Here is a 72,089-nt window from a genome sequence, read left to right on the forward strand (position 1 = left end):
ATTGCTATCTAGAAGTTGGGCAAATACAGATAGAGGGAACATGGGAAATATTGACCATTCGAAGTAAAATAATGAGAGGTTAAAAAAAGCTCCCAAAATATCTGGGTTTTCCTCTACCGTCTGGTAGCTTCAATCTCCCCGCATGGAGGTCTTCGATTGTGTTTATTCCGTTTAATTGACCCAGCTCCTTCGCGGTGAAGTCCTCCATCTTTTGTTTCTATGATCGACATCCACCGTCCGCCCAATATGTCCTCTGGTTTTCGATCCTCCATTCGGGAACCCTAATTTGGGCTCTCCGTCCGTTTTTTCTTCTGGGTTTCCTCGTTTCTCTTTTCTCGGGTTTCCCTTCGCTTTTCATTTCCCTTCCCTTCCATTTCCTTCGGCCCAGCACCATCGCCCATTTACCCAAGCCTTAACCCCACTATCTCACTTGCGACGGATGCTTTCCATGTCTTGCTCGGAAGTGGGCTTCCTCTGTTGTTTAGTTGCTGGTCAAAGGCTGGAAGATGTTCGCTTGCACCCCAAACAGATAAGTTAAGTATGCACAGGTTCTCTTGTAGGTCCATGTCGCTTCTTAAGCTTTCCCCAGGTCTCCTTGTGCTATTATAGTCGAGCAGATGGTTGATTCTAGTACAAAATCGAGCCGATTAGAGGCGCTCTGTAAAAGCCTTGGTAACTTATGGTCTAAGGATGATGTGATAAATGTTACACAAGGAATATCGGCTGAAAAACTTGCGGAAGGTAGACGTACCTTATTTGGAAAGCTTTATTCCCGTCCAAATGTTAATTTCCCGGCATTTATTAAGACTATGACATGGGCTTGGAAGACAGATAATGTTTCCTGTACCACTTTAGAACCTGGATTTTTCTCATTCACATTTAAATCGGAAGCTAAAAAACAGAGAATCCTTGATGCTGTCCCTTGGTCTTTTTCTAGTAACCTCCTTGTGCTTCAACAGTGTGACCCGGATATTCCCGATATTTGCTATGATTTCTCCCAATGCCCATTTTGGGTGCATCTATTTGGCCTCCCCTTTGGCAGAGTTACATCGGAGGTAGTTCGAGAAATTGCTTCAAGGATCGGCGAAGTTCTTGAGGTGAAGCTGGAAGCAAAAGGAAATGGCATATATAAGATTGGGAAGGCTAGGATTAAGCTCAACCTAGCTACTCCTATCAAGACAGGGATAGTGGTTAATTTAGGATGCAAAAAGCTGTGGATCGAGTTCAAGTACGAGAGGCTACCACACTATTGCTACTCTTGTGGTAGAATTGGCCACTATGCCTCGGCTTGCAAGGAAATTCCTTATGAATCTACAAGATTGGAAGAAGACATACCGGGTAATTTTGGGAATTGGTTGCGAGCGGAAGCACGGATACTAAGCCCATATGGCAAAATATTCTATGGAAAACAATCCCAACTCATTGAAGAAGAAGAAATGGTGCCGGAGACTCCTCTTCAAGCGGAAATCCATGAAACTCAAGAACCATCAAATGCAGGAAAGCAGGCCCTTTTGCCTCCCTGATCACAGCACTCTTATGAGGAAGAACAATGAGCTGCACAACTTGTATCTTCCCGAGCCTTGACTATTATGGAAGGCAAATCTCCTCAAAAACGTGATAGCAGTTGCTTGGATGCTGAATCTATGCTCACCCTTCATGATGAAAACCTCAAAGAAGCTGAAAGAGAGAAGCAGCCCTATTTACCAACAATAAGAAACTCAGCGAAAGGTAAAGCAAAATCTACTAAACGTCCTACATCCAAGAAAGGAAAAAGATTTTGCCCCTATGGTGCTCAGTCCACAAAATCAATTGATGCTGACAACTCACAACTCATAGAAATCCCGATCACGGAGGAAGAGAAATCTATTCAATGGGCTTTGGTGGCTGGCCCTAATAAGCCACCGGTGCAGCCATGAAACTCCTGAGTTGGAATTGTCAGGGATTGGGGTCTCCCCTGACAATTCAAGCTCTTAGAGTCCTTGCGACTCAAGAAAGACCAAGCATTATTTTTCTTATGGAAACAAAGAATCAAGAGCAGAAAGTTCAGCGTTTGAAAAGAAGGCTTAAGACTACACACAACTTTATTGTGAATCCAGAAGGTTTATTGGGGGGTTTGGCTCTCTTTTGGGATGACCAGGTTTCTCTTTCAATCGAATCTCACTCTAACTTCTATATACATGTGCACTGTTTTCTGCATGAAAATAACCAGAATATGCAAATTACCTTCCTCCATGCTCCTAATGTATTTCATGAACGCCTTATCCTATGGGATGATCTACAAGGAATCAGTCTCTCCAATCACTGCCCTTGGATATGCATTGGGGACTTTAATGAAATATTATACCATTGGGAAAAGGTAGGAAAGAGGATGGCTGAACATTGTCGCCTTACCGCATTCAGGGACTTCTTATATGCATGTTCACTAATGGACTTGGAAGCCAAAGGGTGCGCTTTTACCTGGACGAACAAAAGAGAGGGTGAAGAAAATGTCAAAGAAAGGCTGGACAGAGCATTATGTACCATGGAATGGAGAATAACTTACCCGAATGCTGAAGTTACAGCTTTACCAGCCATTGGTTCAGACCACAGTCCTCTTATCTTGTCAACTCTACCTGCTTTAACACGCAAGAAGCGACAGTTTAGATATGAACCATTTTGGGTGGAGGATGACGAATGTAAGGAAATTGTAAAGCGGACATGGGAGGCGTCCCATAGGAAGAACATGGTTGTCAAATTATCTAATGTAGCGATGCGTCTAACGGCCTGGAGCAAAAAGCGTTTTCCTAATGCTTCCAAACAAATTGAGGGGCTGAAAAATGAACTTATGTTCCACATAAATAACCCTAATTTGGAGTATGATCAAAGCAGAATTCGGCATATTCATAAAGAAATCGACTCGCTATGGCGTCGGGAAGAAATGTTTTGGGGTATTAGATCTCGGGTTAAGTGGCTGAAATGGGGGGATCGGAATAGCAAATTTTTTCATGCGGCCACTATACAACGAAGAAACAGGAACCATATCTCGATGCTACTGAATGCTGAAGAAGATTGGGTGAGAAATTCTGAGAACCTTACAAATATGACGGTGGAGTATTTCAATAACTCATATACTTTGGTCGGACCGCGAAATTTCCAGCCTATTCTTGACCATATCCCAACACCAGTTATTGCAGCTATGAACTCGAAACTAAAAGAAGCGGTGACAATGGAAGAAATATATGCAGCTACTCACCAAATGGGGGCTTCCAAAGCTCCTGGACCGGATGGTCTGAATGGCCTATTTTTCCATCAGCATTGGCAAGACATAGGTGCGGATGTTTTCAGGGAGGTACAGTGTTTCTTTGAGTCTGGAATCATAAACCCAGACATCAATAGAACCCGAATTACTCTTATTCCTAAAAATTCAAACCCAGAAAGGTTAGATCAATTTCGGCCCATAAGTCTGTGTAACTTTATCTACAAAATCATTTCTAAAATACTCGCAAATAGACTCAAACCTTTCTTACCAGACATCATTGCTGAGGAGCAGAGCGCTTTCGTCGGGAGTCGGCAAATTCAGGACAACATCCTAATTGTTCAAGAAGTTATCCACCGGTTACGAACTCGAGACAGGAGGAAAAAATTTCAGGCTATTCTTAAACTCGACATGCAGAAAGCTTATGATAGAATCGAATGGGACTTCCTGCAAGCATGTTTACATAAAATGGGATTTAGTGCTGATTGGATGAAGTGAGTTATGCAATGCGTTACCACTGTATCATATAGCATCAATCTCAATGGTGAATCTTTACCCTATTTCAAGCCATCTAGAGGTATTCGACAGGGGGATCCGTTATCACCATATCTGTTCATTATTGTTGCTAACGTCCTATCTTATATGATGAAGAAAGCAATAGCAGAGGATAACATTCACGGCATCAAGCTAAACCGGACCTGTCCAACCCTGTCCCACCTATTATTTGCTGATGACTCTATTTTCTTCCTAGATGGCACAATACGGGAATGTCAGAACTTGTCAACTGTACTCCACCACTACTGTTACGCATCTGGTCAAGCCATAAACCTCAACAAATCAGGAATGTTTTTCAGCAAAGGGTGTCCAGATAGCCTTAGAAGTAACATGGTATCGGTGCTGCGGATTCCAGAAATTACAAAAACTGGGAAATACTTAGGAATTCCTTCAGACTGGGGATCCTCAAAAAAAGATATGTTCGCATGGATATTGGCCAGAGTCAACTCGAAATTGGAAAGTTGGAAGGATAACTTACTTTCAAGAGCTGGAAAGGAGATTCTTCTCAAAGCAGTGGTTCAGGCGATACCTCAATATGCTATGTCAATTTTCAGAATCCCAACTTCAATTATCAAAGCAATTGAGAGGAAAATCTCTAATTTCTGGTGGCGAAGCTCTAACAAGAATTCTGCTCTACATTGGCGTAAATGGGAGACTCTAAAACTACGAAAGGACGAAGGCGGCCTTGGCTTTAAGGATCTACAAGCTTTTAACACGGCCATGTTAGGGAAACAAGCCTGGAGGATGTCTCAGAGTTCGAATACACTATTATCCCAATTCATGAAAGGCCTTTATTTCCCAAATTGTAACTTTTGGCAAGCGGGAAAAGGTTCTTATCCGTCGTGGGGAAGAAATGCAATTGCTCCCCAACTTATTTGGGCTGTGGGTAATGGACAGAAAATCTCCATTAGAGAGGATCAGTGGCTGAAATTAGGAAGAATTGGAGGAATGGCAAGCCCGAATGAACCGCCCAAAGTTGCTGATTTGATAGATTTTGAAGCTGGAATTTGGAAGGAAGATCTACTGCTATCCTTATTTGATGAACCCCTAGCAACAGCAATTAAGGAAACACCCTTCGGACTCCCAACTACCGAAGACAAGTTGGTTTGGCCAAATAATAAATCAGGAACCTATACAGTAAAGAGTGGCTACTTTTCAAATAGGAAACCAGACATTCCTAGCAGATCTATACCAACATCATCACACCATTTTGACCCACTCATTTGGAAGCTTATTTGGAACTCTGTGGTACAACTGAAAATTAAATTCTTTCTATGGAGTGCATGCCAGAATGCGCTTCCTACCTTGGATAATCTTTATAGGAGAAAGATGGTACCGGAACCGTTATGCCCAATATGCAAGTCGGAACCCGAGACGATTGAGCACACTTTACTGCTATGCCCCTGGACGACCCAAGTGTGGAACGACTCATCCCTGCAAACATGCACAGATCGAGTTGGCTTAACAAGATTTGATGATTGGTTGTCTCGATATTTTGTGAGGCAAGGTGACTCAAATAAGTTTGAAATGGTTGCCACAGTTCTTTGGTGCATATGGAAAGATCACAACCAATTTATCTTTAACCATCATACCTTAAATCCGCACCGAACCTTGTTCAACGCCACCACATCAAAGGACCGTTTCCGCTTGGAATAGAAAAGCCCCAAAAAGAATCAATGCCAAGGGGAATATGAAAAATGGCATCCTCCACCACCTGGAACTCTTATAATTAATATCGATGCCTCATTTAATATCATTGGCGATACCAACAGGTCGCCGGAGGTACAAGTCCAGCCGATATCATCTTATTCAGAGTCAAGAAGTTCAGCCTCGACACAGTGCACACCTGTTCAGAACAGAATTACAAGTCTAGATCAAGCCATCCCGCGTCCAAGTATTACCCCCGCAGGAGCACCGACGATGCAGAACAGATACAAAGTGATGCAAGACAATAGTCAATCTCTATGTAGAAGCCTAAATATAGTGGCTCCGTTACCATCTGTACAGCCTCATGAAGACATTAGCCCTCTCGGGATATGCAGACATAGAACTGAAGCGGAAATACTGATTGATCCCGATGTGGAAGAGACCCGTGGAATCATCGCTTCCGAACCCAACGCCTTTGCAACCGAAGATCATCCACTCGAGAGTTCCTCGTTTTTAACCGAAGATCAAGAACCCAGACTACCAGCACCATTGCAAGATAAAAGACCAGTGAAAGATGCTCAATATAGCATGCTTCGTGCTTCAGATCGTAGAGAAAGACGTTCCCCTGCCTCTGCAATCAAGGAATCATCCCTCAGATTTACTGGATGTGATTATTCATCACCACAGCAGCAGCTCAGAGTGAATGTCGCGGCTTAGCGAAGCTCGCATTACGAACCGGATGAAAGGGAAGAAGAAGTATTGAACAAACTCACATGTGCTGTGGAAGAACGCCCGCGACTCAGACCAGACCCCACCGGTCACTCCCCCCTGACCAGCGGAACAATTGCTGCCGTCGATCTCACCCCTGCAACTGACGCCCAGCCTCTTAAAGCCACCGAATATGCACATCTAACAAGATCGCAGCTCGGAAGACCCAGATCGCAGCTCAGAAGACCCAGGGATGACGCCCATGGCAAGTCTCGCGGTTCAGAAGAAACAGAAAACCTTCCTCTGCGTCTCGGCACCGGTATAATCGAAGCTATGTCTGCTGCCTCTGCATCTGAAGAAGGAAATCTCAGATCTACCAGATCTGAATACCCACCACAGCAGCAAAATCACAACAGCATTGCCGACGCACACCATGGAAAGCAGTATGAACCGGAAGAGGAGGAAGACGGCACGAATAACCCACGCACCTGTGCTGTTGAAGCAAGCGAAGCCCCACATCTAGGACCTCAGCTTACCCATCAATCTACTAGCAGACTTCTACCTTCGGCATTGGGCCACGCCTCACCCAGAGAGACGACCAAAGAGAAGACGTCAGTTCTCTTCGACTCTTCGTAGACCAGATCTGCTCCGTTTCGTCCTCACCATCCAAGCGCAAGACCTTGGGCTGCTATTGCTTGTGTTTGCAGAGATTCTTTTGGGAGGATTCGAAATGGGTTTGCAAAGCATATTGAGGTAGGTTCGGCTGAGCAAGCGGAGGCGGTCGCTTTGGTTGAAACCCTAGATTTTATCTCTTCAACCCTTATCCCTAATTCCCAGAAAAAGAATTTCTTATTCTATCGATTGTCGGTTGCTAGTGGATAGTCTATTGTCGTCCTCTACTTTTAATTGGTCAATGCAACCCCTTGTGGACCGGGCAAAGCACAAATTGGAGTCTATTTTGGGTCTCTCTTTAGCCCACTGCAGTAGGAATTCTAATCGGGTTGCTGACTAGGTTGCTAAGGCCCGGTGTTTTGATTTCCTTCCTAACAACTGGGTGTCTAGTCCCCCCTCTGCTCTTTTGGATCTTCTTTGTACTGATGCTCATGCTGTATTATCTTTACCTAGTATCTAATAATATCAGCTTTGTTTCTCGTCAAAAAAAGAGAGTAAAATAATGAGAGAAAAAAAAAAACAAAAACGTGGTCATTTGTCAAGTAATGATTGTTTATTAGAGCCTATCCATTTATTATTCCCGGCACCTTTCGTGACGTCTTCTCCTTTGAAACATAGACTAGTGACATATCTCTTGGATTTGATGTCATGGATGATGACAAATATCAATTTATCCTGACGTACATATTCTTTTTTTTTCTTTTTGCATGTGATTGGTTGGTTCATTAAAATAGAAAAGTTATCCGTGGACCCACTTTTACCGGATATATATATATATAACCCACACTCTTGATTTGTGTTGATGGGTTATTTGTCAGACAAGTCATGATAAACACCTAGGGTTGACAATCTCTAATACAAACTAACAAGTTCTAACATAATTGTATAATCATTTATAATTTCTATATATAATTGACAATATAATATTCTCTAATAACATGACTTGCTACAATTACAAGACCCGGATATAACATGCAAACCCAAATTACTAGCCTTAGATTTTTATTACTTCCAAAGAAGCCTATAAACTTTCTTTCCTCCTTATCACGACCCTAGTCACAATGCCACGAACTTGATATTCGAATCCTAGCATTTGAGGTTATGCTCTTCGCTGTATGAGTGAAACCTCATTTAATGCACTTTTGATAGGATAACGTAATCGGATCTATAAGGACTAGTGACCTACATATTAGGATGCATAATGTTACCCGAGAAGTATTCGTTTTAACATGTGATAATCATCTTTTATTTCCAATGAGCCTGACAAAGAGAAAGCCCCGCTCTCTCTTTCTTCTTTTTCAACTTTTAAGTTATACAAATCAACTTTCATCATCTGTGCACGTTATATCAAGCAATGCAACTTGTCTCGTATTCTGAACCCTATGTGCTAAGCAGCACATTGAGCGGTATGTTTAGGAAGACATGTTTGTTTTTAAGAGACCAGCGTACGCTTTGCCGTCTAATGAAGTACGAGTTGGACCAAAATCATAAGATCCTAGGGTTCGATTCGTCTAATGCCTGTACAAACTACAGGACGAAACTTTGGTGAGGCTATGCCCTGATATTATATTTGTTTTCTTGTAATGTTACATCTAGATCAGCAATTCAAAATTTATCCAAAAACCAAACAAATCCGTACATTTCCTTTTCTCACCCCTTCCCCTTCCTCCACCGCACCAGCTCCAGACGCACCGCCATCCGTTCTGCCAGCTGTGCCTCCGCACTGCCGCCACCATCACAGCCCATCCTGCTCCCCCCTCTTCTCCCCCCCAACCTCTCTTCTTCGTCGGCCTCTGCTCTGGCTCAGTAGTCGCGAGGCCCGGACTGTTGCTGGCGGTGGTTCGGCTGGGCATCGTGACCAGTGTTGCTTGGGGTTGTATATCGTCATGCACAGTGACTTGTGTGGGTGGTCATAGTCGATGCGTGGACACCTTAAAGAGATACACTTTAAACAGAGAGGATCACGGCCTCATTACCTCATTGCTCTATCAAAAACAGGAAAGAAGAAACAAAGACTAAGGGCGTGCATGGTTGCTTATTTTTTTTTGTTCATAAACAGATTTTCTGTTTTTTTGTTCTCGGGAACAAAAAAAGAACAGAAACGCGTTTGTTTGCGTTTTTGTTCAAAATCTGTTTTTTTGTTTCCGGAACAAAATTGGAACGGAAATGAGAAACAAAAAAAAAGTTATTTTTTTGTTCCAGAAACACTTTTGAAAAACATTTTTTCTCTCTTCTTTCTTTTCTTCTCTTTTCTTCTTCTTTTTTCTTTGGCCGATCGCCAGCCTCAGCCATGGCCGGCGACCGGCCGTCGAGGGCCGGCGACACCGTCGAGGGTCGGCGACCTCACTGGAGCGTCGCTGGCCCCCGGCGAGGCCGAGCCTCACCAAGGGCCGGCGACGCTCGACCTCGCTAGGCGGATCTAGGCAAGGCTGCCGGCAACCGGCAACTTGCCAAAAGAAGAAAAAAAAAAAAAAAGAAAAAGAAAAGAAAAAAGAAAAATAAATAAAAATATTAAAAATTTAAAAGAAAAAAAAAGAATATAAATTTACCAAATATGTTTCTATTAATTTTTTATTCCCGGAACAAGTTTACCAAACGCGTCTTTCTCGTCAAAAATTGTTCACTGGAACAAAAATAGTTTTTTCTATTTCTGTTCCCTGAAACACTTTTTGAACAGAAACACAAACAAACGCGGCCTAATTAGTTTAATATGCGGTGCCATCACGCCTCACATCTCACAAGTGAAGTCAAGTTGGAGTGCAGAGAACGAAAGAATCTGAACTCTCCAAAAATCAGATCTAGAACGGGGACAAATTCAAAAAGATGGAAACATCGACTATTCAAGTAAAATAAGAGGAAGAAACAAAAATGGGTTTGGTAGTTTAGTCATTAATGTGAATTGTCTAATGTGTTTGAAAATTTTCCACTCTTTCAGTTGAGAACTTTCATGGGAAAGCAGTAAGAAATGATGATGATCTTGCCTAAGACGTCATTAGCCAATAATTTTTCTCTTGGGGCCCGTACCCATTCATAGAATAATGATTTCGTGATATATTTGTCTTTTGAAAATGGATGAGATAATCTCTCCTTTGATATCATGGATGCCGAATAGCGATTTCCCCTAACATACTCTTTTGCATATGATTGCTTGATCATTTTGTACGATGTACTGTCACCATCAAAATATAAAATTTGCTCATAGATCTCATCACCTTTCCATCTCAGTTGATTTTGAAGCTATCAAGAACTTCAAAACAAGTATTTTCTTGGGAGAAAGAACTCCAATGAACAGTTTCACCGCTTGAACTGAAAGTTGTTATCCTCTTTCTTTTGAAACTTGTTTGGAATTAAGACATGGTATTATCATGTTTGGATAGCTAGGAATAAGAAATTATGATAACACTATCATAGTAACTTATTGTGAATGACATTTTTTAGTCTATTAAAAGTGGCGTTAGATTCAGATTATTATGTGTAGATATTATAAATAAATTAGTTCTTGAACTTTTGAGAATGTTATACATTGTATTGATGGTTGAGGTATGAAATGTTTCATGGTGCTTAATGACTTGGTCCACCTATAGTTTCTTGGTATGGATATTCTTTACTTATAATCAAATACAAAGACTTCGCAATATATTCTATTTCCTTTCCAGCATTAAATATAGTTTATGCCCAGAAAGAAGTCGACCTTTTAACAGAAAGGATATTTGAATCTGAGGAAAATAAGCTGAATTTAATTACTCTGGAGTGATAATTTTCCACACAACATGCGTACACAGCTTTTTGAACACAAAAATAGGAATTAAGAAACGATTGAGAAAAACTAATCACTAACAAATATGCGGACATTAATTTGATTGGCAATTTTTGAGATCATAAAACAGCATGACTCAAACGCAGCAGAAATAAAAATTTAAATGGGAACTCAACGAAAAAAGAAGAAAAGAATTACATGACATTAATTAGTGGTTTCATTCGTGATTTGCAAATCTTGCATAATCTTAGTTATCTTCCACAAGATAGAGTATCTATCTTTTTCTAGTCAATGACTTTTCTCCTAATATAGATGAAAAGCAACTATACTAGTAACTACTAATTTCTTTGGATAGAAAGCAACTAGTAACTTATATTTGATTTGTAAATTATCCCCATTATTATCTCACTAGTATGTTTTTATATGGAAAAATAACTCGTGATATATATAATAACTTTTTGACAAATACCAATAGTAAGTTTTCATGGGAAAATGAAGAGTAATATATCCAGACAAAGAGGCCATTGTTGCCACACGAGAAACCGATGCCCACTCGCACGCCCGACACCTGGGTCTCGTGCAAATTGATTTTTTATTTCAAGTATTTTGAGTGTGCCAATACGCATTTATGGATAACTTATAGGTAGTAATTTTTTATTTTGGGTTGATCATAGAATTAGGCGTATCTTTTCTTTTTCTATGATCATAAAAGTTGACTGAATTATATATCCGTCATGCGCGCATGGAAATCTTTCAATAGTCTGTCGTTCATGAATGTCATCTTGTGGTGTGCAATCTGTTCGATAAAATGGCAATCACCATCCAAACAAGAACTAAAGGAGGAGGCATAGAAGATCACTGACTCTTCCTAATTATATAAAATAAATAGCAAATATGATTTGGTGGAGTATACGGAATATTTAAACTGGGCAATTTTTTTACTTTTCGTAATCGAGAATAGGAAAAGATCCGCGTCGTTTTGGCACGTGCAGCACGTGAGGTTACTCCACCTTTGGTTTTAGTGCTGAATTATCGATAGCAGCCCATGGCGATGGACGAGCTTGAGCCTCATTGGCCTCGTGCGGGGCTCCATCACGCCAAATCCGGCGAGCTCAGGGTGACCATAGGTTGGAATCGAAATTAGGAATTAGCAAGTCTCGAGCTTGCCTCAACCTCACCTCAAGCTCGACCATGCTGAATCTGGCAAGGTGGAGTCTCGGTCGAGGTTGATGACGCTTGAGCTCACCAAGATCCAACAAGGCTTGAGTTCGCTGGGTTACGCAAGCTCAACCCTTGTCGATTGTCGCTAAGGCCAAGCGGCTGGTGAAGAAAGAAAAAAAATTAGAAGGAAAAAAGAAAGGAATAAAATTTAAAATTTTAAAAATTAAATTTTTTTCTTATCAAATGATGACAAAATTTTATCGAAGTCTTTTTCAAGTGTCAGCTAAACGGCAGAAAATATTGTCATTTTCCTAGAAAATAACTTTCTAAAAAATATTTATTGTGAAATAAATAGAGCCTTATTAACAAATAAAAAGACTTCACAGTCCTTGCTATTTCTTTTGCATGACACTTATTGGTGATTGGATCTCATCGAGTTGTTAGTATGTCATGTCCTAGCAATTTTTCTTAGGTTATGGCTGGGTCTCTGATGAAGCGTTGAGCGAAGACTTGTCCGGGAGATCAAACCAAAAACCAATGTTCATCAACAACCCATATGAACACATGAATCTTCATCCTCGACTTGTCCTAACCAAAAGTTGACTTGATCACCGCATATGTCATTTGAGGCCACCATTTTTCCTTTTTCTTATTCAATTTTTGAGTTATACAAATGAAGTCTCATCATCCCTGCATGTTGCAGGGCCGCCAATCAATCTAAAATTGAACGAACAACTTCACAGGAGGAAAGAAAGCTCGCAGGAGATCATCCAGAGAAGATGAGAAATACTTCCTTGCCATGGAAGATATTCATTGGTTCTTGGATTGATTATTAACTCAAATATGAACATCAGTAGCTTGTTGCATGAGTAACAGATAAAAGTATATATCGTTGACCAGGTAATGTAAACATCAGCGGGTTCAAATCAAGTTGGAGTGCGGAAAGAGAGAATCTCCGTTCTTCAAAATAAGAGGAAAAAACAAAAATGTGTTTGGTTAATATGAATTATCTAGCGAGTTTGTTCGGAATTTTCCTCAAAATACTCTTTCGAATACGATTGCTTGGTCAATTTTAGGTGTGCCATGGCCATCAAAATCGAAAATCGTTTGTACACCTCATTGTCTTTCGATTTAAACATATAGATTTTCACCTTTAATTATCTTAATGAGCTTGTTGTCAAATTTATGATAATATTCTGGAAATAATTACTGTTGAAGTAATTAAGGCAATTGAGTTCGATTTTCACCTTCTTTATGACTAGTTGGCATTGCACGAGTTGGTAATTAAGGCACTTTGAGTTGTTATCCTCTTCGTTTTGAATCCTGGTTATAATTCATATTTGGATTGCTAGGAATAAGAAATCATAGTTACTTACTGTGAATGACAATTTGTTTTTGTCAAGACGTCGAACTCAAATTATTACGTGTATATATTAAGATACTATACAATAGGCATGATATGTTTCATGGTGCTTAATAACTTGGTCCACCTATCATTTTTTTTTTTTTGGTATATAAATTCTTACTTTATATATATATATAAACACAGACTTCGTAGTCCATGCTATTTCTTGTGCATAAAATTCATCCGTGATTGGATATCACCAAGTCGTTAGCATGTCTTTTCCTAGAATTTTTTATTAGAAGCGAAGGCTCGTGCAATTTGGACCAGTTCGGCCAATCACCTAAGTCCTAGCCCTTGCAATCCGGATTTATTCAATTGAGCCGAGCAATGCAGGCCCATCAGACTCCAATCCTTCATGCGGCCCATAGAATTGACAATTGAAGCCCAAAGTTGGAAACCCAGGAGAGAAACGGATACAAGGCCTTGAAGCCGGGCTCTCTCTCTCTCTCTCTCTCTCTCTCCCTCCCCTCGCAGGTGCTCTCCTATCGATATTTCAGAATCGCTTGCATTGGTCGTGAGATTCGTGATTTTCGTTCAATTAAGCCTCCCAGATAAATCGGTGAAAGTTGAAAGTGTGATTGGTTGAAAGAGAGTTCACTGCCTATAATGTGTTTGAAGAAATTCCTAAGTCAGCAGCGTGCTTGGTTATTGATCGTTTGTTCATATAGCATGTGTGCGTGGTTGTTGTTAATGATCAATATGTACTCATAATCCACGTAGTATCGCTACTTTATTTTTGTTTTGGATTATTTCTGATTCGATCATGAGATTTCCATAGATCAAGCTTGCTTTGTTCTAGTATCATTTCATCTACGTGTCGTCTCTTCAACTCTGGCTCACTTTGCTATTTTCTCTGCTGCATATGGATCAATATATGAAGCAAGTTAATTTGCCATGAGTTGCATAGCATAACTGACTGAACCATTGAAACGTTTTAATGTAATCGAGGTTCTTGTTTGCTGGGAATGAAGGAAAGAGTGAACGAATGAATGGGAATAGATAATTGAGATTAAGCAAGTGTTTGTTTTCTGGAAATGAATGTCTTAAGTGTCTCTCCCTGGAGGTGTTTGGTGTGAAAGAGAGAAAGAACAATGGAAGTTTGTGAAAGCTTGGACCCGAGTGTGGTTTAATGGAGGTTTTGTTCCCATAATATGTATTCACGTCCCAGAATGAAAGAGCAAAGGAAAGCGGAACAAAGAGAAATCTGCAGGAATACTTGTTCTGGAAACATTAGACCGAAGAAGATAAGAAAAGAAAAAGGAAATGAGAATCCGATTGTGCGTCACGTGTTTGAACGCGGGAGAGAAATAAAAAATATAAATAAATAAAATAATAATTAATAATAGTAAGAAAATAAAGGTCTCAATCAGATAGTTAGGATCTTGTATTGTAATTGGTTGAGTTTCCTTTAGATCATGTTCACATATTTTAGGATGTCACCTTTTTCTTGATTTTTAGGGCTATTTGAACTTTTTAGATAGTTCCTCCTTAGATAAAAAAAAAAATTTAAATTAAAAATTGTAGAAAAGTGAAAAAAAAAAACTAGAGAGTTTATATTAGGTTTACTTTCAACAAGTATCTCCTTGAGCCTTTAATATCATTAGAGAATTCCTAGTAAGCGTCTCTCCTTTAGTCAACAAACTATAATTTGGATTTTATGATTTAACTCGAGAGGGTTGTCGTCGTGGGTCTCAATAAAGATGTCATATATACTCTTTGCTCGATATCGTGCCATGTTTGTTTTTTTTTTGTGAGATTTGGTAGGATTATTACAAATTGTTCTAAAAGTTTAAATTATTAAATAAATGCGTAATTTAATATTTAATTACTCTAACACTTCCTCTCACACTTAATTTGGTCTTTCTGTCTAGTAGTAAGCGTAAAAATATAATTGAGAAGGTAAATGGGGCTATATAAGATTCAAACTTAGGACCTCGTGGCTCTAATACTATGTGAGATATTTGTGGGATCACTGTCAACTATTCTAAAAACTTAAGTCATTAGATTTAGTCTTGGTTTAATGTTCAATTACTCTAACAATTTTTTTACACTTACATTTATCACATTGATTGTCATTGACATCATTTAGTGGGTAGGATAATAAATGGTAGAAGATCGTAATGAATCGATTAGTTGATAGACAATCAAATTACAATATCGAAGGGCATTAGTTAGATAATCGATTGATAAGAAGTGAGACATCTTCCTATGTTTCATTTGGCTTCTAGTTGGCTCCAATAGGTTAATGATGACTCCAAGTTAGATAGAATTTCATAAATGCATGAATTAAATGAATTTTCCAACGTTACATAAGCTAAGGATTTGAGGAAACCTATGCTGAATGAGGATCATTGATCCCCGCACGACATTACCTCTGAACACGCTCCCTCGGACTCCAATCTGGTAGGGTCGCAACAGCAGCACGGGCCATTGGTTTGTATCAATGTTCCAATCTATGAATTGGGAATTCCGTGTATTAGTGCTTTTTCAAAGTTTTTTTTTCTCAGGCCATATTCAGCTCAAAACTAAAAGTGCTACTCGCACCAACCCCTTCCCTTTCTAAGCAGTGTCTGAGATTGAAACATGGATAGCCATCGTCGATTGTTTTTGTTTTCCCCCAAAAATTGAAAAATTAAATGAAGAAAAAAAAAAACTTGAACATGTTTGAGAATGGTTTGAAATCCTCTCAGATATGGTGGTGTTGAGCAGCAAAATGGCTTCCTTCATAGCAAAGGACTAGTTTTACTCTTTCAATTTTACATGGTCCACAAAAGAACTCCAAATTGAGAAGAAACATCTTTGAGGGGAGAAAAAAACAGTCTGGAATGGACAATTATGGTTACAATATTGTTAAGAAGCTCTTCAAAAGCATTTAACGAGAACATATTGGGGACAATCGAGCAAGTCAAAAGAGATGCTGACAAAAATCAACGTGCACTAAGGTAATCCTGAGTTTTGAAGATTGGAAAATGATCGAGATCGCTTTGCGGTTCCGAACTCGGGGACAGAGTACGCAAACGAGGCTTTCATGGAGTATGAAACTACCAACATAAATGCGATAAAAAGCTAATTGCATTGGACTTGAAATTATAAGGAAATGAAATATATGTTTGGAATTAAGATGAAAAGTAAATGCGAGGAATTGAAAGATATAATGAAATATAGAGCTTCGGTGGAGTTGAGTGATATCCAATGGCTAAAGTACATCGCAAGTATCAAAACTTGACACGGGTGGACACTTAAATGCAAAAACTTCAAAAATGTACACTTAAATGTCACTTTTTGAAAATTGGGACACTTAAGTGCTAACACTAACGAGGGTAGCCAAAAATCTAATGTGGAATGCTTACTCAGCAATGAACGTGTAAAATGACGTCATTTTGCTCTAAAATTTATTAACTTAATATTAATTAAAAAAATTAAAAACTGAATTATTTGAAAAAAAATTAAAAAAGAGGCAATGGCATTTGGCGAGGGCCTCTTTAGCCATCGCCGTCGCTGCCCCACCATCACTGGAAAGAGATGACGATGGTGGGACGAGAGGCAACCAAGGTCGTTGGGCCTTAGGCAATGGGTAGCGACCATGGCTAACCAATAGCTAGGTTTAGCGGGGCCTCACTAGCCACTACCAAAGGCCCAGCTAACCTCGCCCCACCATCGCCGAGTTCTTTCCAGTGATGGTGGGGCGACGACGGTAAGGGCTGTGGCTTCCTTTTTTAAAATTTTTTTAATTAATATTTATACTAAAAAGTAATTTTGGGACTTATAGCATCACGCGGACAATTGTTTAAAAAAAAAAAAAAAAGAATTGCCTTGTCAATAAAAAAAAAAAAAGTAGCTAGAAAATGTCACGTCAATAGTTTGGTCGGAATTTCTGGCCATTGGCATTGAAGTATTCCATTCTTCTTCAATTTTGACACTTAAGTATATCCTTTGGAAATTTTGATACTTAAGTATTCACCCATATCAAGTTTTGGCATTTGCGGTGTCTGGCACTCAATATCCAATTACCCATGCACACTTTAATTGGGAAAATCACTACTTGCACTCTTATCCCATGAGCTTCCATTTTGCTTACTTCTTTAGCCAAATAACTTCCATCTAATCTCATCTACATGTTAGATCTATGTTTGTTTAACCTATTTTGATCATCTCTATATGACTATAGTGTAGAGGAAACCGAATCTAGACGCACACTACCAACTAGTAACATCATAATTATTGAAAAAGAAATTTTCGGCTTATGCTCATCACTAACAAAGACACAAGATCTAATGATTAGCCACCGATTTTGTTTGACAAATCTATTATTGTAGAATGAGTTTGTGCTTAAATTTGCCGGTACTTTGTTGTCCTCCTTGTTTTTTGGATTTAGCTTTATTTTTCAATATTCATGCTCTATTTTGCTTTGCTCTTTCATGAAAATTATGTACTTTTGTATCCTTTTGAGTAATGCAAACTATTTTATTTCGATCAAAAAAGAAAAATCTCCATCCAACAAGTCAATCTTACAACAATTCAACTTTTTTTCCTTCGTCTCAACGTAGCATTGTTTCTCCAAAGTGCAAGTGGGCTCAATTATTTCCTCAAGAGGTCGAGTTTCCTCTTTCCCTTGGTCGAGGATTCTATCTGATCAAATTTCGTTTAAAGCTTCATTAAGTTAAAGGGAAAAATCTATTTCGCTTTGCTTTATCACAAATACAATGTACTTCTATGTCTTTTTTAGTAATGAATATAATTTTTTTGACTAAAAAAAAAATAAAATCTCCGTCCAACAAGTCGAACTCACAACAATTCAACTCTTTTTCCTCCACCACAACCTAGCATTGTTTCTCCAAAGTGCAAGAGGGTTCAATTATTCCCTCAAGAGGTCGAGTTTCCTCTTTCCCTTGGTTGGGAATTCTATTTTGTCAAATTCCGTTTGAAGCTTCATTAAGTTAAAAGGAAAAATCTATCAAAAACTCTAAATTATTTTCACTATGAAACACTTATCCTTAACTTTTTTTCTATGACACCAAAAATCTCAAACTTATACCTATGTGACAAATTTAACCTCCGTCAAGATTTCTTCAATAGGTACTGTTAAAAATCTGCATAAATAAATTTTAGAAAGCAAACAATATTAACACAGTGCTCACGTGAATTAAGTGAAATGACTTTGTTTTGGTTGGAAAATCATTCAACGAAATATTAACGAAGGATAAATATGTCATAAATACATATTTTTGGATTTTTTATGTTACTGGAAAAAGTTTAGAGTAAATGTCACAGTAAACATGATGTGGAATTTTTTTGTCACAAAAAAAGTTAAGTATCAACATGTCATAGTAGATATAATTTAAAATTTTTAGTAGCTTTTTCCCTTAAGTTAATTTGTTCGTCAATCCAACACATGATGAAAGTGGTTACCAACAATTTATATGCTTAAAGTACGTGATAAAAATTTAAAGTTGCTTTAATCAACTGCTTGTTAAGTGAAGAGCAAGGCCGGGGGGACATAAGGGCCTGGGCCGACGAGTGCAAAATGAAGCTGACCCATCTCAGTTTTATCCGGCTATCCTATTGTCCAAGAGAGTTAAATATGTTCGTAGATTGGGTGGCAAAGGCCCAGTAGAAAAGAGAGCTCCCTCTAATTGGCTTTTTCATCCCTTGAAATCTATGTTGGATATTTTATGTTCTGATGTTCACAAACTTAGTTAAAGAAATTCTCAGTACCCAAAAAAAAAAAAAAAAAAAAAGTACTCAGCTTTCCCATTGATGTCGCCAAGAATAAGACCTTGGAGGTGGACACAGACAGAGGAGTCGATGATAGAGGGCAAGGTCCTCTTGGTGAAAATATCATTACATGCTTCGGGTACATATTAGTCCGTTTATATTACACCTCTGACGCGGCAAGGCCAGTGACCCTTCGCTTGCCAAAGTGCAAGTTCGTAAATCTGCTGGGCAATCTCCCCATTGCTGTCACTGACGAACAATTATCACGTTGGAAGCAAACATTCTTAAAGTATAAAACTGCAATTTCACGTATGGTTATTGCACACTAAGCAATCTACGTCTCCCACAGGTTTAAATTCAAGAACGAAAAAGTTATCCAGGATCAAAATCATTAGCAATATCTCTCAAGCAAAAGTCACAACAACGACAAACTACATGGAAGCCGGTGGATATATTGCTCAAGGCAACGTCAGATGTGTTTGGAAAATCTAAACTAACCAGAATCAGGAGACCATGAATAATCTGGATGCTAGATGCATCAAAACGTAGATGGATTAAAGAAGCTTGCGTGACTGTCAGATTCGTCAGTAACTATTTAAGTAAAAAAAAAATTAGACATGAAGAGAGAATAGAATGTCGGGGCAATCCAGGAATAACGTCGATGAATGGAGGCCCAAGATCCTCATACGGGATAATCTCTCAATTTCACCTCAGATTTCCCCTGCTAGGCCCACAAACTTGACATGCACCTCAATCATCTGTAACAGTCTAATGGCATCTGGTGACTTTCTTAAAGATGAGCTGTCCTCATCCTAGTTAATTTCATTGTCTTTAGATCTCCGGTTGAATCAAGTCGATCAACTATCTTTAAATGGTGCGAATTCAACTCAACAAGCGATTTTTAAATTTCCCAACTGAGTATGGAAGCTCCTTTCTTTTGTTGCAGAGCACCTCTGTGAACAATACCGTACGAGCTCAATTAAACCTCCGAATAGAGTTTGAAAGCTCCTCTATCTCACGGTACAGCTACAAAGACAAATGTGAATAATTCACTGACCTTCCAACAAAGCATGGGAGTTTCACTGATATTCTCTTTCAAATACATATACTGACCTTGAAATAATGCCTCAGGATTAGAATTGGGAACAAATGTCATTACAAAATGAAATATCTAGATCCTCCAAACAAAAGAAACAGAACGCAGTTGTACAGAATTTTATGACATGGAAAGCAAGTCCATTCTTTTTCTCTTTCACGACGAACCAAAAGAAGGCTTTAGGAGTCCGTCTAATAATTTCCTTGCTCTCAATAACCTCGGCAATAACCTTCAAAACTACTTCGGGGCTGAGACAATGCATAAGTGAAGGACGGTTTGTTTCAGTCGGACAGACAGAGAAGAGAAGGATATTAGAATGACAATCTAATTGTAGATTGGATGTCTCAAACAAAACTGTAACTTGAAGATCTTTAACTCACTACACAGAATTGAAACACATGCGATATCTTGGTTGTTGATAATGTAAATAAAATAGCTATTTGCATCAGAATTCGTGAACATGCGAGGGTGTGAAGAAAAAAGGCCATCCTAGGGTGGTGGTGCCACCGTTTCCTCTCAAAAACACTGGATCACCAAATTATAAAGATGACCACGTAGAGTGGAACTAGAAAAGGAAAGCCGGCAAGTCTATGTACATGTTGGCCGACGATGAGTTATTGCCATACATCAAGGACGCAAGAATTGAAAGACGAGTGGTTACCACTGACTACTGTCCTCACTTAGGGAAATGATGCAAACCTCCAGATGCAGAACGACCTTTTATCTATCACTCAATGGGATTATACTCGAGCCAATTTTTTGCGAAGGTTGAATATCTTCTACTGACAATCTCGTAATTATATCCTCAAAGTCCTATCACAGAAACAAGGGCGAGGAGGATCATAGTACATGGTCTGAGAGCAGAATGTAACGGTCTTAATTACGAGGACACACGGATGGGCTACCCGACCGAATCCCAAGCAGCGTTGATAAGGATATTGGGGTGAGATAAACACCCTCATCTCAATAAGTAATTGACAGGGAGAATAGAAGGGCGATGGAGGAGAAGATCCAAGCCTTGACGCAGAACGACACATTGGATTTTGTGATGAAACCTAGAGATGTGAAAGCCATATCATTGGATCGGGTTTAACAAGCTGAAGAGCCCCCCAGATGGTTCGGTCGAGTGAAACAAGGCTTCATTGGTAGTTTGATCAGAAAACTCCGACTTCTTAACAGTAACTCATCCGAGCCAACATATCAAATGCAAACTTCACTCTCATTTCTTGAACATTTCTGGTAGATTTCATCGGTGGTCAATGAATTTTAGTAGATTTCGCAATTATGAGAATTTTGACTTCTACTACTCAAAGCCCTGTACTTTCCTTCCTTTTTTTTTTTCTTTTATAATTGATACACTTTTAACTGTAACAATCAATTTTCCAGTAATGTGTCGACAAGGTGGACAAGTGGTAGTGATGGGTGAACATGTGTAGTGACATGGCATCCAAAAAATTGGCCACATGTTCGCCATGTTAGCATTTTGCGAGAAGATTTCCAATTTGTGCAGAATCCAGCCAAAATGCATCATTAGGTAAAATAAAAAGTTAAAAGTTTCATTCTCTTAATGAAAGAAATCAGAATTCAATGACATGATTGCAAGTATGCTAAACTTCAGTAAACGTCCATAAAATTTACCTTGAAATTCCTGAAGATATTTGTGCTAGAAAAGTTCAATGACTTTCTAGAGTAGATCCAGCATCTGCCTGCGTTCTCTCAAAATTCCTTACAGCGCATATGTGCTATCGCTGACCTTCAACTAAACTCCAGTCAAATTCTGGCGTTGACATCCATCGGAAGCCTAAAAACCTCATCTGCAATAACCATTTCAACCGCTTCTTCAGGGCTGCGGCAATGCACAAAGACAGAAAAGTTCATATTAGTGACTCGTACAAACTTAAACCGAAGATCTTTTAACTCATACAGCGAAGAAGAGAATTGAACGAAAAAACCTAAGGTCTATTTTCCCCACACAATTCCTTTGGCTATGATGAAATACAGGGATCTGCTTGAGGGGATCAGTTGTCATTAGTTCTTTGATGAACAAACATTTAAAATCCGTGGATCTATTCGAAATAACTTGTCGGTTGCAACAGAACTTGAACTCTGAGATAAGCAAATTGTACTCAAGTTCCACGCAAAATTTTGAGAAATCAGGAAATTTCACTAGAAATTTCACCAGTCCGACTTGTATACTAGCCACGTAACTTTCTCATTACTGAAGAGTCTGTTCTAATTACTTTCAATTTCTTTAAAACTCCAATTAAATCAGGTAGATCGACCATCTTTAATATTTCATGTCCAGCTCAACCAACAAGTTTATCACAGAGCACCCACATCCACACGGATGTGTAAGCTTTAACTAGCCCTTCAGTAGAGTTTGGAGCTCCTCTTACCTCCCAGCACCCCCTTAACGACAAATGTGCAAGCTTCACTAACCTCTCAATATGGTACAGAAGTTCAACAATTTGCTAGATCTTACACATGAACAAGTAACTCGAATTTTATCCAAATCTTCCAAACAGAGTACCCAGCATAAGAATCTTAATTCATCTTCATTTTAAAACGAAATTTCTAGTTCCTCCACAATTAGAAAATAAATGCAGTTCTAGAGAATATCATTTCGTGAAATGGATTGATGGAACACCATTTCTTTTTTTCTTCTTTTTTTCTTACCAAAAAAAAAAAAAAAAACACCATTTCTTTTTTCTCGTGAAATGGATCGATGGAACACCATTTCTTTTTTCTTCATCAATAAACCCAATTAAGGCTTGAGAAACAATTTCCTTACAGTGGGTGTCAGCTATCACTGATCTTCAGGTAAGCTTCAGTCAAATTCTGGAATTGACATTTATCAGATGATTCAAAACCTCTGCAATAATCAATCCTACCGCTTCTCCGGGGCCGCAGCAGTGCTTAGAGACAGAAAAATGTTCATATTAGTCCGATGAGAAACAAAGTGATACAAAATGACAACCTAATTGTTGATTCAATGTCTCAAACAAACATAAGCCGAATATCTTTTAACTCATACACCATAGGAGAGAACAAAGCAAAACCTTAACGTCTTTCATGGTACCTACCGTTTTGCAACTCTGTTTCCCCACACCAAATGGACAACAGGGATTTACTTCTGCGAACATATCTGGGGGCCATGTAGAGAAATAACTAAATAACTTCCATGGATCTTTCTGAAATAACATGTCGGTGGCAACAAAACTTGAAATCTGAGAAAAGCAAATTAGACACGGGTTGGAAATGAAATCTCGAGAAACCAGAGATCATTATTACAAGCTATTTGTAGAGATTCTAACAAAAACATATTACTTGGTGTTAGCAATATTAGGGATGCTAGCAATAATATTAAAATATCTTTTAGAGATATTTAGGATATTTTCTCTGTTTTTCTATATCTATTTTGATTATGCACATCCAATTTGATTTTCTTTGTCTAAGCCTATAAATAGGTTGTCCTTGTACTCTTTTATATATATATATACTAAAATCTCTCAATTTTCTCTTCCGCATTTCTAACTTGGTACCAAAGTCTCTGTTCTTGTGGAAACCCAAGTGCACCGGGTGCATCCACTGCACATTCAAATACAGTTATCCCCACATCTCAACAATGTTCACTTCATGCGCACAAGTCTTATTTAAGGAAGCACTTAATCAATTTGGAAATATCCCTTCATTCAACGCCTTTTCTACCCTCATTCCAAATTCAAATGGACAACAAGCTTGAAAATTGAAAAGGAAGTTCGCCACTATTTAAATTAAGTTTTTCTTATTTAATCTTTTTATTTATGGAAAAAACATAGAAACCTAGAAGGTGAATAAAAAATACTGGGCTAATAAAAGCGGCAACAAAAGAATGACTTCAGATGAAAATTGTGAAAATCTAAAAACTTCAAGAAACCCGAAAGTAATACTACAAGGATAAGACTGATTTGAAGGAATATATATGCTCTGTTTATTTTTCTCTTAAGTTGTATTTGTAAAAATAATTACTAATAGTGCTAATGAGCAATAATAGACAATAAACGAACATTTCGAACAGTTGAAATTTTTTTCTTCTAATGTATTTTATTTAATTTTTATTTGAATTGAGAAAGGCAAAGGGCATTTGACACAAAATTCGAAAAAAAAAAATTACACTTTAAACCAACCAAACACCATGTCAAAAGTTCAATGGGTAAAATCAAAATTTCCTTAATTTTTTTTAACTTAAGATATCCACTCATTCTGTTCCTCGCCGAGGCGTGAAGAAAGCAGGGGACAAAGTCACACATTTTCGCTTATTTCCAAATATACCCTCGAAAGTTATAGAAAATGACAAGATTGTGAAGGATAATACAGTAACTATCCAACGAAAATCACTATACTTACAATTTAAAAATGCCAATTTTCATTTTTCTCTCTTCATCTCTCTATTTGTACGTCTCCGCATCCTACAACATCCAGCCAACTCAAAGAATATGTTTTCTTTACTTTAAATTTCTGCAGCCACCCAAAAAAACTCTTCCAAACATAGCGTGAGAATCAACTTGAGTGTTCTTGAATATTTTTAAGCAAACGTTTGCATTGCAGTGACTTTGAAAGTCTACGGGGTAAAGTTCAGTTGAATGACATATTACCCCCTAATTAAGTCAAAATAGCGGCATTACCTGTTAGTTTTCAGGTCGAACCCCAGATATCCACAGCCTCTTCCCATTCCTCCACTATTTTCACCTGTGCTGATCCAGGGCATTACATATAAATCGGTTTGAAGCTTATCATCATCCATCTCCACGTCGTAGAAAATGAGTCAAATTCCTTTTTCCCATTTGTCTTTGATGTGCAATTTCCCATGTGGCCTAGTCCACGGAACCGCCACTTACTACAAGCATAGCTTTTATATAAGATAAGTATGTAGATATGGCAGTGGTTGACCACTGGCAGGAACCGCTCAGCAATTGCATGACCACATCTCAATTGAACATTGTTTGCAAAAAGACGAATTATGCTGCCAACAAGGTTCTCACGAAGGAAATTGGCAATGTTATAATAAGTGTCCGGTGGCCTAAAAGTCCGGAACGTCTTGTACTAAGAGGCACTGCGGGAAAGCCAGGTCCATGTCTTGCCATCCAGCAATCTTTCCAGAACATTGCAATCACGATTATCCAACTCCAAGCTTTCTAAGCCCTCGAGACCTTCGAGGGATCTTATCTTCGGACAATCTTCTATCTCAATCTGCTGTAACTTATCTAACTTTGACAAATTGGGTAACCTTTCTATCCTACAACAATGGGAAATACGGAAGTACAACAAGGATTCTAGTTCCAACAAATCATGAATCTCAATCAAACTTTCTAATCTGTTCAGATCCAAGCACCGTAGACTTTTCAAGAGTGACAGACCAGCTATTTCCACGAGCAATTTGCATTCACTTAGTTTCAATTTCATCAAATGTATTAGGTCCGGGGAGATAGAGAAGCGTGACATTTGATATTCAATGACCCACAGATCCACCAATTTTTCTAAGTTGGAAAAGGGTGGCAGTAGACTGATGCCCCTAAATTTCAAGGTTGACAAACTAGATGGAAGCGGATGGATCAAATGCTCTTCTGGCAAATTGTTCGTCCAAGTTGGACTAGGTTGCTCTGTTGAAGTGGTTAATCTATAAAATTCTAGATAATCTAAACTGAAGAGACTTGAAAGGTCAAGAATAGATGGGAAGTGATGCGCTTGCATGTGAAGGCGTGTCAAACTTAAGGGAAGATCAAGTATTTCTTGAAGGTGACGTGAACCAAATTCAAGTGTATGGAGACGAGAGAGACAACCTAGCGCCGAAGGGAATCTAGATAAAAGAGTATCCGATAAGTCCAATATCCTCAAATGGGATAGCTTCCCGATTTCCTCTAGGTTTTCATCTGTCAAATTCCGACAATTCTTGGCATGTAACTCTTCAAGCATCTTCAACTGTCCGATAGTATGGGGAAACTTTCTTATCTCTGTAGAGCTTACCCCAATCACTTCTAGTTTCTCTAGATATCCAATGGAATCCGGAAGTTTAACTATTCCTGAATGTGATAAATCCAACTTAACCAACATTTCCATTTCTCCAATAGACGATGGAAGCTCCTTTATATCTACACACCCACATAAAGATAAATGTGTAAGTTTCACCAACCCCCAATAGAATTCGGAAGTTGGATGATTCTAGGGTGCTCGTCTAATATAAAACTTGACAGAGATTTGAGGTCGCCAAATGTCTCGGGAAGCTTGAAGGGTTGAAAATTTTGGGGCATGATAATATCTGTCAAAGATTGTAGAGAACCGATTTCTGCAGGCAAACTACAAAGCGACTTGCATCCTTTGATATTTAAAGTGTGTAGGCGTTTAAGCTTGCCAATGGACCTGCGAATTTTGGATAACTTGACACACCGAGCAAGAATTAACATCTCCAAGGACATGAAGTTAGACAACTCAGGTGTCCTTTTTAATTGTATGCAACCCGTCAAATTTAGAACCTTTAATTGAATCATCTGTAAAAAAAAAAAAAAATTGAAGTAAAAGAATGAGTAACATCAGTGTATCTGGTAGTAAGAATAGATGAGAATCAGCTGTAGAATAAAAGATGTTGCAAATGATCCTCGTACTTCGAACTTTTCAGAATAATCGCCAACTTGAGTTTTTTACTTTTATTCTTTTATGGAGATTGACCCATGTTATGAGCCAAATTTATACCACATGGGAAATACGAAGAACATCCCACCCTTCACTTCACATCTTTTATTTCAAAGCCCACGGTGCGCGGCTTAGAACCAAAATACATATAAGCAAATACTAAAATACTAAATTAGGCCAGTGAACCGGTTGAATCAACATTTTCAAGCTCGAGCATGCCTCGATTCAGATAATCAACTAAGCTATTCCAGATAAACTTGTGATCCTTTACGCAATTCAAGTTAAGTGTTACCAATCTCGAACTTGATGTCATTCAAAGCATATATGATGCATACTGAAGAAAAATGGCACTTTCTTCTGTTGAAATACACCATTTCCAAGGCCTACACCACGCAAGGTTGTAAACCACATAGAGAATTTTTTAGGTGGGACATAATTGTGCTTTACTTACGTGTATAACAAGACAGAATGGTACTAATGCAAGATATATTCTACAATCAGATGAGGTAATGAAAGAAAGAAGTACATAAGTAAGGCATATCATACCTTCATTTGGCTCCACCCATCCCAACCATCTTTAATATTGCTATTTGAAAGGTCAAGCATGAACAAATTATGGAAGTGAATGTCATTTGCACTGAAAATCGTTTGCCACCTTCGCGGAAAAAGCCATCTTTGCTTCAAAAGATGATTGTTGAAGTTGCCAAAAATACCAATGCCTTTCACTCGAAGGAACCTTAGATTTGGTAGAGCAGCCAATTCTTTAGGTGCAATGCTGTGGCCATCGTAAGTCAAGCTTAGTGCTTTTACATCTTCCTTTCTCTGCCAATAGAGACTCAAGATTAATTGAGAGCACAACTCTCAACACTACTCCAGAGCTATAAAGAAAAGAAGAACATGAACGCTAGTAAACAATTTCTCCAACAAAATACCCAACATGGCACACACCTTTTCCCAGCAAGTAGACTTATATGTTTTCGTTCACACCATCAACGGAAAATTTTCAGCTTCTTTTGGAATATATCTTATAAATCATTTCTCCATTTCCCAAATTCTACTTTTCAAGAAATATAATTAGCATATCAAATTCAAATCTTCATAGGATTTTTTTCATTTTCTCCATATTTGTGTTTGGAAGTAATTTAAAATTCTTCATATAGCTAGTTTTCTTCAGACTTTCCTTGTATAGGACGTGAAACGGCGCTTCGTTGTTTCAGAATTTCCAGAAAATTATTTTGCATTCTACAAAAAATAGACAATAATGCTAACTATCAGACAATCTATCTATTTGGTCTCACAAAACAAATGGAGAGTTAAACAAAGCTAAATATAGAATAAAAGCGAAAATTCAAGAAGTTTCTTTTTCCATATTAAAATTATGGGTCATACTTTTCCATCTTACCTCTTTACTCTCCAATAGTTTTACAACATCCTCATGAATCCATACCCTACTAAATTTGTGAGGATATTCTTTGAGGATGATGTACCTTCCCAGATCTCGAACTTGGTCATGCATCCAAAACTTATTATCATCTCCAATTTTTATCAAGGACCGTTGGAGGAGGATAGGTATTGCAATGTGAGGATTGTAATTACAATTATCCCACATGATAATTGGATATGTTTTTTCCTCATTGGTGAAAAAGCAAGCAATATCCAGAAATACTTCTTTTTGCTCATTCTCCAATCCTTCATAACTTATCATTAATATATCCCGAACATCCTTAAACGGACCTCTATCTAACTTCTTCAACGTGTCTTTCCATAGGTTTCTTTTATCAAAATGTGGCTCCAGGGTAGAGCTGCAGCAATAGAGCAATGAACCGATCACCTCGACAGCCAACGGAAGCCTATCCACTTTATCAACAATAGCTTTTGAAAGAGCAACATAGTCTTCCATAGGAGAGTCACTTCCAAAAGTATGCTTAGAAAACAACTGAAGTGCTTGATCAAATCCCATTCCATGAACTTCATAGTCCAAAATTCCTTCGGGTTGACTTAAGTCCTCTTTACTGGATGATTCCATTTGAGTCATCAAGATACCTTTGTCCCTAGTTGTGATAATGATCCTACTACCAGAATTAAACCAATTAGATTTCCCAACTAGCTTTTCGAGTTGCTCTTTCTTGTCTAGATTATCAAGGACAATGAGGACTTTTTTAGTCCTAAATACTTTCTTCATCAATTGCATCCCATCTCCAATGTCTTTAATGTGTTCAACAATCCTAGAACCACAAAAACCTGATAATAACTTTTTCTGCAAGTTTATAAGACCATGTTGCGTGGCTTCTCGAATGTCATTCAGGAAAAAAGCATCATCAAAGCCAAAACATAGTTTGTTGAACACAACTTTTGCAAGTGTAGTTTTACCAATACCCCCCATTCCGTGTATCCCAATGAAACGTACACCACTAGAGTCAACATCCAACTTCTCTATTATGGCTTTTATCTGACGATAATCTTCAACCAAATTTTCAGGCACATCCACACGTTTGTCACAGATCTTACGCATGACCTCTTCAACAAATGACTCAATTTCTTCTCCTTGGCTGCAGCATAGCAGGAAGAAGTTGTTTCAGTCAAAGGTAAGAAAGAAAGTGTATAGGTAATGTCCTTCGGCTTGGCACAGTATGATTAAATTGATGCATGCGTGGAAATTTGTGGAAATATGTCCCTGATCGGTTTGACGAATTTGAGATGTTTAACAATGCATGAGCCGACATGAAGGAGATATTCTTGATGGAAGGAACGGAATAATATTCATAAAACTGGACAGGGTAATTTGTTTTACTAATGCTAGAATCGACTAACTAAAATAATGCAGTGGCATAAAATCCAAAAAGAAATGAGCACAATACAAAGATATGTCCGTGGCTGCAGCAAAGTGGGAAAGATATTGTTTCAGTCAAAGATATGGTTAAATGAGCTGACTATTCCAATGACCACTCATGCAAATTAAGCGTTATAATCAGTCGATATGTCCGTTGAAATTTATCTCATGGAAAGGCCCTCAATTTCAAGAATTGAGAAGAGAAACTAGCTTTTTAATATATCCCCAAATAGAAAAGGTGATGGCTTCCAAGTAGACACATGACATACACGACATTCCATCTCTTGTCCTAATTTAAACTCTTCCAGTAGTTTTAGCATTCTTTTTGTTTGCATAGCAAGTAAGGTTGACTAAATCATCGATGATTTCAGTTAACGAAATAACAAAAAAAACATAAGTGATGTCATTTTAAGTAAAGGTTTGTAATATTGGATAATAACATCGAAGTGGGAACATTTCTTATCTAAGCTATGAGAAAAGTGCAAAATTATATTATAAGTAAATTTTTAAGGGTTAATTCATCATGTTTTGAAGATGAGCCGAAGAAGATATTTTACGGAATCGACGGAATATTCACAAATTAAATTACTTGGGAAGGAATACGAATTATAGTAATGCCGAGGTTGACTAACTAATTAAAATGTAAAGTCATAAAATTCAAATTGGACTGCTATAAACTTATACTATTGTTGCTATGGAAGTTCTGCATAATTCTTATACAAAACTACAATATATGGGGTCTAGTGTAAGAGCAAAAGAAGCACGATTCGTGCAAGGTAAAAGTATTTTCTCGTTTAGGGGGAAAAGGTATTTTCTCAATTTCTAAATAAGATCGAAAGAAGCACCATATTTTAATCACAATCGGGTGATTTTTTCCATGTGAGTTTTCTAATATTAAAAAAAAAAATTAAAAAGGTACATATATGAGTAAATTAAAATTACATTTACTTTATCTAAATAGTAAACAAAATAAATTACAGAAAGATCAAAATGATATAACTTATTTCAATAAAATTCAACTAGTCTTGGGTTGCCGTACATACTTTTTGTTTTTCAATTTGTTTAATAATGAACAAACTAGACAAAAGTCTAACCTCTTCAAAATAAATTTGTAAGGGGAAAATTTAAAATTAGAGCTTGAAGTGCCATCAATTTCTCAAATAATGATCTAAAATGGAAATTATTTCAAATAATGACGCGAAGTGTCCTCATATTCTCAAAGAAGGGCCTGAGTGGCCATATCAATCTCATATAAGGGCTTGAACTCACTGTTCGGTGAAAGACAATTCCGTCTTTTAAAATTTTTCCTTTTTTCTTTCTTTTTTATTTTTCCAAACTAAAAATAAAAAAAGAACACATGCAAGAGGGCTAGCAGGCCCTCGCCAGAGACAAGAGAGGCCAGTGACCCTCTCCTAGACCTAGGTGAGGGTCGTCGGCCCTCGCATAGGCTTGGTGGCCTTCACCAAGTGCCCCCGGGGCCCCCACCCCCACCCCCCCCTGCCCTCACCCCAACCTAGAAAAACGAGGCCCCGGGCGTTGGGCGAGGGCCGCCAAGCCTACGTGAAGGATGGCAACCCTTGACTAGGTCTAGGCGAGTTGGGTTGGTAGCCCCTCTATTTTTGCTTTTTTAATTTTTAATTTTTACATTTTTAATCTAATTAGATTTTATTTAAATGAAAATACCCATGATCGGCTGTCATTTTTTGCTAGCCGGCAAGCCAACAAAGCTAGGTCCTTACTTGATATATCTATTTTCGAGCTCTTATTTGAAATAATGTTCACTTTATATCCTTATTTAAGAAAATAATAGCACTTCAGATCTTTATTTGAAATTTTCCCAATTCTAAGGGTGGTTCTGCTCTTTTATTCATATGGTTCTTCGATCTGTCTTTTTTCCAATACAAATAAACTTCTCCCTATTTTTACCAAAAATAAAAATAAAATAAACTTCTCCCTATTTGTTGTCGATCGCTTTCATGGTGAAGAAGTTAAAATAAGACAAGTGAGCAGTGAGTGGTTTATATGGTCTCCAGCATCATCAGCTTTTTCCAAATGGTTAAACCGGTGATTTCCAAGTATGCCTATGTAAAATAAAATTAAATAAATCATATACAAGTCCAATACAGTTGAAGATACATGCATTTAATCTAATTATATAAATTTAAAACAACAATATTGTCATCATAAATAGGCGTTATCTTATTTCTTAGTTTGTCAATTTGTTTACTTATTATAAAATAACGAACGATTGAAAATATTGGATAATGATTCAAATTGTTCAAAGAAAATTAAATCTATTTCAGTATGCATTTGATTGCACATTTTTAACTGTGCTTAATCATAAACGTATTCACATCATATTAACTCAAGCACTTTAACTTATAATTTCTATTTATCAACTTATCAACTGAATAATTGCTATTTAATTGACCATCAGGTAGTTTCACTAATAAAAAGTACTAAAGTGACATCTAATTCTAGATGTAAATGGTGTATCGTCTCATCATTTAGTTTTACAACCCCATTGTGATGTGCTTATGATAAAAATACACAAGAAGATTGAAATTTCAACTTATAATCTTATTTAATATATTAATTTAGATTTCAAATTTCTAGATACGTATTTGATTTAATGTCTTTGAAATTCACTTAATTTTAGCATAAGTTTTTTTAAACAACTAATCTAATTTACTAAGAATAATATAATGACTAAATTTATTTGATATAAATTTATGTAAAACTTGTGCTTATTAATTTAAAGTTGGCATGTCTTTGCCAAGACAAGTTTGCATGAAATTCTAATTTTGGGCTCTAGCCCGATACTGCTACCACAATAATTTGTTAAAGATTGATAAGTGGATTGCTAATATGAATTTTTTCTTTCTCTTAAAAATGTCGTCTACCATATTTCACTTAATGGCCAAAATGTCGCTTTGCAATTGCAATTGTGGCCGTGCACATGAGATCAGATGTGTACTACAAAATTAAGATTAAGGCGTGTTATGTGCTAGAGCGTATTTCTTAGTGTTTTTTTTTTTTTTTTTTTGGTAAGGAAAAGCGTATTTCTTAGTGTTTTTAGGCCTTTACAATGGAAAAATTTACTAAAATGACAATGTTAAATCTAACCAAGTTCTACCATTAAGGAAAAAATATGCAAGTAAAAAGTGAAAGTAAATACATAGAGATCTGTAACAAGACTGCCACTTCTTAAGTCATGCGAAGGAAAACATTATGGGTGCGTTCGTGAAAATTAGGTAATTTGTAAAATATTTTCCAAAAAATGATTGTTTATATTGTTTAGACAAATTAGTCAATAGAAAATATTGTCATCATTGATAACAATTTATGCCTAAATATTTTCATGGATAATAAATAAATTTTGCATTCATTTATTTTTCAAACGATATAAACAATCATTTTTAGAGAAATGTTTCCAAATCACTCTTTTTTTTTTGCGAAACAAATGCACCATCTGATTGCCTCCGAGCTCCTCTTCCTAAGATCCTGCCAACAATTATGGGCTTCAACCTAAGGGGAATCGGAAATAGGAATACCATCAAACAAGCGCAACCAATTGCATCAAACATTTATGCGTGCGAGTTTGTTTCTCGCGCCTCGACCTCTGTCAAGATATGTATATATCTCAGTGTTGACACCTAAATTTTGACGATTTAGTTTATTTATTTATTACATAGGAAATTAGGGGTTAATTTTATTAATTGCATAGCATATAGATTTATATTTGCATTTATTTTGTTATTGGCATTTTATTTATTGGACCAAAGTGCGAATGGGTTCAAATTAGTTGGACTAAGCCCACGGAGCGAGCTGGTTGACCCAAGCCCATGTTTTTAATTATCTCGTGAAAAATAAAAATTTTTAAATTTTTCCGAGATATGAATATTTTGGATAAGAGCACATGTGTGAAAAAATATTGCGATTTATCTTTGCGAGATTTGGATTTCGAGAAAATATTCATGGTAATCTTAAATCTTTATCAATAGTGATCGGTTGGTGAAAATGTATCGCGGATGTAGATTTGAAGGGGAAATCGAAAGCTTATCTCTTACCCCCTATAAAAGCAATCGTGTACGGAGAGAGAAAGGGGGCTTCTCTGGAGAAAAAATTTAGAAAAGAAAAGAAAAAGAGAAGAAAATTTTCCTGCAGAAAGTACACAAGAAAAAGTAAAAGAGAGAAGTGAGTTTGAGGGGGAAGCGGCCGAAATAGTAAAGGTTGATTTGACCTTTACTGTTCATCATCTTCCCAAAGCACCTCCGCCACACTCACCGATCCTGCAACTCTGCACCGAAGCACCTCCGCGCCACCGCGACACCGGACGCCGCGCCAATCCCTGCCGTTGCGACCCTCCTCTGCAAATCTGTCTCCGCCGTCAGATCCCAAGCCACCGGTGACCCAGAGTCGCAGCCGAGTCAAGATCCAGCACCCGGGTTCCCTCCGCTTGCAAATCCAAGGTCCTCGACGACATAAGCCTCGGATCCAGCTCGACGCTTCCCTTTTGCCGGTGCCGAGCCTCATCGAAGACCCAGATTTGACGCCGCCCTTGCTCCGCGCCACGACGCTCGCCCCCGATTCGGTTCTCTCACCGGACGCCCGCACCCAACAGCCCGATCCAGACGCCGGAGCTCCACATCGCAGCCGCCGAGGCCTCCCCGCCGTCCCCCGCAGACCCCGCCGGCTGAAGCCCGTGATCCGAGCGCCCCGACGCAGCCCCGCGACGCAGCCCGTGCCGGCCCGACGCCGAGCCTCGCCACGCCTCCTTCGCGAGCAACCCGCGACGCCAGCCTAGTCGTCCGTGACTCCCCTTGCCGACGCCGCTCGGATCCAAACCCCCGCACAAAGCACCCGCTGTTCGCAATTGGCGGTGACCCGCGAGTCCCCTTCCCGAACTCCGCCACCTGCTGCCGCCGGAGTTTCTTCCCTGCCGGACCTCCGATCCTCTGCTTTGGTGACTTGCCACGAACACAAAGCTTGGAAGGAAAAGGGAAAATTAGGTAGTTTTTATTTATTTATTTACTTACTGTTTTCTTTTTCTTTCCTTTTTATTTTATTCTTTTAGTGAAATTGTTCTCTTTAAATATGTGATTGAGATCCCAATATGAAAGTGCCCCTCAAGCTAGTGATTGACAGTCCGATTTTCGCGTCCGAAATCCGACTCGCAATCCCTTATAAAAATCGATAATCCAATCTCAAGCCCGAGATTTGATTTGTGATTTAATTTAAAATTGGCTAACCCGATCTCATGCGCGAGATATGGTTCGTCAATTTTTAGATATCAATCTTATCTTATTTGATTCGCTGTTGGTTGAGTCAGTATTATTTTCATAAAAGAAAAATCCAAAAAATATTTGAGTTAGGATTAGATTTGCTGATTTAGGGTTAAAATTGCAATCTTATCTCGAGTTTTAAATAAAAAAATCCAAAAAATGTTGAATTAAGATTAGGTTTGGTTATTATCTTTTATATTTAAAATAAGAATTTTATTTTAAATCATGGAAAAGAAAACAAAAGAAAAAGCACATTCATTTAGGATGTTAGTTTTTATCATTATTTGAATTGCATGTGAAAATTTTAATTTCGAAATTAATAAAAAAAAACACAAAAAAATCATCATGCATATATCATGTTGAATTAAGGCATTCTTTGCACGTCATTGCATGTTAGGGTTGCATGTTTATCAATTATAGATAGATAATCTCTCCTAGATAAATTGCATGTTTTGTTAGGAAAATAAAAATACCCATGTCATATAGAATTAGGTCCATGAAATGCACGTCATTTAGTGATTATTGTTAGGTTTATTTCTAATTAGAAATTGACCGTCATCAGATTAGGTCATTTAATAAATGTCGCGTGACATATAGCTCGCATATTAAATTGCAATGTCGCATGTCATTTTAGATGAAATAATTTTGTACGTCATTGCATTGCATTGCACGTCATTAGAATTAAGTCATTTTGGTTAATTTAGATTGCATATTTAACAATTGCATGCTCATTAAGAGATCATAAAATTTTTATTCATATGGTTTAGGACATGTTGTCATGCCATATCATTTCATATTAGATTATAAGCATGCATTGCATATTGCATGATTTTCATTAATTAAGTGGAAAACAAAACAAAAATTGCGTGTTAATTAGAAATCATATTTAGGACTGCTGATGTGAATTCTAAACTAACAACGCAGATGCTTTCGTTGTTATGAGGTAAGTCCTGCAATTTATTCGTTTGCTTTCTTGAGTGTTAAATTGGTGGATTGCGCATCTGCATGGTCACCTCACATGTTAAGGAATTAAAATCAATTCAAGTTGCTTGCCAAACAATTTTTTCAAAATAAAAGATAAAGGTACCGAAAGGGCATTAGAGAAATCTAGTGTAACCAAGTCCCCGTACCCATAATCTCTGGTTCGTAGGAGTAAAGTAAATCTCCCATTACTTTACTTGGGTTTCTAATCGACCCACCAAAAATAGATTAGTGGCGATTCCTAATTGAAAATCAATTGCATGTTATAAACTTGAACCTAAGTCACGAATTGGTATGGGCTTGGGAGAGCCTGAGTTAAGTCTAGGCTTAACAATCCATTAGCCAAACCTTAGGTGGTTCACACCCCGAAAAAATTGGGTCGCGACAGCTTGGCGACTCCGCTGGGGACTTGAGTTGAAACTCTTAGTGGACTTAGGCCAATTTTTCTTTTCTTTTGAAAAATGTTTTGTTTGGCAGCGAGGATTCCAGGTACGTCCCTAACATTTAAGGTGTTAAATGTTCTTGCAGGATGGGAGGTATAAGGGGAAGTGTTTGCTAACCTTTGTTATGCAGGGAGGTGTAGGAATGTATGGTTTACTTTCATATATGAAGTGTTGCTTGATATAAATTGTCATGCATGCCTTGCATTTATCACTACACTTTGCACACACAACCCGCCGCCGGACCGGGCCGCATTGATCATTTATGATGGTATTGAGATGGATACCACTTCGACCGCATGCTCGCGGTATGAGTCGCCCATTTCAATCCCGAAGTTTCTTTCATGGTGTCAAGAGTACCCACCTCGGTCCGCATGCCCGCGACCCGGAGTCGGCTCTTTGACCAAGCCGAGTCATGAGGACCCGACATAGTCCACAAGCCCGTGGCTAGTCCGATCATTCTGTGGCTCCACCTTGATAAGCCTTATAGAGTAGAAATTGAGCCACTTACCATGCGCATGTCTATGTGATTGTCAATCATTGGTAAAGTAAGTTCTCTAATTTTTGCCTTTGCAATTTACTTACTTTGTCACATTATTTTGTCGGTCCATGGCATTAGGATTGTCCCGAGCTTTGATTAATATACAATGGGGACACCGGACATTCGGATCATTCTCCCTCCAAAGGAAGAGCTTAGCACTTGGTGGGACAAGTTAAATCAGAATAGCCGTCAATTCGTAGAGTCACATATTGGTCGATTGCTTCCACTGCTGCGTATCAACATCCATGGCGGCCTTGTCCAAGCACTCGCCCCCTTTGTTGGTGCCCCGAGACTTCTACCTTCATCTTCGGCGGTAAGCATGAACTCACTCCCACCTTGGAAGAATATAGCATCACCATAGGGAAGTCCTTAAAAGCTTAATTGATTAGTCCGCCTATCGGAATAGATCATGTTATGGCCTTATCTGATTTTCTGAGAATTAAAGAAGATGACATAAGAAAGGTTTTAAAGGCCCATCGTAATGCATGTCCTTTATCTTTTCTGAAAAAATGTTTTGAAAAAGGCACCTCATTTCAAATTCGTAGGATTTTCCTCTTAGCTTTCTTTGGGTTTATAGTATTTCCTTACTGCAAGAATGCTATTAACCCTTTGATTGCTCAATTTGTTAGGCAAGTGTTGGAAGGAAATTTTTTTGTAAACACTGTTTTAACTGAAACTTTTCTTTCTCTCACTCATTTCAAAAGAGGTGGCGATAAGACTCTCCATTTCTCTCCTGAACTTTTACAAATCCGGTTCCTTTCTCATATAAAAGGATTTGGTGGTTCAATGACTATACATGATGTTAGTAATTCTAATCATCCCATTATGAGATTTGAGAACAATCAAAAACATGCACCAGATTATCATTATTCTAGGTGGCTAGCTTTCATGAAAAAACCAACTCCCAAGGGTTTCCTATGGCATGCTAAATGGTTCCAAGTTCGGGTAGCGAGACTCTTGTGTGGAAGAGTTGGCCCAATCCCTCTATTGGGATTCACTGGAGCATTGGAGTACTATCCGACTAGAGTGACTCGTCAGTATCAAGTTGTACAAGGGCTTCCCCCGACGTTACAAGCGGATCCGCTCCAAGTTAGCTTTGTTGATGGAAGCCGAGGCCATGGAGATTCCATTCTCACCATCAAATCGATGTGGGACATGTGCCGTCCACAAAAACTCAAATGGCCCGAGGAGGAATTGAAAGGCAGGGAAATGAAGTACTATGCCTCGATTAAGTATATCAAACGGCACAAGATTCCTGAAGAGCTGCTTCCAAAGATACCGGAGGCACCGTTGAAGATCACCAATCGAGCTGAGAATAAACGCCTCAAAAGAGTTGCTGAAAAAGCTCAAGAGGAGAATAAACGATTGCGCCGAATGGTGTCCCGAGTGTATATTGATCAAGCCAAATGAAATGCTTGAATCAATCTTGCTATTTTTAGTTTTAGATTAGGAAGTTTGAGTCATTTACTTTCCTAGTTCATTTGTTTAGGACGTTTTGAATTTCTATTTCAATAGGTTTGTCAAAAGCTCCATTGATGAATAAAGTTCTAGAATATTGCCATGGATCGACGTATTTTCATATGAGAATGCTTATTTTTGTTCATTTCTTATAATTAGGTTATAACGGATCCATCACGTTCGCCCATCATCACGCGATTAAGAGCTAGAATGGCCGAACAAACTGAAATGCATGATCGTATCTCTGCCATGGAATACCAACTCCAACAGTTGCTCACCTCTATGCAACTCATGACAACCCAAATCCAATCCCTCCGAGCGGATTTGACTCCCGCACCCGCTTTCCCTGAGGTAGTAGTTCCGAAACAGGAATACAAGACCCAGATGAGCAATAATGACATGTTTGAACTAGAAGATAACCCACTAGTCATTGCCAAACATGACAATGTCCCTAAGACAAAGCAGGATGAAGTGGAAGTAATGGACACTCTAGGGCAGCCTAGTGGCAAGTTTGATTACCTGGTGAAGTATTCAGCTCCTCCCAGCTTTTACTTTGACTCCCACAACATAGTTCCACGTGGATGGGATGACATGGACGATCTGACGCCTCCAAAGACAGAGAACTCTGATGACGCCCTGGAAGGAATCATAGGTTTGTTCGATGACCTCTTCATAGGAGCCAATGACGAAGGACCTTTGGAAGACATGGACGTTAGCCTGCAAGAGTAACTTGTTACTGTTGCACATTCCCCTTCGTGGGAATTTTTATCACTTTTTAGGATTGGTTTCCGCTTTTAAGAAATCGTTTTCGATTTTTTTCTCTTTTTAGGGGTTTAGGAATCACAATTTCCATTCTAATAATGTAATTCATTTGATTCTATGAAATTACAAATTTATTTCCAATTTTGAGGACATGATGGAGTATACCAAACCAGTCCAATGACGATATCCAACCATGAAAAAGAAAAATATCATCCACGGAGAAATCCTGAGGGCTGGACTCTTTCATGCTTCTTCCCAAAAACTTTTTTAAAAAGCAAAATCATTTCACTGCTAAAAAAAAAAAAAACATTTTCCCAAAGCTTGTAGCATATTAAACCTGTTTGTTTGTCTGACTCAGTTGCTTCTTGTCTCAGAGCATGATTCTATAGCTTGTTATGACAAGGGACATCTAAGAATAGTGTATCAAGTTTCCATGATCATAAACCTGACTTGTGATCAACAGGTTTAAAGCGCACTTGCAATGAAAAATATTTGGGGCAAGTTTGCTCCAAATTACAGCCTATATGTGGTAAGGAAGGTACTTTTAGGAGGTGTCATCCTAGCAGAAATGGATGGTCGTGAGTTTTCAAACTCCAGTAAATTCTAATGCTTTCAAGAAGTATTATCCATGATAGAATTTGTCATTGTCATGATTTGAGCTGCAAGCATTTCTATGATGAGTAAATTGCCTCAGTGAATTGAATTGTTCAAATTTGTTGCACATCTTGCATTTTTCTTCCTTGATGAATTGTGTGAGATGAATTGAATGTGTGAAAGGGGATACTTTGGAATAATGAAAGGCAAACCCTATTCCAAACCCTATTCCATACATTGACCCCCAGTGAGTTGTGTGAAAAATTCCATGCCCACAAGGAAGAGGGTGATCTCGCAAAGGGTATGTCAACCAAGATGATGAGAGGCAGTTTCTTCTGCTACCCGAAACACTACAGGTATATCCATTGTTCATCCTTTTGAGCCCACACACATGAAGAGCTTTTTAAATTATCCTTGTCAAGAGTCATCCCATACTAGGACAAGATTTGAAATGAATGATAGGAATTTTCTTACTCACACTTGCATCAATCTTCGAGTATTGCTTTTACAGTGTGACTTGTACGATAATTTAAAGTGCCTTAGGATGACGAAGAGCAGTTCTTTCTCTATCCTATACACTTTATTCATTGCATAGCCCCATTGAGCCTATGAATTCATTTCACATTAAACCTAGTTGGTGATCATCCCCCACACTGGGGCAAGGCAAGAAAGATCAAACCACTAAAGTAGCATGATTTACAATGCTGAAAATGAAGACTTTGTCAAAAAAAAAAGGAGTGCAAAAAAATGGGGCATGAAAAAGCAGTGTGCCTGGTAAAAGCAAGGCCAATGCCCAAAGAAAAAATCAAACACTTGATGAAGTGAGTCGTATCTCCAACAAGGTGGTACCCAAAAAAAAAAAAAAAAAAAAAAAAAAAAAAAAACTCAAATGTTGAGATGTTGCAATTAGTGGAGTTGTGATGTGAAGAAAATATTTGATGTGGAGAGGAAAATTGGTGGAAATGTCAAGATGATCACCAACTTTAACCCCCTAAACACTTTTTGAGCCTATTGATCATTTCATTTCTCAACCCATGAACCCAGCCTATGTTACGTCCCTTGCAAAGTCTCTTCAGAGTAAGGCACTTGAATTAACGTAGAAGTTCATATGTTTGAAAGCATCGCTTGAAGAAGTGTGAGTAAGATAATTTCTGCTTCATTTCTCATCTTTCTTGGCTTGTAAACCCCAAGATGATTGTGAAATATCATTCATTTTTATAATAGCCTCGACTCAAAGAGTCTCCTTTGCTAAGCCGTGGACCAAACTAGCGTTGCAGTCTTTCTTAAAGACCTCTCATATTGGTGAGATCGTACCACTTGCGAAATTGCTCAGACCCTTGTTTGGCATGACGATGGTGAGATAGAGTGATTGATAAAATCCTGCATCAAAGGTCAGGATGAAATTGCCATGAGGATGAGAGAAAAAGTCCTTTCAGACCAAATGATCCCTCATTTGACACATTCATGACACTCATGTGTTCAAAATGGAAATTAGGTGATGCAAGATTAATGAAAATTATCATGAACCTCCATTAAATTGATGCATGTTTATGATTACCAATGCATGTTGTCTCTCCTACAACCTTGTTTTGCAGGAGACATATCCCCGAAGATCGGAGATGATACTAGGTAAGTATATCTCTATCCATACCTTGAATATTTGTCATCGCACAGGTATTCCATTTTAAACATACCGACACTCGATTGAGTTGTCCCCCAAAAATTTCTCTCTAGATTCAATCTGATTAAGGCAACCGAAGAATGGTTCGGGTCCTGGTCAGTTGATCTCTGTTCGCAAGGTTGGGCGACCGAAGAATGGTTCGGGTCCTAGCCAAGCAAAACCTCAGTCTAGGCGACCGTAGAATGGTACGGGTCTTAGACAACATTTATTGCTCTAACAAGCGACCGTAGAATGGTATGGGTCCTAGAAAAGCAATTTTCTCATTCAGGCGACCGTAGAATGGTACGAGTCCTAGAAAGTGGAAAGTGGATACGGGTCTTAGACAAAACCTATTTCCCTATTCAGGCGACCGTAGAATGATACGGGTCTTGGAAGGTAAAACCTATTTCCCTAGAATTACGGGTCCTAGACACAACCAAACCCGTTTAGGCGACCGTAGAATGGTACGGGTCCTAGGAAGCAGTCTCTTCACAAAGTCATGTTACTATTCTAGGCGACCGTAGAATGGTACGGGTCCTGAACAAGTAACACCCACTACCTCGAATCACTCTATCCTCCTCGAAGGTAAGTTATTTCAAGTAGGTTCATCTATCATTTGCATTAGCATTTCCATGCATCATATAAGTTGCATTAAAAATGGAATTTATGTTCCAACAAAAATATCATCCATTGCATACACATAACCAAAATTTAGGTCTCAAATTATCTTTGAAGGCAACCTCTTCGAGCTCACCTTCAAAGAGGGCATTGTTGACACCTAAATTTTGACGATTTAGTTTATTTATTTATTACATAGGAAATTAGGGGTTAATTTTATTAATTGCATAGCATATAGATTTATATTTGCATTTATTTTGTTATTGGCATTTTATTTATTGGACCAGTGCGAACGGGTTCAAATTAGTTGGACTAAGCCCACGGAGCGAGCTGGTTGACCCAAGCCCATGTTTTTAATTATCTCGTGAAAAATAAAAAATTTTAAATTTTTCCGGGATATGAATATTTTGGATAAGAGCACATGTGTGAAAAAATATTGCGATTTATCTTTGCGAGATTTGGATTTCGAGAAAATATTCATTGTAATCTTAAATCTTTATCAATAGTGATCGGTTGGTGAAAATGTATCGCGGATGTAAATTTGAAGGGGAAATCGAAAGCTTATCTCTTACCCCCTATAAAAGCAATCGCGTACGGAGAGAGAAAGGGGGCTTCTCTGGAGAAAAAAATTCAGAAAAGAAAAGAAAAAGAGAAGAAAATTTTCCTGCAGAAAGTACACAAGAAAAAGTAAAAGAGAGAAGTGAGTTTGAGGGGGAAGCGGCCGAAACAAGAAAGGTTGATTTGACCTTTACTGTTCATCATCTTCCCAAAGCACCTCCGCCCCACTCACCGCTCCCGCAACTCGCACCAAAGCACCTCCGCGCCACCGCGACACCGGACGCCGCGCCAATCCCCGCCGTTGCGACCCTCCTCTCGCAAATCTGTCTCCGCCGTCATATCCCAAGCCACCGGTGACCCAGCAGTCGCAGCCGAGTCAAGATCCAAAGACCCGGGTTCCCTCCGCTTGCAAATCCAAGGTCCCCGACGACATAAGCCCCGGACCCAGCTCGACGCTTCCCTTTTGCCGGTGCCGAGCCTCATCGAAGACCCAGATTTGATGCCGCCCTTGCTCCGCGCCGCGACGCTCGCCCCCGATTCGGTTCTCTCACCGGCACGCCGCGCCCAACAGCCCGATCCGACGCCGGAGCTCCTCATCACAGCCACAGAGGCCTCCCGCCGTCCCCGCAGCACCCCGCCGGCTGAAGCCCGTGATCCGAGCGCCCCGACGCAGCCCCCGTGACGCAGGCCCGTGCCGGCCCGACGTCGAGCCTCGCCGCGCCTCCTTCGCGAGCAACCCGCGACGCCAGCCCAGTCGTCCGTGACTCCCCTTGCCGACGCCGCTCGGATCCAAACCCCCTGCACAGCACCCGCTGTTCGCAATTGGCAGTGACCCGCGAGTCCCCTTCCCGAACTCCGCCACCTGCTGCCGCCGGAGTTTCTTCCCTGCCGGACCTCCGATCCTCTGCTTTGGTGACTTGCCACGAACACGAAGCTTGGAAGGAAAAGGGAAAATTAGGTAGTTTTTATTTATTTATTTACTTACTGTTTTCTTTTTCTTTCCTTTTTATTTTATTCTTTTAGTGAAATTGTTCTCTTTAAATATGTGATTGAGATCCCAATATGAAAGTGCCCCTCAAGCTAGGGATTGATAGTCCGATTTTCGTGTCCGAAATTTGACTCGCAATCCCTTATAAAAATCGACAATCCAATCTCAAGCCCGAGATTTGATTTGCGATTTAATTTAAAATTGGCCAACCCGATCTCATGCGCGAGATATGGTTCGTCAATTTTTAGATATCAATCTTATCTTATTTGATTCGCTGTTGGTTGAGTCGGTATTATTTTCATAAAAGAAAAATCCAAAAATATTTGAGTTAGGATTAGATTTGCTGATTTAGGGTTAAAATTGCAATCTTATCTCGAGTTTTAAATAAAAAAATCCAAAAAATGTTGAATTAAGATTAGGTTTGGTTATTATCTTTTATATTTAAAATAAGAATTTTATTTTAAATCATGGAAAAGAAAACCAAAAGAAAAAGCACATTCATTTAGGATGTTAGTTTTATCATTATTTGAATTGCATGTGAAAATTTTAATTTCGAAATTAATAAAAAAAAACAAAAAAAAATCATCATGCATATATCATGTTGAATTAAGGCATTCTTTGCACGTCATTGCATGTTAGGGTTGCATGTTTATCAATTATAGATAGATAATCTCTCCTAGATAAATTGCATGTTTTGTTAGGAAAATAAAAATACCCATGTCATATAGAATTAGGTCCATGAAATGCACGTCATTTAGTGATTATTGTTAGGTTTATTTCTAATTAGAAATTGACCGTCATCAGATTAGGTCATTTAATAAATGTCGCGTGACATATAGCTCGCATATTAAATTGCAATGTCGCATGTCATTTTAGATGAAATAATTTTGTACGTCATTGCATTGCATTGCACGTCATTAGAATTAAGTCATTTTGGTTAATTTAGATTCATATTTAACAATTGCATGCTCATTAAGAGATCATAAAATTTTTATTCATATGGTTTAGGACATGTTGTCATGCCATATCATTTCATATTAGATTATAAGCATGCATTGCATATTGCATGATTTTCATTAATTAAGTGGAAAACAAAACAAAAATTGCGTGTTAATTAGAAATCATATTTAGGACTGCTGATATGAATTCTAAACTAACAACGCAGATGCTTTCGTTGTTATGAGGTAAGTCCTGCAATTTATTCATTTGCTTTCTTGAGTGTTAAATTGGTGGATTGCGCATCTGCATGGTCACCTCACATGTTAAGGAATTAAAATCAATTCAAGTTGCTTGCCAAACAATTTTTTTCAAAATAAAAGATAAAGGTACCGAAAGGGCATTAAAGAAATCTAGTGTAACCAAGTCCCCGTACCCATAATCTCTGGTTCGTAGGAGTAAAGTAAATCTCCCATTACTTTACTTGGGTTTCTAATCGACCCACCAAAAATAGATTAGTGGCGACTCCTAATTGAAAATCAATTGCATGTTATAAACTTGAACCTAAGTCGCGAATTGGTATGGGCTTGGGAGAGCCCGAGTTAAGTCTAGACTTAACAATCCATTAGCCAAACCCTAGGTGGTTCACACCCCGAAAAAATTGGGTCGCGACACTCAGCAATTATTTAAAGTTTTATAGTCAAGTAGATTACGTGCTTACAGTCTGCCTAGTGGACGGAGTTCAGATGGTGATGCCTCGATGGAATTCAAAATGCGGCCGATCCTCTACCCTGTATTCACCAACGAATCCCAGAACAACAGGCGCGATTTTTGGCTCCGCGATTGCTCTCGATACGAGGAAAAAGTAAAGAACGCCGGGGCGATGGAGGTGAACTTCTGGGATATAGAGTACCCGTAGCAGAAAGATTTGGTGTTCACCCCTCTCTCCTAAAAACCGGTTCCTCCTCTCTGCGTTCATCACTCGCCTGAACGACTTCTAGCGGGCTATGGAAAAAAGGAATTGAATACCGCCTCCTCCACCTTCTGCCGTGTCTGCGTGCTCTTCTTGGGTGCGTGCCCCGCCTCTCTCTCTCACTCTCTCTCTCGAAAGTAACCTAGAAATCGAAGGCGAGTTTCTGGGAAACGAAGCAACGTTGCCGAAGATCAGACCTTTGGATGGGCACTGAGACTGGGAGGAGTTTTCCCAGTGGAAAATTTAAAGCCCAATATTACCAAGTCACGTGGGACGCACGCGGCACAACACGCGGTATAATTAAACGACAGGTGGTTGAAGACTGGAGAACAATATATAAAAAAGAAAAGGGAGAAAGGTGCAAAATTGAAATTTTAACAGATTTTTCTATGTTTTAACGACGTTAGAAGGACATTGGATTGATCAATAAATGGTAAAATTTTGCAGATATTTCATGGTTTTCATCGTGACTTGGCCAAAAAAAGTACGAGCTAGAAGACAGAGAAGAGGTAGGTTCCTCTTTACAGCAAAAGAATAATGGGATTGGATATCGAATAGTGTTTTTTTTGTCAACTAATAGGAGATTTTTTTTGTTTCCAATTCACACTTTAATTTTTCAATCTTCTGACCTGAAACTTCTACATTTGTCCAATATTGACAAGTATATCTAAATATACTTTTTACCATATTTTAATATTTGAAGAAACATTTCATTTTTTGACGAGAGAGTAAAAAAGTTGATTTTTGCTTTTTTAAGCCAAAATAAAACAGTATTAGATGAGTTTTTTGCTTTTCAGCCACAGAGTTGAAAGCAAAACAAAACCACCCCCTTTCTTTTGTAATCAACGTGGAATTGTAAGGAAAACATTCATAGTCATTGTACTATTGAAAGTGTCAGAATGAAATCGATAACTTCGTCTTGGAATTGACTTCATTAATGATGACAAATATTACCGTACAATCTCATTTAACACATTTACTAAATCTAAAATCTACACGCTTGATTTGCGTTGATGGCTTATTTGTTAAACTATCCATGATTATTACACTAGCTTTCTATTGCCGAAATTTAGTGCCATGTAAGGCAAATGGCTATCCTTGTTCAAAATGCTTTCTTTTTTCCGCATTGGAATTTTGTAGTACCGATGATTTCTAACACGAATTAAAACACACTATATATATATATAACTTTTATTGCCACAATCAATACATAATTTTAACAGGTGAACTCAAATTGCCAATTCTAGATTTTGTTATATCTCTAAGAAGTCTAAAACCCATTTTCCCCTTATTCAGAGCCTGGACACATGATGCCATGAAGTTAATTTCCAAAGCATAGCATTTGAGCTTACGCTTTCTGCTATGTGCGCGGAGCCACATTCAATGCACATGGACAGGACGATATATTTGCATCTGTAAGGACTAGTCGAGCTAAATGTCAAGATATACAGAATTATCTTAAGAGAAAGCCTCGCTCTCTACCCTTTGATTGGAGCCTCTCCTGATCCTTGTGGAGAAAACTAGTTGTGGGACTAGATGAGCTAAATATTTGGAAATGTCATGTCACCCAAAGAAGTCATCTATTTAAAACTTGACAACACTATAATTAATTTTCTTTCGTGTCCGTCAAAGACAAATTATACTTATAAAAAAATGTAAAGAAGAAACAAATATTTTAAAATTATTTGCAAGCGGTACAAATGGCAAACTGCAAAAACACAAAGCTCATCTTTAAGGCTAATCTCACATCATCTTCTCTACAAAAAAAAAACACAAAGCTCATCTCAAGCTTCTCCAGATCTCACACTGCAATCTCCTTAATTGCTTACTCACTCACTCTGACTCTACCATCAAACAAGCACAATGAATTTTTATATGTTCAAGTCTCTTTCTTGTGCCTCGATGTTTGTTGATATATTTATATATACTAAGAAGTTAATTAAATTTCCAAGTCAAGTCGATTACCTACTTATAGCCAGCCCGGCATGTCAAAGTTCAGATGGTGATTAAAGCGACGTCTTGATGGAGTCCAATTTGTGGCCGATCATCTACAATGCATTCACCAACAATTTAAACACAGCGAGCAATAAAAAGAAAAAAAGGCTAACTGTGACAAGATTTAGTGAAAGAATATCGACTAACGCTTTTCTAGAAGAGGTTTGGCTCTGTGATTGCTCTCAATACGAAGAAAACATCAAGAAACGCGGGGGCGACGAAGGTGAATTTCCGAGAAAGAAGATCGACTAAGGCTTCTCAAGGAGAGGTGATTTTTGGCTCTGTGGTTGCTCTCGAGGCGAAGAAAACGTCAAGAAACGCGGGGGAAAGCGAAGGTGAATTTCCGGGAAAGAGAGGACCCGCAGAATAAATTATGGAAACCCCTAAAGTCAAAAAGCTCCACCGATCGCCGAGCTAGTGGCAGACACGGCAGAGTAAAGCTCCTTTTGAGCGATCGGTAGGTATTGCTTTTGCTTTAAAGAGGATCCTCCACTTTCCTTTTCTCATTTTCTTTCGAAAACACCAATCCGGTTTCATAAATTTAAAGCTGAAACTGGTTTTTTTATTTAAAAATGGCGTTCAGATTTTACTCAATTGAAAGCACACCATTGAGCGGAAAGGGAGGCTGATGCTCGCAGGCTCTTTTATGGAGAAATATCTCATTTTGAGGACTAATCGCACGTCATCTTCTCTACCAAAAGCGCACAGCTTATCTCAAACTTCTCAAAATCTCACATTGCAATCTCCATATTTTCATACTCACTTAATTTTAACTCACTCTAGAAGTTGGTCTCTAGCGTCTTGAAAAAGTTCACATTGCAATCTCCATATTTTCATACTCACTTAATTTTAACTCACTCTAGAAGTTGGTCTCTAACGTTTTGAAAAAGTTCACGACCCAGTGGCCACCCTTCCAACATGGAAGGGGGAGGTGAGGGGTTCAAATCCCCACCTCCTCAGGGGGGGATGGGGGTAGGGACGCGTAAGTTTCGAGAGTGGGTTGCGACTCCCATGCCCTGCAAGAGGCAGGGCACAAGTCTGCGAGTGAGTGTCGAGTAGGATTAGAGTAAGAATGACAAAAAAAAAAAAAAAAAAAAACCTCCCCAACAAGTACCGACCAAAAAAAAAAAACAAAAAACCTCCCCAACAAGTTACCACTATAGTGAAGTTACACGTGGCTCCAAGCTAGATTTCATTACTTGGTTTGAGAGTCTTTTTGATAATGTATGTATGCTTCTTAACTAATAATAACTTCCCAAAATTACAACATTGAATTGCTATTTTCAAGTTGTTTTTACACTCAAAGGGTACAACATTTTAAGAATACTGAACAATAACATGCAGCGGTTTTAGGAGTGCTTAGCTTGAAATTTAAAAATCAGCATCCATAGAGACATATTCACACTTAATGCAAGTAGTTTGAGTGATGCACCATCAACTACATATGTCGATGTGTATAAATAGGTGGGGAGAGATGGGGTTGCTTTTGAAGGGTAATTTTCTAGCTCATGAACTATCAATGCAATTAAGTCTTAATACTTGTCCAATTAGTGTAATCACATCCTTTTTAGCTTTGTCCAACTTGACTAACAAAAAATCTGACATAACTTTGTCAATGTGCGCTTTTTCTTTTTTCTTTTTCTTTTTCTTTTTTTCACTTTGCTAGTTTGGCAACCCTCATAAATCATCCTCACCTATGCACTTTATTTCCTTTTTTGGAAAAAAAAAATTATCCTTTTTTTAATAAGGTTTAACTAAGAATTAGGTAAAAAAATCATTTGGACCAAAATGATGTCGTTTTAGTCTTATGCATAATACTTTAACAAATTTAACCCTACTTAGGGGAGATAAAACAATAAAAAAAAAATCCGCATTAGCATTTTTCATAAGCTAAGTTAAATAAGGTTAATGGAAGGATTTAATTGCATTAATTTGATAAACTTTACAACTTGATTGCACATTTTGAATATTTTAGGAATTGCACTTTTTAATAAGCCTTAAAATTTTGAATGCACTTATTGTTCTCTAAAATAACCATTGTTTAAAAATAACATCAAGTGGGATGAAAGATAAATCATAATTCCTATGGTTTTCGGAGAATTATTACTACTTCATCAATCAAATCAACGTCATTTTGAGCAAATTTGAATAAAGAAAATCTGAAAAAATTTGGAAAAAAAAAAAAAAATCAAAACAATGGCATCCATGTCATCGGCATACACGGCCAAAGATGATTGAACCGCTACGTTAATGATTTCGAATCAAAATTTACTTGATGGACTATAGTGGAACTTTTCGCAAATGTATAAGATTAAATTGGTTAAATTGATAAATTTAGGATTAAATTGATATCCGTATAATAAACTTAAGATTTTTTCGGTTATTTTATTAATAATTCTATTATAGTTACTTATTGTGCTTAATGGCTTAGGTGCATTTGGTTGGACTTTTGGGGAAAACTATTGAGAAAATACAAAGAACTTTAGGTTGAAAACGCTTTTCAAAATGCAAATTGTGTTTGTTAAATTGTAATATGAAAGTTCATTGTGAAGTACCTTTGAGCAAAATAGTGTTTGGAGAGATTATATTTACAAATGAATTTTGTGATTAAAAAAAAAGAAAAAATTCATCAAAAGAAAAACAAAAATGTTGGCCAGTGAGGATAGGTGGCCGCCGGCGATCAAAATCTGTCATTGGTAGTCGACATCTGAAGTTGCAAGACCTTAGGCAACCTCGTAGACAACTGGGGAGGGCTGCCCAGGGTCAGGTGACCCCAAGCGGCCTAGATTTGGGTCGCAGCGAGGTCGGTGACTCAAATCTCGCCGTGACCCACAATGGTCGTCGTGACCCAAATGGCGTGGCAGTCGCACTTCAGCGACGATCAGTCACCGCGAGCATGTTGACCTCTATCTAGCCATTGCCGGCCGCTCATAGCCCCGTGCAACAAGTTGGCCGATCTCAATAGAGAAGAAGATGAACAGTCCAATGACAATGACAAGGGCTAACGGGCACCTTTTATAAAACAATCAAATGTTATAATCACTCCATCTAAATATATCTTTATGAGTCATCACTTTTTGTTTCAGTTTAAATTACTATGAGTTATGAAAGTAATACCTTGGTCATTCCATACTTAACACTTCGCGGTATCTTTTCTGTCGTTTTTGGGATTCAATGAAAAAAAAAGTGGATCTCACAGCTCCATTAACGCTATTATCTCTCTATAATAGACTGGACTCAATAGACATTCAACTTAAACTTTCACTTAAAATTTCGCCAAACCCACACACTATAACAAAGAATAATAACTGTGCATCATACAAAAATGGAGAAACTGGAAACTTTCAATGGTCAACAAAGATAACACTTCATTTCGTAAAACTTTTATAGGTTCTAATATTCAATCAAGTTTTCTCCGGTTCAAATGCATTTCGTAAAACTTTAATCATGCATCCCTCCCTTCATTAAAATTTTCGTCATTCTTTCAAATGCCAAAAGCCACAAAGTATATTTGTATATATTATTGTATACTTAAGACGTTTGGTTCATTTGAATAATAGATAACTAACAAAAAAAAAATTCTGATTGTTCTAAAAGTTTGAGTTGTAAGATAATTGCGTGGTCTTAATATTTAAATATAATACGCCCCCCATGCACAAGCTGGAGTTTAACCTAAGACTAAATTGTGGAAATATATAATATGAAGCAAACATGGGTTTGGAAATATTTGAAGTCATGACCTCTTACTATATGGGATCATTACTAACTATTCAAAAAATTTAAACTGTTAGATGACATATAGTGTTAATATTTTAATATAACAAACACATGGCATTGGGATGGCGAGATTAAATTGGTTTATCGTTATATATTTATCGAAGAAGTGTTAATGATGACAATCCATTGATTAATTTATTTCCACTTAGCATATGTGTTTGTGGAGATTCTTTTTACCTTTTTCATCGAAGATAGCGAAAAAAAGCACACGCGGAGTAAGTGTGCACAAAACATGAAAAGAACCTAATAATGTCGAAAATGGAGTCAAATGAATGCAGAAGTACCAAAAAAAAAAAAAATGGGAATGAAACAAAAGCAGGTTAGGCAAAGCTCTAGCTCCAAGCCAGTGACCACCTGGGGGAGGTGTGAAGTTTGGCACTGGAGACAAAGTCATGTTTGTGTACCAAACCTAATTTTTTATTAAATGATACAGTAAACTGTGATTGGTATTCCAATAAGGGGTCTTAATCAAGCATCCGAGGAAAAATCTTGTTAAGATGCCCTCGATTTTTCAACTTCAAAAGATCCCAGTATCTCTAGGTTCCCCAAGGATTTTGATTCCTCCAAATGTTAGCAATAATGTAATCGATAATGCGGAAATTCATAATAAAAGAATCTTAGATCTTCATAATTTATTCATGACAAGAGGTATTTAGGTATACCTGTATCCATAAAAATAACCTTGAAAATGTAATATTCTTGAGCTTTCGATTATTGCGAAAATAGGAGAAATGATAAAATCCGATTTCTCTCCCTTAACCCATTTTTTCTTATGCATTTTATCTAATAAAGAATAGAATACAACTTTTCTTTTTCTTGATGGGTGGAGAGAGGACTAGGCTTCTTTTATAAGCTATCATTAGATGCTTTCGACAAGTGTTCCATTAAAGCACATAGAATTTTCTATCTTCATAAAAGTTGTGACTTTTCATATGCTATCTTCATTTAAAAAAAAATTGCAACTTTTCATAACCAATATGTTTTTTAGCATGTAGATAATTACTAAACCATTGATAATATCATCTAGGCTGCAATTGTTCTTACACCAAAAACCTTCGATCTGAAGAAGGCTCTCTAATTGAATCGAAACCAAGTAGGGTGGATTCTTCAAGCAGGATATGTGAATTTCTCTCAATTGATATATATAGAAAAATTAATTTCAATACCTTCTAGCATCTCTAAGTCTACAAGGACCGTGAAGTGTGCAATCGGCCATTTATGAACTTCCAGAACCCGTAAGTTCTTCAAGTTTGAAAACAATGCCAATGATTTGTTATGCCTAAGTCATGAAAGTGACTAAAAACCTATACGGAAGCTGGCGGATCTTCCTTTTGCCTATCCTTTAATCCTTCGTCACTTAGACTTTCAACTTTTTTATTTTTTAATTCGTGTCCTTTTTTCTGTTATCCTTCTCTTTTTTCCTTTTTATCCTCCTTTTCTTTTTTTCTTTTTTCAATTTTCAAGTTTTTTTCCGATATTGTGCTCAGTAAGGGCCAAATCAGTGCCACGTGTTGAAAATAATAAAAATAACATATTAGTTTTTTCTGTTAGCCAAATCAAACAGAGTTAATGGAGGGATTTTATTGCACCAAATCAATAAATTTTAGGATTTTATTTTACCATTTGAAACTTGTAAGATTTGTTTGCAGTTTTACGACAAATTCTAGGAAATTTTTGTTCACTTATCCCCAACAATTAAGATTAAGGTTAGTTTTGCTTTTGTTGCACATTATTTCATGGTATTTTTAGACCATTACAATAAAATAAAATAAAAACTTACTAACATCTATAGAATATATGCAATCAAATGGCACTGCAATCAAATGGCACTGCAATCTTATAAAATAAAAACTTACTAACATATATTTTTGACCGTTTTCCCCCCTTTTAACCGTTTACTCAGTGTCTTTTTGACCGATTGGTAGGGGCCGTTTGCTTTCAAGGAAATCCTCTTCCATTTCCCCGTTCTCATCCTCTTTTGGAAACGCCAAACAGCTTTGATGAATTTAAAGCTGAAACTGGCTTCTTTATTTTTTTTAAAAAATAAACAAAACTGCGGGTTCAAAGTTTTACTCAACTGAAAACACGCCATTGAGCGGGAACGGAAGTTGATGGTTGCAGATTCTTTTTTTATAGATATCTCTCATGCTAAAGACTAATAGCAGATCATCTTCTTTACCAAAAAGCTCATCTCAAGCTTCTCGAAATCTCGCACTGCAATCTTATATTCACTCGCCCTAACCCTGCTCTAGATGACCTATGATGCAGCACTAGGCTAAGGCTTGTCCGAGAAATGAAACCACATTTGTATTGTAAATTTGCAGTTGCAAATAATCCAGCTAAAGTAATATGAATTAGACCTAAGACAATTCCAAGTAGAAAAATTTCAATCATTTCAATTTTTTTGAAAGGGAAAAAGGAGAGGTAATATCTATCCCTACATATTAATCTGCATTGCCCATGAGTCTCAATGACCACTAATTGGAAATTGACTTTCTAAGTAACTATAGAGTCTATGGGGGCTGTTTGTTTAAATTTGTTTCTGTTCCCCGCAACACAAATTTTTGTTCTTTTGTCCCGGGGAACAAAAAAAGAACAAAAACGCGTTTGTTTACACTTTTGTTTTCAGGAACAAAAAATTTATTTTTTTGTTCTTGGGAACAGATTTGGAAAAGAAATAAGAAGTAGAAAAAACTTATTTCTTGTTCCCAGGAACAATTTCGAGAAACACTTCTTGTTTTTTCTTTTTCTTTTTTCTTTGGCCGATTGTTGGCCTCGGCCATGGTCGGCGACTGGCTGTCGAGGGCCAGCGATCTCGCTGAAGTGTCACCGGCCTCATTGGGGGCTGGTGAGCCTCGTTGTGGCGGGCGAGGTCGCCGGCCCTCGTTGGCCGGTCATCGGCCGTGGCCGAGGTTGGCGACCGGCCAAAAGGAACAAAGAAAAAGGAAAAATAAAATAAAAAATATTAAAAAATTAAAAGAAATAAAAAATTATACAAGTTTACCAAACACGTTTTCTGTTAAAAAATTATTCCCTATAATAGAAATGGTTTTTTCTATTTCTATTCCGGGAACTATTTTTGAATAAAAACGTTACTAAAAGCGCCCTTTAAATATCACAGAAAGATTATCGATAAGTTATATGAATGCATGAATATGCTTCCTCGGCTTGTCTCAATCAAAAGTTGACTTGGCTTTTTCACGATCCTTTGTTTTTAGTTGCATCTCTGTACTAACGCACTATTGTTGGTGAAGGGACTGCATTGAACTTTACTAAGTCAAGCTCGAACTCAGAACTCACGCAGCAAGTTCATCTCTATTTTCCTCATTGAATCATCCTTGGGCTTTGCTAATGATGTTCAGCCCATGTTTTCTTTTTCTTTTCTTTTTTCCCCATTTGACCATGCGGTGCGCATCAAATGGACGTAAGGGCTATCAGCTAAGGTTAGGCGTGTGTCTATGTTGACACCTAAATTTTAATTAGGTTTTAATTAGGCCTTAATTTCTCTATTTATGTATTTTTCCTTTTTTTTGGATAATAAATAATAGATAATAATAAGAGAAAAAAAAAGCAGCCAAAGGGGGCTGCTTATTTTCCAGAAAAATCAAAAAATAAAAAATATCCCATATTTTCCCCAAAAAAAAATCAGAAAAAGCCAAAAAAAATTATTTATATTTTCCAGAAAAAGACCAAAAAGTCCAAAAATCCCTTTTATGTTTAAAAAATAGAAAAATGTCCAAAAAAATGTTTTTCCTCCACAAATGCATGGAAAACCCCTAAAAAATCCAAAAAAAAAAAAACCTTAGGGTTTAAACAAGATTAGGTACTAGAAGGGCATTAGTGATTAAGTGTAATTAAGTTCCCGAACCTAGTTTCTCTGGTTACGCATGAGCAAGTATTTCCCCCAATACTTCGCTTGAGTTTCTAATCAACCCACCCTAAATTGATTAGTGACGATTCCTATTTAAAATTAACTTACAGGTTAAAAAAACTTGGACCATTAAGTCGTGAATTGGTGGACTTAGAAGAGTCCAAGCTAAGCCTAATAAACCTAGCCAAACCATTAGCCTCTGTAGGCACTTGGCCTTGAACGGGCACCGAAAAAGTCGGTCGTGACAGTCTAGTCCCCTGAAATTCAAAAACACATCGCACTCATCTTTTGGCTCAATATCCATGCTTAGGATTGCCTTCGAGTTCCTCTTCATCTTGATTTTAGTCGGTCATCTCAGAAGCTAGCCAATAATTATAGACTCCAGCCTAATGAGACTTGGATATAGGAAGACCATCAGGCAAGCACAACCAATTGCATTAATTATATGTGCTAGTTTCTTTGCTATGCCGCAAGGTCTGTCAAGATTTGGACATATGCTTAGCACTTATTTAATTTTGAAGTCAAGTAGATTACGTGCTCACAGTCCACCTACCACGACGTAGACCTCATCACCTTTCGATCTTAATAAATGTATTTTCACCCTCGATTATCTTAGCTAGTTGTTGTCAAACGAATGATAGTTACTACAATTTCCCAAAAAGTATTATGGCTTAATTAATTAAGGCAATTGATTTCAATTTTTACTTTTGCATATTCAAGTTTTATGGCTTGCTTACATGACACAAGATTATTTTGGTTTTGTTCAAATTTTCAGTAGCATAGTTTAGGGGTAAGCATTAGTCTAGGGTTGACCCTAGACCGACTTTAGACCGACCCAACTTTGCTAGTCCCAGTCTGGTTCCCAAGGAGATTGGGTCAATCTTTGATCCTAGGATTCATGGACTAGCATTGTAAGGTTTGGTCCTCGGTACTAAGAGTTTAAGGTTGGTTTAATCCGGACCAACCTTGACTGTATAATTGTTATATCTAATATATTATTGATATTTTTTTTATATAGAGAAAACTCTAAAATAAACAACGCAACAACATTGAACAACTCTTTAGTGAGGAGTCCAAGTAATTTTACACCGTTCTTTAATAACTTAGATTTCTAATGTATTTTATGACATCAACAACGATAATTTACAAATGAGGAAAATGTTTTTTTGAGGAGTCCTCACATCGTCCAAAATGGCATAAACAGCTCCTCACAGCATCCTCCTCTAGTACTCGTTCTTTTTTGTCTTATTTGTCATCTTAATCTTCAATTTGTCAAAATCGATAGAAACAACTTATTCGCTTGCTACTCGACATTCGACTTGCTTGCTTTTGGCCACTCGTGCCGCTTACCACTTGACGCTCACAACACTCGACACTCGATGTTCGCCCTGGCCTCTCTTAGCTAACCTCGCTCGTCACCAAACCTATTGGGTTAGTCTAGTCATCGATCACCTTTTTAGGGAGTACAAAAAATGAAATAAAAAAATTATCTATTGGTCTCGGATTAATCCTGGAATCGGACCGAACCGGTTCGGTCTTCGGTCCTAAACTCAATAGAGTCAGTCATCAGTCCCAAAAATTGAGGACCAATACTGTACGGGTTGATCCTAGGGTTAGGGGGTGGACTGGCCCAACTCGGACCATACTCACCCCTAGCATAATTTATTATCTAAGAGATGTTAGATTTAGGTTATTACATATAGATATTACGGAGAAATTGATTATGGATTTTTTCAAACTATCATGCATTAGTTTCACGGTGTTTATTGACTTGGTGCACTTATAATATTTTTTGGTATTTAAATTCTTACTTATAAATAAATAAAAAGACTTCGCAAGACCTCCCTATTTGTTGGGCACGAAACTGATCGGTGATTTGTGAACACATGAATTTCGCTCCCCGGCGGGTCTTAGTCGAAAGTTTTGCCCGGTCCTTTGTTTCAGTCGCGTCTTTTGCACTGACTCGCTATTATTGGTGTACTAAATGCGTGGAACTTGACCGAGTCAAGGTATAGAACTCAAGAAGCAAGTTACTCCCTTTTTTTTCCTCATTTGACCATCCTTGCCAATGGAGTCTGACCCACGTTGGACGAGTTTTAGTTTCCAGGAAAGGAAAGGGAGTCAATTAAAATAAATAGTTTTCAGGTTTAATTGAGAAATCCCAAGAGCTAAGCAGGCCTTAGTAAATAATCAATCGCACATGTAATCTAGTGATTAGTAATGTAATCGAGCTATTAACACTATATTTAGAGAAAAAAGAAAAGCATTCTACTCCGAGTCCCTACAAACATGTGTGAGGGGATTCAATGCGTGAGTTAGGTTAGATTTTTCGCATGACTAAAGTTTAAAGTGCCTTGTATTGACATATACTTAGCGCTTATAAATTATGTTAGAAAAACTCCATATTGGAAAATTGATATGGAGTAGAGTAGTTAATATATTATAATTGATCCATCACAGTTTTTGAGTGAAATTGATTTCAACTTAATATACCGATGGGCTCAACCTTGAACTTCCCCTTGCTTGTGGAATGCTTAACAAACAAAGAAACAAATATATATAATTAATCTTCCGATTGTTGAACAGGAAATGTAAACCTCAGCAAGTTCAAGTCAAGTTGGAGTGCAAGGAAAGAAAGAATCTGGAAGGTGGACAAAATTACAGATAGAAACATTGGCTATTCGAGTGAAATAAGAGGGAAAAAAAAATAAAAACAAAAAACAAAAGTTGGTTGTGTAAGTACTAAGTACCATGAATTGTCTAGTGTGTTTGTTTGGAAATTTCCCATGCTGTTAGTTGAGAATTTTTATGCGGATGATCTTGTCTATCAATGTTGTCGGGCAATAATTTTCTCTTAGGGCACATACACAATCATAATACATTAATTTTGTGATAACTTTATCTTGAAAACATATGAGATAATCTCTTTTGATATTGAAATCATAATTGACGAATGCCAGATGTACTCTTTTATATATGATTGGTTGCTCAATTGTACAATCTAGACCTCATCAGCTTTCGATCTCAATAAATAGATTTTCACCTTTGATTATCTTAGCAAGTTGTTGTCAAAGGAATCATAATTAATACAATTTTCCAAAAAGTATTACGGCTTAATTAATTAAGGCAATTGATTTCGATTTTTACCTTCGCATCTTGAAGCTTTATGGCTTCTTCACATGTCACAAGATTATTTTGGTTGTATCCAAATATTTGCTAGCATCGTTTATCGTCCTAGTTGTTTATTTATACGAAATATTAGATTCAGATTATTATATGTAGATATCACAGAGAAATTGATTGTGGATTTTTTTAAACTACTATACATAAGTAGTATGATTGATGCATGATATGTTTCATGGTGCTTAATGACTTGCTCCACTTACAATATTTTTTGGAATACAAATTCTTACTTATAAACAAATGAACAGACTTCGCAAGTCCACGCTCTCTTGTGCATGAAACTCATCGGTGATTGGATAGAACCAACTTCTTGTTATTACGTCATTATACTCGCAATTCTTATGAGATAATGACGAAAAAAAAATGTCTATCATATGAACACATAAATTTCCCTCCTCGGCTTGTCTTAATCAAAAATTGGCTTGGCTTGGCGTTTTCCCGTCCTTTGATGTCAATCGCGTCTTCCGCACCAATGCACTATTATTGGTGAAGTGAATGCGTGGAACTTTACTGAGTCGAGGAAGAACTCACGAAGCAAGTTCTTTTCTTTTTCCCTCGTTTGACCGTCCTTGTGATCTGCATTGAGTCCAGACCACGCTTTGTTTTTCTTTTTCTCCATTAAACTGGAGTTTTCTTATTTTCCAGGAAAGAGAAGGGTTTGGTCAAATAAATAAACAGTTTTCAGGTTTAATTGAGAATTTCCATGACCTAAGCAAGCCTTAATAAATGAACAATCATACATGTAATCTAGTGATTAGTAATGTAATTGATCTATTAACACAATATTTAGAAGAAAAAACAATTCTGTTTCGAGTCCCTAACAAACATGTGTGAGGGGATTAAATGCACGTGTTAGGTTAGATTTTTTGCATGATCAAAGTTTAACTTGCCTTGTCTCAACAATTGTAGTATAAAAAAGTTTAATAAGCTTAGAGAAGCCTCTCAAATCAAGTATCACTAAGTTCGAGCTTAGTTCGTTCCATACTTTGGCGGCCTAAACTTGAGCCTCTCATAGCCATTGGTTTGTCTCAATGTTCAATTATAATCTATTTGAATTAGGAATTTCATGTTTTAGTGCCTTTTCAAGGTTTTTGCTCTCGAGCCGCATTCAGCCCAAAGCTATAAGGGCTACTCACACCCGGCCCTCCTCTTTTTAAGGAGTGTCTGATATTAATATATGGGTGCTTTATTTTTATGACATCATTGATTATGTTTGTTTTTCCCCAATAATTAACAAGTTAAATAGAGAACAGAAAAAGAAAAAAAAATTTATAAGATGCCTGAGAATGGTTTGAAATCCTCTCAGCTATGTTGGTGTTGAGCAAAATGTCTTCCAATTAGTGTAAGCCCAACTCATTAAAGAACAAACTCAGCCCAAAACCAAATCACACTAAGCTAAGCCCAAGCTCACTTAAGACTGGTCAAGCCCAAAGTTCATTAAACCTAATTAAGCCCATCTTGAAGGACGACTGTACTAAGCCAATTATGGATTAGGCCCTGAGCCCACTCCAACTTTATTTTCCAATATAAAGCCCATCCTCTATTCTCTATTCTGCCCCCTTCGCTTTATACATACATACATACATATACATATACATATACATATACATACATACATACATATATATATATAATTTTCAGTCTACTACTGACCAAACCCACACATGATCTAAGATGACATCTATGAACAACAATGATTCAGCTAGAACCGTTCATATACCACCCCGCAACTGCCATGGACCGCCTCAGGAATACCATCTCCATGTCCATTCACAGGCCTTCCAAGATAAGGGCCCCCAATATTGCAAAATGTACTCAATATGTTAAGAACCACCAAGGCCAATCCAAGCACCTGAAAGTACGTTATTAGAAATTCGGCAATATGCATATCTGTGACTCTTGCTCACTTTGCTCGCCAATAATCACCATTGTTAATGGACGGAAACAAAACTGTGATTGGTAATTGGATCGGAAGCTTTGGTTGTCGTTGAGGGTCGGAGTCACGGCCAACAAAAAGATCTAACTTTCAGCAATGAACCCGAACAGAGCACGTTCGTCACCCTTTCGAAACTATAGCTGACGGTGACAAGCGATGATCAGTCGTGTTCAAGGCAGATGGAAGACGTCGGGGACTGGTTTTCAGGAAGATTTCTCACGTGCTCTGAGAAAAGGTCCCTCTCGGCTCTGTATTGGCCAGCGACTGGAGTTGTGTTGATCGGGGATGGTGAACGGCATACGGTGGTGTCATTCGGTTTCTAACCCGGGAGAGGCAACTTCTGGAGGGGATTTCTTCTCGATTTTCTCTCTGAAAAAAAAAATGGCGTATTACCCTACGTGCTCGTAAGAACCTCAACCAATAAACGAGGGATTGTTTCTCCTTGTACACGTGCCGCTACCCCTCCAAAATGGGTAGAAGAACACGTTTTTTTTTTTTCTTTTGGCTTTTGTGTGATCGCATTAAGTGGCACGAAGTGTGAGTTTAAGTAACTCCAATCTTACGTGTCAAGTATCATGCTCTAAATAATTGATCGGCTTCATTGGTTGAAATTTCCTTAATCAGATTGAAAACTTCGAAATTCACCATCCTTATATCAGACGTCACAAAGACGAAATTATAAATTAATGAGATTCTAATTTATTTAGTCAAAGATTCAACCAAAAATTCAACCTTTGGCCATTTTTAAGAAAATTGGAAACTTAAAGGCCTAATTCTATACACCCATCTAAATTGGCATATATATGCAATTTTTTATGTCTTCTTTTTCTTTCGTAATTTTTTACCGAGAATTGGTTTTTTGGGTTTGACTAACACAAAAAATCAACTCTTGTTTTATTGAACAAATGATGCATAATTACTAATGAAATACAACACTCCTAATTTCTACATGCAATTAAGATACTAAGGACATTACACTAATTTATTTGTCAAGAAACAAGAGTTGCCATGATTGGAGGTCTTGAACCAAGAATTTTCTTACTTAGACCGTTACGAAAGTTTGGATGTCAACAATCTGCAAAAATTTTAAATTTGGTAGGTGTACGGCATGATTGATTTTTGGAAGAAACTAAAGAAGAATGTGCCCCATATGAGCAAGAGGATAATAATGATAACGTATCGTCCAATTATAGTAAGGGAAACAGTGCTGAAAATACTTTGTTTATTATACATTCTCTTTTGGTGCAACTTGTGTGCAATTTTTTTTTTCCAAATTATATGAAGATGTACATGTACTTAATTTGGTATAACATAATGAGTTTTTTTCATCAAATTTATCAATTAAATTTTCTTTTTATAACTGAACTAAAATTGGTTTTTTTTAAAAAAACTTTTTCAATTTTAAAAATCGGGCCAAGGCCAACCATGAACAAGGCCCGACACATGGGCCGACAAAAATAAGGTGCCGATCCTGGCATTCTCAGGCCATGCATGCCCAAGCAAGGCCCGGTGCTCGGCCTCAGTTAAATCGTTGGCGTCAGGTAAGAGAGTCCCAAAAAATAAAAATAAAGTAAGATAGTCAAAATACAAAAGCCGCAATATACGCTAAGCGTATAACGAATTGTTCACACATTAATAGGACAAACTTTTGGTGGTGTTTAATAGATCCACTTAAGCAAATTCAATCTTAAACTTTTAGTGGTATGGAAAAAACTATTCGCACATTAAGTGTTTACTTAGAGTTTATTTTGATTGTTGTTGACCAATTAGAATAACAAAGATCAATTCAGTTTTAAATCTACTGGACAACAAATCAATTCAATTTTGAGCTTTTAAATTTTGGCCAACTTAGTCGTAAACAATTTGACAATTTGTCAATGTAATCTTTCAGCAAAAATAGGTTGGGAATAGTTGACGTGGCCGCTGACCGTTCTATGTGACATGATAGACGTTTGACATTAACAATTTTTACAATTTTTTTTGAAGTAGATGTTAAATTTTAGATGAATTTGTTGCAAAGTAGAGCCTCCCTTCGTCGAATATGGTCCAACACAAATTTAAGACCAAATTGCTTGTGACTTCACGTCTCGAATGTCATCTTCTTTGGTGTTTTGAGGAAATGAAAAGGCTATCAAAAGGGATGGAGATCACATTGCTTACAAACAAAACCAAGTAATCTGAGACTTGCGCCTGCACACATTGCCTTGATTCGGACAAGATTATATTTGTCTTTGATTGGTTTGTCCTCGGAGGTCGCAGCAACAGCAATATGTAGCAGTTGTGGACAGAATGAGCGAAGAAATACCCAGAAACGTGGAAGCGGAGAGACGAACGTGCGAGACAGTTCTAAATCATGTTGAACTGGGATTTCAACGTAAATCACGGCGGACACCAACCTTAAAAGTTCTCCCTTTACAGAGTAGCTTAGATCTGGCATGGTTATTTTTAAGATACGCATGCGTGTCTTCGAAGATCCCTTTTCTATAATAGGATGCGAACCTTCAATGCAATGCTTATAGAAAATTTTAATTCTACAACTATAAACCTCACATCTTCTAAGATATGATTATTAATGACAAGCTTCCACAAGAGGTAGATATGAGAGTTTCCAGTCCACTTCAATAATATTTTGCAAAAGGCCAATCACTACAACTTGAGAAACCAATTTAATTCATCATTTGATCCGCAAATTTATCTGTTAATGCCACAGAGAGAGGCCAGGGTATATTGCTGATCCTCAACATCTTCATGTCCTGTATACTGTTTCTCCTTGAAGTGGCTTTACCTTTTCTCAAGTTTGAGAAGTCAAAGGACGTCAAATCTCTAATTTCTCCAGAAATTTCAACTGAAACTTTGTATTCCAAAACCAGGAATTATCTAAGTTCTCAGGCTGTACAAATTGGTAATCTCAAGAAAGGTTTCAGCTAGGGCCTGTTTGTTTATTTTTGTTTCTGTTCCCCGGAACAAAAATTTCTGTTCTTTTGTTCCGGGAAACAAAAAAGAACAAAAACGCGTTTGGTAAAACTTTTGTTCCCAGGAACAAAAAGATATTTTTTTGTTCCCGGAAACAAATTTGGAAAAGAAATAAGAAGTAGAAAAAAGTTGTAAACTTTTGTTCCCAGCAACAAAAAAAATAGTATTTTTGTTCCTGGGAACAGATTTGAAAAAGAAATAAGAAGTAGAAAAAAGTTGTTTCTTCTTCTTCTTCTTCTTCTTCTTCTTCTTCTTCCTTTTGCCGGTCACCAACCTTGGCCATCGCCAGCGTCGATGACCTGCCAGACGAGGGCTAACGACCTCACTGGAGCGTTGCCGGCCCCTAGAGACATTGAGCCATAGCGACACTCGCTTGGGCTGGGCAAGGTTGGCCTTGCCCAGATTTAGCAAGGCCGAGCTTGCCCAGCCATTGGTGAGGCCGACCTCGCACTACTTGGGTGAGGTCGAGCCTTGCTGGTGGCCTCGGTGGCCAAGCAAGCCTTGCGAGGCTTGCTTGGCCACCGACGAGGCTCGCCTCGCCACCGAGGCCACCGGCGAGGCTTCGGTGAGCTCACCGACCCTCGCGGTGGCTGGCGAGGCTCCGGCAAGCTTGCCAAAGCTCGCCCGGCTGGTCGCCAACCGCCGCCATGGCCGGCAATCGGCCACTAAGAGAAAGAAGGAAAAAGAAAAAAAAAAGAAAAAGAAAAATGGAAAAATATAATAAAAAGTATTGAAAAACTAAAATAAACAATAAAATTATACAAATTTACCAAACGCATTTTTATTCCCTGGAATATAAATTTTTGCGATTACCAAACGCATTCTTATACTCAGAAATTGTTCTCGGGAACAGAAACTATATATATATATATATATTTCTATTCAAAAATTGTTTCTCGGAACAGAAACGTTACCAAACACGCCCTTAGTCACCTAGATGATATTTTCGGCTTCTGTTTAGACATCATTCTCTTGCACAAGAAACTCTGCCAACTCTTGTGGTCGTCTGTACCACATCTGAATGACCGTAATGTGGTTGGATGCAAGCAAGCTAAAAGCATGATCAATGAAAACTGCCTCTTTGTTACTACCTTCGATTATGACAACACTTAGATATCATAAAGTTTTGAACTTGTAATCTCAGTAATTCATTTCAATATGTTGCCAAAGAACTCCACTAAAAAGTCACATATTAAATTGTACTAAAAAATGAAAAGATACATAGGAAAATCGGTCCACATGAGTCTTCTACCCAGATTTTTAGCTAAACAATTTATCTTTGTTGATTTGCATATCCAGGGCGAGTTCATTACAGAGACAAGCTTTGGCATTAGAAGTTCGTTATGCCAAAAACAAGTAGATGAACTGAGAAGGAAGGGAAAAAAAAAGTGCAGCACAATGTAAGAGGAAATGGTTAATCAGGGTATTAAGTCAAATGTGGAAAATAGAAACCATGTAATTGTCAGTAGCTCTAGCAGGTACTATGCCATAGGAAATAGGCGTGACCTCTTTCTATCAAAAGCTGCTCAAATCCCGAACCAGCTATGTCTCTTTTCTTTGCATGCCTCACGACACCTTTAAGTCTTCCCACATCGTATGCTTATGGACAATGATTTTGCTCAAACCGATCGTCTTAGTGATAAAAGTGCAGAAAGTCATCAATTACCATCCCAGCCAGGAAGACTTTAATACAAAATCTCTTTCATGAGCTGCTTCTGCCTTTTGGCGATCTCCAATCTCTCTACATTTGTTCCCAGCCTAGTCTCCTCTGTCCGGTGAGTTCCAAGCAACACCAATGAGCCTCTTCGCAACGTTCTAGCTCCAACGAGGCCCCAGCGCGTTGGTATGGGTGAAGCTCTCCATAGGCCATCTCAGCACCTCAAGCGAGTTCACAGTCCTAGCCAATCTAGTGCGGCTAGTCCAGACGCAGAATCAGCCCCTCGGGTGCAAGGATTCGCAAGTTCAGCAATTTCCTACAGTGCTTGCACGTCTGCAAGAGGAAACATCAGCGAACTCTCTCTCCCCGTAGCTTCATCGCCTCACATCACTCACCACTTCCCGGCCCAGGTTTGGAAGAATTCCAATAAGATTCGATCCTTTCGTATTAATTGCTAAGTGGAGTGCAAGGCTGAAGACAATACCCACAAAAGAAAAGTTGAAGAAGTCCAGCAGTGTGGCACCCCTCGAACGGCCCCCGATCCGTTAGGGTCGCCACAGTTCACTTACCTTTCACTTTTCCTAATAACATGTCACTTTGATACCATTTCAATTGCAGCGAGTCCATACAACCATTGGGGTTTACATTTTTTAGATCGGTCCCTTGCACAGTTCATATGGCGGATGCACATCCAAACAACTCATTTCCCTATATTCAGAAAACAATGCACACCAACTAAACATTTATAAGTAAAAGCCAAACACTTTTATTTACTTAAACCAGATGGACATCATTCATCGGTACATCAAAATGCCATAGTTTTCTATACTTGGCTATACTTCAAAAGATGATCGACATCTCTTCCAACAGTCGTATACTTAAAGTCCATCGATTAGTGTCGGTGTCCAAAAGTTCCTTCCTTTGCTATCCTCCTACTCGCGATCATATCCAACCACTTGATCCATCTACTAGTGGTAGTGGCAGCAGGGGAATCTTATCTAGTATGAAATGTTAATCCCCAAAAGGGGTGAGTACAACCACTCAACAGTAAAGATCCACCAAGCTACTCATTGCGTCAAACCGAACAATCAAGGCATCATAACAAAGCACATATCATTCATGCATTCAAGCATAACTTACCTTGCAGCCATGCATATATCACCATGCCAAATGTGTATATATCACCATGCACTTATCATCAAGCATTCATGCATATATCTCCATGCCATATGTGCATATACCACCATGCACTTATCATCAAGCATTCATGCATATATCACCATGCAGTCATGCATATCTCGCCATGCCATCGTGCATATACCACCATGCAGTCATGCATATCTCACCATGCCATCGTGTATATATCACCATAACTTGTATCATCCATGCTATCAAGCATACATCACCATGAGATCCATTCATGCCTTCATGATCGCATTTTCAATATCAAATAGCATCAATTTACTTTCATAAGCAAATCATGCATCATGCCATATGCATACACACATGCACATGATTCAATTTCAGTTCTTATCTTTCACAAGGATTTCATTATTTTTCATCTAGGGACAAATGTTTGCATCCCATAATTTATCGCTCGCATCCAACCTGGCATCGCGAGGAACCTCCGGCACACACCTCCGGGCATCTCGCATCCCACTTGGCATCACGAGGAATCCCCCCGGCACACACCTCCGAGGCTTCCATGATTACGTACGACATACCACCAGGCATTCCCCCTGGAATTACGTACCGTATACCATTGGACATCTTGAAACTCTTGAGGACCCTCTGGAATTACGCCACTAGGCCACCGGGCATCCGGTACCCCCACATCCCGGGGCATCGTCGGCTCACACCTCCGACGACATCCTCATTTATCACAATTCATGTTCACAATTGTGTCTCAATATTAACATGGCACATGATGTGATGGCAACAAAGTCAATTTCAGCTTTTGATTTTATATGCAATGCCATATATCATCACATATGCAGCAAGATCAATTACTATTATTTTAGAAAACAGAAAACATTCTTTTTAATTTACATTTCCTAAATTTTAGTAATTGTCTCTAATAATTCCTAAGAATTTAGTACATCATAGACAAACTCTAAGGGCATTCATCTCATGAAGAACACAGCACCACCAGAATTTCATACAAAACAGGATAGTTCATGCATCACAGCTTTTGAAATTTGCACAATCCAGCTAGCACGGTTTTAGAAATTTTTTTCATTAAATACCCAAATGACATTCAAAAATTATGAAATTCGAACATGTGATAGTCAAGACATAAAGGCAGATACTTCATGAAGAACACTACACCAAAATATCCATATATAGTTCAATACAGACCACGCATCACAGCACTACTAATTCTGTCCGTTCCACTTGCACAGTTTTTGAAAATGTTTTGGTTAAATAAGCAAATGAACTTCAAAAATTACGAAATTTTAATATTCTGTAGGCAAGATATAAATAAAGGAATTTTATGCAGAAAAATTTTCCAAAATAATCTCATAAAAAACGGTGTAGACCACGCATTGCAACATTACCAAGTCCGAACACATCAGATCGCACAGTTTTAGAAAATCTTCGATTAAATACCCAAATGACATTTAAAAATTATGGAATTTGACTATGTGATAGCCAAGACCATAATTTAAATACTTCATGAAGACATCAAAGTCAGATTCATCCTAGGTAATTAAATATAGGCGGTTAAAACTTATGTTCCTAGTACCGAAATTTCCAGATCTAACCATCTCCGAAAGACCACAATTTCACCTACCTACTCTTGTTTTTTTTCTCTAGATTTTTTATATGTTCTACCTCAAGAAGTACACTACAACTTTCATTAAGAGATCAAGGTGATATTTTCACAAGAAGGTTACTTTACAGACCACGAAACCACTGAAGTTCATCACGACAAATTCCAGATCTAGTCTCTCCAAAGAAAAATCATTTCACTAACCATTTCTTGTCCGTTTTGCCTCAAATTTTTGTATGTTGTTCTTCAAGGTGTTCGCTACAAATTTCATGAAGAAATTGAAACAAGATTCTGACTAAAAAGTCACATGCAACACACAATCTCATGGACGGTCAAACTGGTCTTTCCAGAAACAGTATGCATGGCCAACGAATCTCTCTCCATAGCTCCGAAATTTCATCCTATCTACCACAACCAAAACTTACCATCTACTACACATATACACAGAAATGCAAAGGGTAGGTTTTAGGACTTCACTTGCCTCAAATCGAAGGAAAACACAGCAATAACGACGGTGGGACTAGGCGGGCTCGACAGCGTCTCCTCTTCCTCTCTTCCTCTCTTTCTCTCTTCTTTCTTTGGACACCCCTCTCCCTCTCGAGCTCTCCATCCCTTTTCTTTCCTCCCCTTCAATGATTTGATTGCATGCAGCCGCCCAAAGGAGCCAATGGGGGCAGCCACACTTTGCTCAACCTCCATGCCACTTGGCAGCTCGCATGCAAGGCTTATGGGCTTCAAGGTTTGGGCCGGTCTTGGGCCTTCATGGGCCAGTCGACCAAGGGGCTGGCGTGGGCTGGTTGGATGGTCTTTTGGGCCTAAAAATCAGCCCACCCTCTCCTCCTATTCCTATTCCATTTAACCCTTATTTAAATAAACTCCTAATTTCAACTTATAAGCCCACAAAACTCTATAATTTAAATCAATAAAATTCTACTTACAAAGTGCACCACCAAGAATAAGATTTCTATATCAATTTGCACTTTAATAAATCCTTGGGTCACTTGAAGACACACCTCCATCCAAACAATCATCCTTTACAATGCTCGGCCTTAAATTAATTGAAATTCATTAACTCAATGGCTAATGCAAAATCAAACGGCACTTCCATTACCTAATCATGGTTCATGGCACTCTAGAGGTTGTCACGAGATTTTAGGATGCCACAAGCAGTGCACAAAAATAGTCAAAACATGGTAGGTTTTCAAAGGAATAAGATCTGGGCAAGTGGCAGCAATGTTAAGGAACAGCCGAGAAGTGCACTACAGATTTGTATGAGCACGAAATGATAAGAATATGAGGTAAGCCTTAATTTGAACATTCGAATTATCGGTTTGCGAGGTAAGTAACCAGTTGTAGACAAATTCAAGCTTTTAACCCTTGGCTTGGACCTAATGTGGTCAACGGCTGGCCTGAGTTTAAATTTAAAGCAAATGAAACTGTTTCACACAAACGCAAATAGCAAAAACAGCGAGAGATTAGAGAGAGTTCTGAGCAAGAATTGTCATGATGCCTTAGGATGAGCAATATTCAAGAGGAAATACACACATATACTATTACACTGAGCATCACCCAATCATAATCATTGCAAGGAGCAATTCCTTAAAAAGCTTTGTTTAAGGTCACTCATACCTTTTATAAGAATTTTGTATCCGGCTTTCACATGGATCAAACCGCACATTGGAAGTGGTAGAGGCATGACTCGTTGTTGGCTTTACAAATCTATTGCTGAGGACTTTGTTTGAGGAAATTATATAAAAGGAAAAATCATAAATTTATTGCAATAGTATCAATTCAGTTTTGAACTTTTTTTTTTTTTGCCAAATAATTTTTAAATGTTTAGCATATATATCAATTCAATCCATCTGACCTCATTATTTCCCACCATTAATCTAACTTTTCACTAGGATGATAAACATATCATGTAAAACCTATAACAAAGTCATGGACAATTTAATGTATGATATACGTACGTTACTATATTGATAAAAGTTATAAAAGCAAGGAATGGATAGGAGTGTTAGGAGCACGAAAGTAAGAGAAGAAGACACGAATTTCTGATACCTTAACCCGGGAGGGAGCCAAAATCTAAGTTCATTGACATATGTAGTTAAATCCACCTTCAGTAAAAATTTTAAGGTAATGAATTGTGGATCTATTAGGATATATTAATTACTTCACATCATATTAATTTTCCGATATGAAACTTTTCTAAAACAGTTCATGTGCATCTCATCAAGAAATGAAGAATGAAATGCTCATCGTCGTTAATGAATTTGTGGGACAAACTAATATATATGGACAAGCCACGTATTTCGTTATCAGGAGCCCACTCTGCACAAATAAATGGAGAGACAAGACTTACAAGGGTACAAAATCTAGGTAACGCATTGATTGATGCTAGCTCCTGATATAGACGCAGGGCCTGACGTTCTTGGCCACTCCTAATTAGCACTCGATGTTTCTGGTGCTTTCCAATCGGTGTCTAGCTCAGTCCATCTCGGATAATCAGGCAACCTTTCCAGGGACATGCAACCCATGATAGTCAAATGCTTCAAACATTGTAAGGGACTGAGACCCTCGACAGCCCGTAGCACTTGGCAGTTGTCTAGCCAAAAAAGTTTGATCTTTGCCAACTTTGATAGTTGAGGTAATCCATCTAATGACTCACACCAGATAATCTGTAGTGACTCCAACGATTCCAACTCGCCCAAACCTTGTACCTCCACAAGACTTCCCAATGTAGACAGACACAAAGTTTCTAGATTCTTCAAGCATGATAGATCAGGAATTCTCTCGAGGGATGGACAGTCTTCTATGGACAATTTCCTCAACTTCTCCAAGTGTTCAAGCACCGGGAGATGTGCCATTGAGCATTTAGAAATGGAGAGACTTGACAGGTTCCTAAAGTTGGAGAATCGCTGCGGTGGCAATATACCTGTGAGATGCAAAGTTGACAAACTAGATGGAAGCCGATGGATGGATTCTACAATCTTCCAAGGGGACAGAATTTCCTCTGACTGGTGAGGAGCCTCGAGATCATACGTATGAAAAGACAAGTTCAGGTGACCTAAAGTAACTAAGTTAAAGAGGTCTGGGATGATTTCACAATGATAAGCATCAAGGATAAGGCTTATCAAACTCGAGGGAAGCTGTGGCACTAGTTGAAGCTCCCGGCAGCCCCCCAACACAAGTTCTTTGAGGCAAGCGAGACAACTGATCGTGACAGGCAAACCAGAAATACTAGTTCTAGAGAAGTCCAAGATCCTCAAGTGGGATAGTCCGCCAATTGCATATGGGATTTCACCTATAAGATGCCAACAATCTTGGACACGTAACTCTTCTAGGTGAGAGAGATGAGTGATTGTGGCAGGCAAAGCAGAAATAAAAGTATTAGAGAATTCCAAGATCCTCAAGCAGGATAGTCTGCCAATTGCATATGGGATTTCACCTGTAAGACGCCAACAACCTTGGACACGTAACTCTTCCAGGTGAGAGAGATGAGTGATTGTGACAGGCAAACCAGAAATACCAGTTCGAGAGAAGTCCAAGATCCTCAAGCGGGATAGTCTGCCAATTGCATCTGAGATTTTACCTATAAGATGCCAACAACCTTGGACACGTAACTCTTCTAGGCGAGAGAGATGAGTGATCGTGGCAGGCAAAGCAGAAATAATAGTATTAGAGAAGTCCAAGATCCTCAAGTGGGGTAGTCCGCCAATTGCATCTAGGATTTCACCTAGATGCCAACAACCTTGGACATGTAACTCTTCTAGGTGAGAGAGATGAGTGATCGTGGCAGGCAATCTAGAAATAGGAGTATGAGAGAAGTCCAAGATCCTCAAGCAGGATAGTCTGCCAATTGCATCTAAGATTTCATCCATTAGATCCCCACAACCCCGGACATGTAACTCTTCTAGGCGAGAGAGATGAGTGATCGTGTCTGGCAAACTAGAAATACGAGTACATGACAAGTCCAAGATCCGCAAATGGAAAAGACTCCCAATAGCATTTGGGACTTTGCCTGATAGATCCGGACACTCTGGGCAATGTAACTCTTCAAGCATTTCTAGTTGTCCAATTGCGTTTGGTAACCTTTTTAACTTTGTATGTCCCATCTTGATGGCTTTGAGTTTCTTCAGATTTCCAATGGAATTGGGGAGACTGTCTATTCTTGAGAATGATAAATCCAACTCGACCAATGATTGTAATCCTCCGAGAGAGTGCGGGAGCTTCTTTATCCTCTCACATCCTTTTATAGAGAAATGTGTGATTCTTGTTAATCCTCCAATAGAGTTCAAGAGTTTGTTGCTTCCCTTGCAATAATTTACACTGAAGCTTGACAAAGATTTCAAATTGCCAACACTCTCCATGAGTGTGACCAATTTAGAAGATCCAGAGATGATGAACTCTGTCAAAGATTCTAAAGAATCAACCTCTTCAAGCAACTCCTCAACAGAGTCACATCTATCCATATTGAGAGTTTTTAAGAGCTGTAGCTTACCAATGGAGCAATCAACCGTAATCAATTTGGAGCAGCCAGCGAGTATCAATATCTCCAAATCAAGGAAGTCAGACAAGTCAGGTGTCCTTGTTAAGCATTTGCAGTTTGTCAGGTCCAAAACTTTAAGGTTTTTTGCCATTTGCAGAAGTATGTGTCTTAGAACAAAACTCCATAGCCAAAAG

The 72,089-nt window shown here is 38.2% G+C and overlaps 2 protein-coding genes and 2 long non-coding RNA genes across 4 annotated transcripts in view; all 4 read right to left on the reverse strand.

Moving 5' to 3' along the window:
• Positions 1-1,627: 1,627 nt before the first annotated feature.
• Positions 1,628-2,617, reverse strand: LOC120287576. Its single transcript, XR_005545702.1, has 3 exons — positions 2,543-2,617; positions 2,392-2,457; positions 1,628-1,677 (listed from the first exon to the last, which is right to left on the reverse strand). It is a non-coding gene; the product is annotated as an uncharacterized LOC120287576 (long non-coding RNA).
• Positions 2,618-25,010: 22,393 nt separating this feature from the next.
• On the reverse strand, positions 25,011-33,983 carry LOC104434182 (TMV resistance protein N-like). The gene is made up of 5 exons (XM_039300070.1): positions 33,697-33,983; positions 28,020-29,166; positions 27,331-27,439; positions 25,955-26,079; positions 25,011-25,082 (listed from the first exon to the last, which is right to left on the reverse strand). Exons 1-5 carry the CDS (start codon positions 33,981-33,983, stop codon positions 25,011-25,013), a joined length of 1,740 nt encoding a protein of 579 aa, XP_039156004.1.
• A 12,431-nt stretch (positions 33,984-46,414) lies between these two features.
• Positions 46,415-47,614, reverse strand: LOC108958644. Its single transcript, XR_001985923.2, has 2 exons — positions 47,384-47,614; positions 46,415-47,289 (listed from the first exon to the last, which is right to left on the reverse strand). It is a non-coding gene; the product is annotated as an uncharacterized LOC108958644 (long non-coding RNA).
• A 22,032-nt stretch (positions 47,615-69,646) lies between these two features.
• Positions 69,647-72,089, reverse strand: part of LOC108957765 (leucine-rich repeat protein soc-2 homolog) — a 17,121-nt gene continuing 14,678 nt past the window's right edge. Inside the window, exon 4 of the mRNA XM_039298923.1 lies at positions 69,647-71,967. Within this exon, the coding sequence (XP_039154857.1) occupies positions 69,848-71,967 (2,120 nt within the window). The 3' untranslated portion in view covers positions 69,647-69,847. The remainder of the gene's footprint in view (positions 71,968-72,089) is intronic.

The sequence above is a fragment of the Eucalyptus grandis genome, chromosome 8, assembly GCF_016545825.1.
Source record: "Eucalyptus grandis isolate ANBG69807.140 chromosome 8, ASM1654582v1, whole genome shotgun sequence".
Lineage (NCBI taxonomy): Eukaryota > Viridiplantae > Streptophyta > Magnoliopsida > Myrtales > Myrtaceae > Eucalyptus > Eucalyptus grandis.

What these genes read in the sequence shown, in the direction of transcription:
- LOC104434182 (XM_039300070.1), bottom strand. Translation starts at nt 33,983, where the DNA reads ATGAGGCTCGGCACCGGCAAAAGGGAAGCGTCGAGCTGGATCCGAGGC. An exon ending in AACTATTGGAGAGTAAAGAG is followed by an intron (nt 27,440 to 28,019) that starts GTAAGATGGAAA and finishes CTCTATTGGCAG; the next exon opens with AGAAAGGAAGATGTAAAAGC. An exon ending in CCTTCGAGTGAAAGGCATTG is followed by an intron (nt 26,080 to 27,330) that starts GTATTTTTGGCA and finishes GTGGGTGTGTAG; the next exon opens with ATATAAAGGAGCTTCCATCG.